The 72,089-nt window shown below is 38.5% G+C and overlaps 1 protein-coding gene across 4 annotated transcripts; it reads right to left on the bottom strand.

The window, feature by feature from the left end:
* Positions 1–33,697: 33,697 nt before the first annotated feature.
* On the bottom strand, positions 33,698–70,795 carry CPT1A (carnitine palmitoyltransferase 1A). Of its 4 annotated transcripts, none has more exons than XM_071558687.1 (21): positions 70,692–70,795; positions 66,744–66,877; positions 58,102–58,180; positions 57,801–57,955; positions 56,572–56,711; positions 56,009–56,180; positions 52,736–52,837; positions 51,869–52,006; positions 50,938–51,015; positions 50,240–50,347; positions 49,108–49,195; positions 48,332–48,527; positions 47,152–47,340; positions 46,017–46,122; positions 44,207–44,323; positions 43,298–43,462; positions 42,461–42,595; positions 41,671–41,823; positions 40,008–40,112; positions 38,145–38,237; positions 33,698–36,756 (listed from the first exon to the last, which is right to left on the bottom strand). In XM_071558687.1, the coding sequence occupies exons 4-21, from the start codon at positions 57,939–57,941 to the stop codon at positions 36,670–36,672; spliced, it is 2,313 nt and encodes a 770-aa protein (XP_071414788.1). In that variant the 5' UTR covers positions 57,942–57,955; positions 58,102–58,180; positions 66,744–66,877; positions 70,692–70,795; the 3' UTR covers positions 33,698–36,669. The 4 variants fall into 4 exon arrangements, with proteins under 4 accessions (XP_071414788.1, XP_071414789.1, XP_071414791.1 ...); XM_071558688.1 differs by lacking the exon at positions 70,692–70,795 and adding an exon at positions 70,365–70,445; XM_071558690.1 differs by lacking the exon at positions 66,744–66,877.
* Positions 70,796–72,089: the final 1,294 nt, after the last annotated feature.

Genomic DNA, 72,089 nt, shown 5'->3' with positions numbered 1-72,089 from the left:
GTAACAATGCAGTAACCTTTAAGGACAAGAACAGGGAGAAACTAGGTTGCCTGTGGGGGGTCCAACACTTGAATTCGAACTCCACAACTGAGTGCCTTCTAGTCCTCACCAGAGCCAGCTGCAGCAAGAATCAATAGCTAGGTAGGCCAAGGCAGAGTCAGACATTAGGATTGGGCAATGAGCATGCAGAATTGTGCAGCACAGATTTACTCTCAGGGGTCATAGAAAACACCCAAGTTCAGCCCTTTGCTATTATTGACAACCGGTTTATATAATCCCTTTGTTAATGAGATTTTCTTTTTCCTAGCATATGGAGTCACTCTCAAGGTAGGTAAAATCTTCAGTCTTGTCATGTTGCAACAGCACTTTCCAACAGCTGTGTGACAGGGAGAAGCAAGCACATGCTAAGCCCCAGGAGAAACCACTTGGAAACTGAGGATGACAAGACAGACTGAGGGAGTGTCCACACTGGAAAGGGCACAGTCCCACAGTGAGCAAGGAGGCCAGAGCAGGTTCAGTGATGGTGACCAGGTTCAGCTAACAGTCCCCATTTCCAGACAGTGCAATTCAATGAAGCAGATCTGAGATCAATATGGGAAGTTCAAGGTCCTGTGTCAAAGCAGGGCCTGTATCAAGCAGGCCCAGAAACAGCTTAAATGCAGACAGGCAAGGACCTGTCTGAGAACCTTAGCTGAAAAGCTACTCCAGAGCAAAAGAGTACCTGTACCATATTTTGGTTGCCTTCAGCTCAAACAGCCAAATCCACTGGAGGGGAGGGAGGGTGTACTCTGAGCCCTAACTCTGAAAGGGTCCTGACTTTCTGTGTTACTACAGGTATGTCAACACTATGCACTGAAGTTCTGTACAGAGGTATCTGTTGCTTGCAGATGAATCGGTCCTGTTTCTCAGCCAAGGATTTCAACATGCTAGGGAGCAACAACTAAAATTATCTATGTCCCAGGGCATCAGTGCTGTACACAGCTGAATGTGGAACCTAAATCGACAGAGCCACCCACATGTTGAGAGATAAATATTTAGCATAAATAAGTTTTAAGTAGAATGAGTTACATAGATTTGTATGTTGTTTGCTTAACTTTATTTTGTCAGCATGAGTAGCTGAATTTGGTCAAACTTTAGGCTATAAGCTCTGAACTCACAGCTATATATTTTTTCAGGTGGAATAGTGTTAATATTCTTAGTAATTTTCCCACTTGCTTGTACAGTGCTGTGTTTTGTCTTTAGTATGAGAAGGATATTGACAACATACTTAAGTTTTAGTTGTTGTTAAGTAATGTTTATCTTGAGTCTAAGGCCCTTTTAGTTTCTCATGCTCTTCCAGCAAGTAGGTGCACCAGAAGCACAAACAAGAAGATAAGGAGGCTATGACCATGATCAGAAGCTGCAACTTGAAAAGATAAGAACAGGGAATGACCTGCCTGCATGAACACAGAGAAAAAAATGCCATAAGGTTTTAGAAGACTATCGGAGTCCCCTTATCCCAAGCAGCGTGGGGCAGCGTGAATGATGGTCAGAAGAGCTCAGGCACAGCAGGCATCAGAAGGCTTGATCAGAAGACTTACAAGAGTTTATTCAAGACAGTTTCCTCATTGCTCATAGATCTAGTAGTTCATAGTAGTACCATTCTCAGTAACATCCACACCTTTTATATCCTCTCACAGCCAACATGTCATGACATTATTGGCTATCCCATTCACCTCACAGACACCAAAGCATCTCATTGGTCACAGGACCCCACACACACTCCAGGTAACTCTCTTCTCTTTAAGGAAGAACTCTTAATGGCTTTCCTTAAGGGATGCACTTACAGTCACCCCTACAATTCCCCCTCTCTGTAACTGTATCACAAAAGAGGCTGCAGTAATCTTCTACAGGGCCATTATAGAAGACTACCCACATCTGATATTAATCTCAGTGCAATTTTCAGGATCACAAAATCTATTCTTCCCATAAAGACTTCTTCAGTTTTAACCCATCTACAGTTCATCCTTAAAGCCAGTTGTTTACCTTCCTTCATTCATCATTCATTCATCACTCACTCTTTCACTTTTTTCCGCTTTTTCTCTTTTTTCTTTTTCCCTTTTTTAACACTTTTCCTCTTTTTTCCCTTTTTTTTTTAGCTAGACCACATGCTTTCAAAATCTTTACCTTCATTACTTTGAACCAATCACAAAAACCTTAATTACTGCTCCATATTACACTTATAGCAACTCAACTCCATCTATCAGCAGTACCAATTACCCCAAGCTATAGATGTTGTATTGCTCTATCACCAGTTAACATCATCCTGCTTACTTAAACACCTTAATTTTCTGCATTCTTAATTCTCTTAGCACACCAAACCATAGTATTAACAGATGCTCACCTGCAAGAACGAAATCAAACCCTATAACCTGAACTATTGTTTGTCTTCATCTGCTTTAGCACTCCCAACACCTCAAAAGCTCTTGGGCATTGTTGACTTCAATCTATGGAGACAAAAACCCAGAAACCTTTTTCAAGTTACTAACTGTAAACACATTATTAACTGCCTACATTACTTTTCATCTTTTTAGCAAAAGTCCAGTTCACCACTCCAGATTTCTTTACTGCTCTCCTCTTCTTCTCCATTGTTTTTTCTTTCCTCTCTGATAGTTACTGCTGTTTGTTTCTTCACGACTGACTCCAGGGCTTCTGTCTTAAAGCTCAAAGAGGTGTCTGCCCTTTAGCTGTGCTGCAGACAAGATACAGCTGTTGTGCATTACAGCCAACCCATGTCAGCTCCTTGCTTTTGTTGCTTTGATGACCTTGGAGCCACCTGATGCTGTTTTGACTACAACACCCAGCAGTCCTTGTGCAAACTGACAGACTTCAATACCCAGCAGTCTTTTCAAGAACCGACGTGTATGACATGGAAAGATCTTCCTTGAGGGTGCTGCCCCCTGAGGGTGTTGCCCTTTCCCCTCTCTCTGGGGAAGTCAGCGCCATCTTGAAATATGCAGTAAAAATTCCACATCTCTCTAAAGTTCCCAACACGCCGCAGACAAGTATTATAGTCTCTCAGAGCAAAAGTTGACTCAAACACACTTAAAGCAGCATCTTCCAGTGACAAAGAGCATCCTACAGGCTTAGCAGGCAACACACTTTTATGGTGGTAATAAATCTGCCTTCTCTTCTCTTACCCTTGTTTTTCTCAGCTAGATGGTTACTTTCTTATCAGTTCAGCTGTCAGTCTCCATGTTAATTAGTTCTAGTCCCATTGCCAGCATCTTGATTTATTATGCAGAACAGAAAACCTTTTCCCAGTTAACTACTTCTTACAGCGTGAGATTTCTTTTTAGCCTAACAGTTTCTTAGCTTGTCTACCCTTAAAGCATGCATCAACAGAAGACTCCAGGCCAAAAATTACCATTCGACCAAGAAGGGTGTGCAAGTGCTGGAAGGGTGCAGGACTGGCGGATGCAGACATTGTACAGCTGTAATTGCCCAGGGTTTTCTTTGTTCTGGGTCCCTCTACAGAGGCACCCAACTCAAGCTGACCTGCTGTTGTACCACCCTATTAAATGACTTGTTATTATAAATCCAGTACTTGAGATTCTGCTACTGGGAACCTAGGGTCGAATCTGTAGAAGGAGGAAGTGACCAGAAAGTGGATGCGTGAGCAAGGACTCAAAAGAGGCATCCATCAGCTCACTGGAGCTGTTCAATGCACAGGGACTCTGATCCCAGATATTAAAGTCTATGGTTGTGTCTGTGCAACTCTTTGAATGGTGGGAGAGTGCTCAGCCAGTGGCTTCTTCTTTAACATAAATGGTATTCCTCACTATGTCTACATATGAACTCAAGTTAGACTACCTGGAAAAGGTTAAATCAAACAACAGTTCTGCAGAATTCATTCAGGATATGAGACTTCTGAGAGATTAAAGGACATGTGGGTGCCCTTGGCTCTTTATAAAATCATATTCTGCATAGGTAAATGCCACATCTTTCTTCTGTGAAGTGAATACATCGGGTATTGTGTTACATTATGCTCTTAGAGGTCTTATTGTCCTGAAATGGTCATCCCAATAGAGATGCTCTGAAATAGCTAGTTCACAGAAATCAATTAAAAAAGTTGTCTTCCTTTGGCACAACTCTTCAGATGTTCCTTTTGTATTTGTCAGAGTAACATAATCAGAAACCTTTCAATCCAGCATTAAGAGTATGAAAAGAAAACTAACCTAAACAAGGCAGAAAAGAATTTATGAGCAGGCATTGAGGAAAATCCTGCCAATTTCCTTTAGTAATTGTGTTATCATTAGTGTGTGGGATGGATGTAAATGATACTAAATTTTTAATCAATTATGAAAGCTGTGACTGAAATGACATTATGGAAGCTTGCTTGGATAAGTTGTTACAGATCACTATAGTTTACTTAAGAAAAGATAGAAAAGAAAAAAAAGGAGGTTTTGGACCGTTTGTAACAACAGGGTATTTATTCTGTCCCAAAACTTAGGAGAAGATCAGTGGAAAACTTGTTTAACTCATGCACAGAAAGATAAAACAAGCAGTGATATACTATGCAAAAACTTGCTCTGTGAGAGGGGGCTTTTTGCAGTACCACAGTGTGGTGGGTGGTCCTTGGTTGGCTGTCAGGTGCCCATCAAGCTGTTCTATCCTTTCCCTTCTCATAGGACAGAGAGAAAAAAATAGGATGAATGTCGTCAATCATTGTGGCGAACAAAGGAGCACAGGGTCACAAGAGTCACACACAAAACTAATTTTGTTAAACTACATGTAATACACTCAGAAATAATGGAGGAGAGTAAGGAGAAGGAATCCTTCATTTCACAAGTCACTTTATATATTTTAAATCCCTCCCATGGTCACCTTCCCATAGGTCCATGATAGTGTCCATAAACTTTGCTACAACTTCTAATTGCATATTACACACTCTCCAGATGTAATTTTATTTTCCTGAGAAATTATCAACACACATTCCATTCCCACAGTTTGTCTTTCTCAGCTTCCTTCTTATCTTATGCTATTTTAGTTATTCTGCTAGTTTTCTCGCAGTCTTAATTATCAAAGTCCAGAAATAAAAATATATTAAAAAAAAAGTGAAGTAAGAATGTATTTTAATATAACAACCCAGGGGACAATACAAACCTAAATTCTGGCTGCAATGAATACATTGAAAAATACTTAAAAGTAAAATAAAATCTTGACAGAAACAATTTTACTTATGAAAGCTGAAAATAATAATGTGACAGAAAATTGCACAGATTATAAATGGAGTCACCTAAGCAAGGACACCTCTTTTTAAAAAACATTCTTACAGCCGATTCTTTACTGTAGGAGAAGAGAGGACCAAAGATGAAGATTACATGTTTGCACCACCTTCTTAGAATGCTTGACAGTCAGTCAACTTCCGTGTTGTGCTTTTTTTATTCTTTCAGGTAGAGATTGTTTACAGATCTTCTGGGGGCAACTATTATTAATTACCCTGATTTAATAGAGCCTGGCACATAATTTTCTAGTTTTAATCACAAACGTAGGTAAGTATTTTACATCTAATTCTCACAAACAAATCTACGTACAAGCAATGTGAGACAAAAGACTGGAAAGGATCATGACTAAATGAACTGAGATTTGTATATTTTATGATCTTCAACTACTACTTTAACCCTTGACAGGTTAAATATTTGGACAGTATTTGAACGACAGAAGGGAGTGACAGCAGATGTGATAGAATGGTAAGATTACAAGTGAGCATACAGCTAGTTATCATAGTCACTGCTCCTTTTTGCTGACTGCATCAGGAAAAAGAAAAAGAATACTTGTTATTTTCTTCAGAAAAGTAAATCTGCTGGGCTTTGTGCTTGTGAAATCTTATTGATTTTTCTTAGGGTTGAAACTAGGTGTGCTCCAAAGGTATTGTGCTGAAAATGTCTTTATCATGTGGAATGGTTAATTTCTGGTGAAATAATACCTGCTTTCCTCTGTAACTTGCAAGAGTAAAGCTGTGATGAGAAGCTGGGACCCACAACCAGTGCTATGCCTCAAAGGACACTGTAAGTTATAATCAAAAGCTTGTCCTGTGAACAATAAAAATATATGCTTATTTAGACTACAACATTAAAAACATTGATATATATTTAAACTATCATAGAAAACCAAAGCAATGTTAATAAAATTGTTTCTGATATGACAAATGTGTTAAATGATATTATTCAAATCAGTATATTCTATTAGGAAATGGTCATAAGAAAGTTCTTGTAAGCATATTTGTATTATGTATAAATTGTTTCTAGCAGAATTTTGTTTATAGTTATGCCATAATACTTTATTCAGATACATTCTTATTTCACATGCACCTCTCATGGAGATACTGTCCAGTAGTATTTGCAGAATGAAGAGACTCTTAATTCATGTGGTAATTTAATGGCACACACCTAAACCATACCTTTTATCTTGTATTTCTGCTTGTAGTTAAGCTTTCAAAAATAAACAAACATAATCCCCTGTTCTACCTGCAGACTATACTATGCACTTTATTGCAGGGTTTAAACACCACTTCTGATGACTTTTAAGTAAATAAGTAGTTTATTCTTTATTACCAATACTTGGAGAAATCTGCATGGTATGAGATCTCCTCCTTATATTAAACAATTGCAAAAAGACAAGTGCTTGTGAGTAATGTTTGAGTGGAATGTGAAGTTTGCTCCCCCTTGACAACAGAATGTCACTGAGTAGGCAGCTCCTCTACAAATATCTGTGAGAGTAAGACACTTGAATTAATAATTTACTTAAAGAACAGAGAAAAGTACACCTACTCAATAACTTCTGATATTATCCAGATGGCATTTTCTCCAGAGACTGTGGATTATATCTGACTTACTGCTGACTTCTAAGATTTATGTACCATATCTCAGGAACAATTTAAAAGAGGGAGTGATGATCCAGAAGTCAGTGCTATAATACTGTATAGCATCTGGTGTTTAATTTCTGAAGTCAGTCTTGCCTAAGAAGTTTTATTCTAGGTTGAGACATTACTACAATGATCTAGGAGGAGTTCAACTTGAAATCAAAATATTTTAAAGATGCTTATATTATAGTCCTGAGGTGAATTTAACCAGCCATGGTATTATTCTTCAAAATACAATAATCCAGTTGCTTCATTCTCATTAGAACAGTGAATGTCAAGATGAGTAGCAAATGACTCTTCCACAGTTTTTCCAGATGTCAGAATAGCTTTACAGACTAGCAGAAAGTTGTATCTTCTCCATACTTTTGAATCTGTGCTGGCAGAAAACTAGTGCAGATCAACAGCAGATAGTTCATAATCAAAAGAATAAGAAGATGGATTAAAATAGAATTTAGTTTTCCTAGTTAGCCTAATATGAACTAGATTTGCAACTGAACTACAACATTGAGCCCATTGAAACAAAACAGTGAAGGCCCTAATGTAAAACCTTCTCTGACTGACATCTTGGAGGGAAAGCATGATGCTTGAAGAAGTGCAATAGCCTCCAGGTTAGCTGAGCCAGAGTCTTGCTTTTTAAAGTCAGTATTGATATTCTGTGGCAAGCAGGTGCACTATTATTCCTCTGCCCAGACTCAGTGTCTCTCTTATACATACACTAGACTAATACCTGTTGCCTTGAACTGATGGAATGGTTTTCCTGAATTGTTTGTTTCTTGCTCTCATTTTTACTAGATGGCAGAAGATACGCTTCTGAAAATTATGGACAGTGTAACAAGATTAATCTAGAGGATATCAGTGTGTTTTTCAAAAGCAATTTTTAAAGAAAAAATATACATAATTTACCAGTATACTAACTACAGATCCATTGGTATTTGTGTTATTAAGAGTAAAATACTTTTCCACTGGTGTAAGTAGTTCTAACTACATGGGACTGTTTACACTAAAGAGGGCTCATACCTTGGTTTGGTACACTGACTGTAATCTGAGGAAAAACAGAGACAGGCCAGGATTTTTTAAAGTGGTCAAAATTACTTTGTATCTGCTGCCAGTGGCAATTTGACTTTTGTAAGAGCATAATTCATGATGCATACAGCACTACTCTCCCTCCAAAACCAGTGTCATTCCAAGAATTCAATACTGGGAAAAAAAAAAAACAACCAGAAGTTTAGTGATTTTTATGTGTACCTGGAGTACAGAAAAGGCCAACAGCAGTGTAGTGCATTTCCCACATCCAAAAGAACTGCAACTGCAACAGGATGACAGCAGGGAACAGAAGCAGCCCTGACAAGAGAAGGATGCAATGAAGTAGAGGAAATATCATAGAATCACAGAATGTTTTGGGTTGGAAGGGACTTCAAAAATCAGGTAGTTCCAACCCCCCCTGACATGGGCAGGGACATTTTCAGCTAGACCAGGTTGCTCAGGGTCCCATCCCATCTGGTCTTAAACCCTTCCATGGAAGGGACATCCACACCTTCTCTGGATAACCTGTTCCAGTGCCTCACCACCTTCACAGTGCACCAGAGAGTGAAGGTGTGTGTGAGCGAGGAGTCCAAAGGGTCACCCAGCGGCTCACTGGAGCTGGTACTGCACAGGGACCCTGGTCCCAGCAGGTGAAGTCTGCGGTGGTGTGTGTGCTGCTCCTTGAATGGTGGGACAATGCTCAGGGAGTGGCTTCTCCTTCAACACCTGTTCTATCTTCTGTGCTTTAGCAAAGTGAGAAAAACTACTGGATAATTTTTTCACTGTTTCTTTAAACTCTGCTAAAAATGACACTGCAGAAGTTCAAGATTTTAGCACCAAAAGACACAGAACTACGAGTGTGAGAAATGTAAAGTCACAAAGCAGGGCACAGGCAAGTCCATGTATAAGATCACTGCCTTTCCTAACTGACTGAAGGCGAGGAAAAGACTTCTATTGATTTCATCCACTGGTCAATTCTGCCCCTGAATCAGAAAGGAAAATCTTCCCTTGTTGGTGTCCCACTACTACAATGCAGGAAATAACAAATTCAAGATGGCCCATTTGGCAGCTCCAATTGCAAGTACAGCTCCTGAGAAAGAAATTTGTTCAACACTGCAAGACAAATTCTCAGTTAAAAACTATGAAGCTGCAAATAAATCCTTTCTTAACTGAAGCAATAAAACACGTGACCAAAAAAAATCTACTCATTCCTACTGAAGAAAAAAGAAATGATGTGTGTATACTAACACATTCATTTCCAGTGAAGAAGGCTATTATGTATTTATCTCCCAAACTGGAATTTTCTCACGACTTAGTAAGTGCATAATCAGAAAACTGCAAAAATGGATTTCTCAGGATCACTCTGTGAAGCAGCAGACAATTTGATACTTGAGGCTCTAAACTGAAACTTTAAAACATCCCAGTCTGAAAAAATAGATCTCACAAAAGTTGTTTGTCATAATCTGTGTTGATGATGATGATGATTATTGTTGTTGTTATTATACTCACTGCACTCTCTTGAGGACTGCCTATTACTGCTTCTGACAGCATCGACATCTTAGTAGGCCTCTTAACAAGACACAAGAGAGAAGATATGCAATCAGATGAGGCTGGATTAATTATATGAATATGTGAAAAAATGCAAATTTGGATAGCTTGCTACTGAAGCTGATGTCCATGGTCCCCAGTCCTTTTGGAATATAACAGAAAAATACAATATTGTATTCTGTAATTTCTCTTCTTGCAAAAAATAGGTTTTCAAAGTTGTTACTCTGATCCCATGAAATTTCTCATTTTTATACACTTTAAGAGCCACTTCATTCACTGTAAATATTGCTAAAAGATGGCTCCTATTTATGATAGTTGTTAAGATACTTGTATAAAAGGAACTTAGCTTCACCTGACACTTTCTCATATTCCTCTATGTCAATTGAACAATCCATATTTACTTGCCAGGATTTATCTTTGTAATAAAACAATATCAAGCACCATATTAATCTTATCAGGTTTGTATATCATATATTGCAAGATATATTCTGCAACTGAACATTTCTTCTATGCTCCAGAGCCATCACCTCACATTCAGTACTTCAAATACGGCACATTAATGCAACAGAGAGCAAAATTTGCAAGTGCTTATATCATGCAACAGCCTCTCATCAGCCCACACACAAACTGCCACTCTCAAATAACCTAGTGGTACCCTCTGTCTATGAATCTGACACTGTATAATATCGGTGAAGGGATTAGCTTTTCAGTATCCTTTCTAGAATATTTAGGTTTGAATTATTCAGCTACATTTACAGGGAATGGCCTGTCTGTTCTTCCTCAGCTGTTACATTAAACTTCTAATACTGTATTGATGCTTCAGAGGCTTTTTGATTTTTTTCTGATTTTCTAATTTTTACAGATTTTACATGTAATTGCAATTATAGTGAAAATGCATATGTATTCCTGGACGAGCCTGGATGCTCATTAAAGCCACTGCTCCCTTATCTCTCACTAGAACTGGCTTGGAGCCTTTTTTCTCCACAGACTTTTCAGGCAACAGTATTAAAGAAAACATGAAATGTCGTTTCTCTCAAAGGCAAAAACAAAGATGAAAATTAAAATATAAATTCAATCCTATGGCATACTGACTAATTAGAATCTGACCCTAGTATTCAGTATGTATGTCATTAAATGAACAAATTAATACCTCACATCTATACTTCATATAAAAATATATCCATATCAGTTTCTCTGGACAACCCAGTTCAGAGAAAAATGCGCTTTTGCATAATAAAATCTACTTCAAAGACGGACATTTAATACTTTCAAAGTACAGAACACAAATTCATTCATGTATTTCAAATACATTTCCTCCATACTTGTTAAGGAACCTAAATGCAAAAGATGTTTTTTTTCCCCTTTATAGACTAGGATTTTACAGCTTCAAACTATGATTTTGTTTCCATGCTTCTTTCAGATACGAAAACTTTTATGCCACATCAATAATGTAATTATACCTTAATGTTTCTCTTGTTACAAAGAATTGAAGCATTACATTGCCTTTTACCAGCTTCCTTGCTAGGACAGAATACAGAGGGATGTGTTTTTAGCTACAGTAATTACCTTAATTTTGTAGGAACATAAGATTGCTGTGTAATCGGCTATTACTAATGCAATTACTCTGAAGAAATGGCTCACAAAGAGATGTGTCAGGGGTGCTTCTACATCAGCACAGATTGAAGTAATTTAATAATGAGTCACATTTGGTCTCTGAAGTGGGTAATACTGAATGGCAAATATCCACTCTGTAATGAAGATTTAGGAAAGCATTATTTTGGCATATAGTTACAGGATAGCTACTGGGTTTTGCAAATTAACTATACACCTCTTCTTTCATACATATAATTTATGTTATAGTTGAGGCCTCAGCTAGGCCCAGAGTGGCATTCTGTGAGATACCAGCTCAGGGTCTGGTATTCCTTATTGTTTCTAAAAGCCTGACTCAGAGCTTGCTGAAGCAAATGGAGGGGCTTGGGGTGAGTTACGGACTCATAACTGACAGACTGCAGGAAAACAAGGTGGAGGTAGGAGTGTGTCAGCCCATTTCCAAGAGTCCTAATTCAAGAAGGTCCTTGACAATGTGATTGACTTTATTATTCAGTATTCACTCAAATTTGCCTGAATCAAAGCCATGGAAATTCAGTGAACATCTCAAGACCAGGCTGGAAGCATGTGGCACAGCACAGAAGTGAACTTGGATCTCCGAAGTCCCTCTCCAGCTCCTTAGCCACAAACCACATAATTTCTGTCTGTAGTGTGCAAATAATTAGTAAATTTTTTAACTATTAGCACCTCTCAAAAGCCCTGTCTGACATAGCTTAACTAGTCATAGATATGATTTTAAAAAAGCACTATAGTGAATAAGCAACATAGAACATGCCACAGCAGGTTGCCACACTGCAACAGTTGGAATGAAGACCCTACGTGCCAAGATGCCCATGAGCTTTATCAATTGATCACAAGTAGCTTAACAGAATGACATACATTGAACTGTCACTAAACAGGTATGGCAATTCTTTTTTTTCTTCCTTTTTTCTCCCCCCTGCTCTTTCTTTTTTTTTTAGATTATTCCTGCAACTGGAAAACTTAAACCAACATCACCTAAACACAGGGATGAAATGATGACAGTAGAGTTTTGTCATCCTATAAGAAATGACTGCTACCATGATCAATGCAGTATAATAGAATGCAGCAAATATAATAATTTTGTATCAGTACAAAGTTCATCTTCTCCGGGGACACTTGCATGCCCTCATGAGGTTGAGAGCTATGCTGGAGGTGGTTTGTGCCGCCGGTAGGGTCTCCCATGCCAGACAGGTCTCAACTGAAGGGTCAGACAAAGTGTGTCCACGGGCAGGATGGGCTCGCCAGCTGTCTGGCAACCATCCTAGGAGAAGGACAACTCCAACCCCAAACCCGGGCAGATGGAGCTCGTTTATCCCTGTAAGGCCATCCATCTAAGAGAAGGCTACTCTAACCAAACCTACATCCTGAGGTATTCGCTGTCACCGTCCAAGCTCGCTAGGCCGTGGCAGATGAACCTTAGAAGTAAAGGGTGGGGCCAGTTCTGCGCACGCTGTGCCTCACCTAAAAAATACATTGCGCAGGCTTGAAGGGTTCACCCACATTGCAAAGCCCTGTAGCGACAGGTGTGGGTCGAAAACGGCAGGTGATAGGAAGCAGCTGGAAGCCGCAGACCCAACCCTGCATGCAGGCGGTTCAGGATATAGGTTATTAGAGACTTGACCCCGGAGATGACAGTCTCTTGCGGCAGCATCCTGAATGACCAAGCAGCCTTTTCTAGAGACAGCACTGCTTGCTCCACGAGAGGGGCCTAGCAAAAGTAGCCTAAACAAAGCTCATCTCCACACCCGGTTGGATAACCGCGGCCAACTGGCATCTTCCATGCGGTCAAACAAAAACAAAGAGATTTCAAAGGCATACACCTGCCTGCAAAGGTGTGCTCAAACTAACACTCGCATATTGGAACATCAGAACCATGCTTGATACTGGGGATAGTGGATGTCCTGAGTGTCGTTCTGCTCTAATTGCCCACGAACTGTCACGGCTCAACATTGACATTGCTGCTCTCAGTGAAGTTCGTCTTCATGAGGAAGGCAGCCTTAAAGAACATGGTGCTGGCTACACACTCTACTGGTCAGGCAAACCCCAAACCGAAAGACACCTTTCAGGAGTTGGCTTCATTATTAAAAACTCCATTGCCTCCAAACTTGAAAATCTGCCCACAGGTCATTCCGATCGCATTATGTCCTTACGCCTCCCTCTACACAACAAGCAACATGTTGTTCTTTTTAGCGTATATGCCCCAACTCTCCAAGCTGACCCAGCGGAAAAAGACAAATTCTACACAGACCTGCGCCGCCTCACCCAAAATGTTCCTGCAGATGATAAGATCATAATCCTTGGTGACTTCAACGCCAGAGTAGGTAAGAATTCTGAAGCCTGGAAAGGAGTCCTGGGCAAGCATGGCGTTGGAAACTGCAACGACAATGGATGCCTCCTGCTAGAGTTTTGCGCAGAACGGCAGCTCACCGTCACCAACACTGTCTTTCAACAGAAGGACAGCCTGAAGACAACCTGGATGCATCCTCGATCCAAGCACTGGCCCTCATTGACTGTATCTTAGTACAACAGAGAAATGTCAGTGATGTCCGTGATGCCGAGTGCAGAATGTCAAACAGACCACCGCCTTGTGCGCTGCAAACTTAACCTCCGCTTCAAGCCCAAACCTAAGAGAGGCGGCATTCCAAGGAGGAGGCTCCAAGTCGGCAATCTTCAAACAGCCACAGTGAGAAACAGCTTCCAGGGCAACCTTCAAACTAGACTTAAAGATAATCCCATAGATCTCTCTCCTGAAGCGCTTTGGCAACATATTAAAAGTTGCATCCTGCAGTCCTCTGAAGAGTCCCTAGAGTTCTCCTCCAAGAAAAACAAAGACTGGTTTGATGAGAACAATCAAGAGATCCAGGAATTGCTGAAGAAGAAGAGAACTGCTCACCAAGCACACCTTGCTCAGCCGTCTTGCCACATAAAAAAGCCGCCTTTCGTCTTGCATGCAGTAAGCTCCAACAGAAACTTTGAGACATCCAGAACAAATGGTGGCTCGACCTAACAGAAAAGACACAACTATGCACAGATTTGGGTGACCAAAGAGGATTCTGTGAGGCCCTGAAAGCAGTGTACGGACCCACACACCAGGTTCAAAGCCCCCTACTCAGTGCAGATGGTCAACTGCTTCTAACAGATAAAACCTCCATCCTGAACCGATGGTCTGAGCACTTTCAGACTCTCTTCAGTGCCAACCATGTAGTTCAAGGCTCAGCAATTCAGCACATTACACAACAACCAGTGAAACATGAATTGGATGCAGCCCCTACTATGGGAGAGATACTCAAGGCCATACAACAGGTGAAAACTGGCAAGGCAGCTGGGGTTGATGGAATTCCACCTGAAATCTGGAAGCATGGAGGTCAGGCACTCCATGCCAAATTCCACAAGCTTGTTGTGCATTGCTGGGAACAAGGGGAACTACCACCAGTTCTCCATGATGCTGTCATCATCACACTGTACAAGAAGAAAGGAGAAAAATCAGACTGCTCAAATTACCGAGGTATTACTTTGCTCTCCATTGCTGGTAAAATCCTTGCAAGAATACTTCTGGACAGATTAGTACCCACTATTGCAGAAGATCTTCTACCTGAAAGCCAGTGTGGTTTCAGAGCCAATAGGAGCACCACAGACATGATGATTGTTCTCAGACAACTGCAAGAGAAGTGTAGGGAACAGAACAAAGGTCTCTATGTAACCTTCGTTGACCTCACCAAAGCTTTTGACACTGTGAGCAGAAAGGGCCTGGGGCAGATCTTGGAACGTTTAGGATGTCCCCCCAAGTTCCTCAAAATGATCATCCTGCTACATGAGGATCAGCGTGGACAAGTCAGATATGGCGATGCACTCTCTGAGCCCTTTCCAATAACCAATGGTGTGAAACAAGGTTGTGTTCTTGCACCAACTCTATTCACAATCTTCTTCAGCATGATGCTCCAAAGAGCCACAGCAGACCTCAATGAAGAAAACGGCATCTACATCTGATATCATACTGATGGAAGCCTCTTCAACCTAAGGCAACTGAAGGCCCACACCAAGACCCTGAATCACCTTGTCCGTGAGATACTTTTTGCTGATGATGCTGCCCTCATTGCTCACACAGAAGCAGCTCTGCAGCCCTTAACATCCTGCTTTGCAGAGGCTGCTGAGCTTTTTGGGCTGGAAGTCAGCCTGAAGAAGACGGAAGTTCTCTACCAACCTGCACCTCAAGAAGTCTTCCATCATCCTCACATCACCATAGGCAATTCAGAGCTTAAGTCAGTCCAGCAGTTCACCTATCTGGGAAGTATCATTTCCTCAGATGGTAAGATTGACAGAGATAGACAACAGGCTAGCAAAGGCATACAAAGCCTTTGGAAAACTCCACAAAAGAGTCTGGTCCAATAAACACCTGAAGAAAAGTACAAAGATTAGTGTCTACACAGCCATTGTACTGTCTACGCTTTTATATGGGTCTGAATCCTGGGTCATCTACTGCCACCACCTGTGGCTTCTCGAACGCTTCCATCAGGGCTGCCTCCGTTCAATCCTAAACATCCACTGGTCTGATTATGTGACCAATGTGTCTGTTCTTGAACAGGCAGGGGTCAGCAGTATTGAGGCCATGCTGATGGGAACGCAGCTGCGCTGGGCAGGGCACGTCTCCAGGATGGAGGATCACCGCCTCCCGAAGATTGTGCTCTATGGTGAACTCGCCACTGGCTGCCACAAGAGAGGAGCCCCGAAGAAGAGATACAAGGACTCCCTGAAACAACACCTCAGCCTTGGCCATATTGACTGCCACCAATGGTCCACTCTGGCCTCCAATCGGGATTCATGGAGACACACCATTCACGACGCTGCTGCTTCCTTTGAGAATGCACAGAGAGTCAGTCTTGAGGAGAAAAGACAACACAGAATGAACCGTTCCTTGCCAATGTCACTTAGGGAGACGTTTCGCTGTGCCTTTTGTGACCGGACCTGCCTATCCCGTATCGGCCTTTTTAGCCACCAGCACGCTTGCAGCAAGCGTGGGTAGTGCCCTTCTCAAATCTTCGTTCGCAAAGCCTAGCCATGGTGATGATGATGACAAAGTTCATGCCTTTCAGCAATACTGATTGTTAAGGGATGCATTCAGAAGGCCAGACCTGGCCAGCATTAGTGAAACAGCGTGTGAGAAAGAATCAGACACTGCGGACAATGGAATGTCCAAACTTACTGTGGGGCATTATTAATAGGACAGTAAAAGGAGAAATTCCTAGATTAAAAATACTGAAAAGGAAAAGGGAGTATCTCTAACTCTCTTTGGGTGAAGACTGAAAAGATAGTGAAAAGGCAGGTGTTGACTTACTGGGCTCACTGACAAAGGTAAAACTCCCAAGCAAGGATGCAATCTCTCCCCTCACCACCCCACCACTTGTTGGTGGCCTCCTCCCTTCACTCAAGAGCTGCATTTGAGCTCAGGCTTTGCTTCTTCCTGAGCTACTTCATAGATATGTTTGTGTCTGATCCTTGCTTAATGATTTGAATTCCTAGTTTGACATCATATTTACCTCACCAGTATGGACTTGTCTGGCAACAAGCAGACTGTAGGCTGATCTTGCAATAACCAGAGCTCTTCTGCTCTACTTGCTCAGGCCTCGTGCAGCTCATTGGTGTGGAATTTAGGCACACAGCGTTGGATCTTCAAACCCAGTTCCTTATTGAAAATAAGCAATGTCTGTGTCCAGTGTGAAACAAACCACAGAACATTTACTGTATGTTCTCCAAACAATTTCCAGCACTTTCTTGCCTATTTCATGCATGATTCTAGAGATTAAAACCAGTATCATGCTACAGAAAGAATCTGATACTGAGAGCAGCAAGTAAATTTTTAAACTGACAGAACATTAAAAAAAGATGATCCTCATAGAAAAGCATCTAAAAAAATATCTCTGTCTCATGTAGTTGAAAATTTTTTCATGATCTGAAAGACTGTTCGACCAATTAAAACTTAAGCTTTTAAGCAGAACTATTTAGTATCTCTAGGAAGGAGAACACACACGGCCTGCATTTTGCCTCACACCTGTTGGTGTTCAGTACTTAAGTGTCCTAAGAATGACATATCAAGGAGAAGAAATATTTTTCTGAGTGCCATAGGTGACTACTAAAAGCCATGAAGTATGAGATTCATGTGAGGACAAATGGCATAACCTACTGTCTTTCCTTCAGAATCCCCTGAATATGCCAATATATATAGATACCCAAAACCTTGTACCACAGGTAAACAGGCAATATATTTAAACTACATGATTTTTGAATTTCCATTTTAAAATAGTTTAAGTTCCTGGCTCACACTGTCAGATCTGGAAGAACGTCTCAGAACCTCACTCTTTGAATGGTTAGGAAAACTTATTTTCCATTCCAAATTTAAGTGGTATGTATCCTTTATCAGCTTCTATCCCTCTTCAATATTTATCCTCTGAATTTAGTTTTAAAGAGGAATCATATATCCTCTTAGACTTAATTTGCTTAGACTAAATCAAACTCCTTTGTTCTCTCCACCTAAAGACAGATACTCCATTCTCTCATTCATCCCAGGAGACTTTGAGGACTGCATCTGTTCCAAATTAAGTTTCTTTCTCGTGAGCACAGATGACTGAAACTGTACACAGTATTCCAAATGGAGATTTATCAGCATTTTATAAAATAATACGAACATCCTCCTCTCTACTACAAATATACTTTCTAATATTCCCTAGAACAGTACAGAGATTTTTCAGAGCTGTAAAATATGAACCAATACTGGTAACTGAGGATGACCTTTTGATTCACCATATAATTCACATGTTTCTTCTTGCCATGCCTTGCCTCAAACCAATGCAAAAATTAACATAGAATTAGAAGCCATTTCTTACCCCTTGTTACTTTACTCCAACTCTTCCTGAGGTGTGTCTCTCCTATCTCCCTTTGCTTTTATGTTCCTCCGATTGCTGCTTTTTATTAAAATTTGTGGGTTTTTTGATATTTACCCTTTTCTTCTTCTGTCCATATATGTCAGCTTCTCAAACAGACCAAGAAGTGTAAAAAAGAGAAGGGGGTCTCCTGTCACATTGTGTCAGATTTTTTTTAATCTGCACATTGAAAGAAAAACAATCCCTAAGAACCCTATGAATAGTTGACTAAGTTTGACAGCACCTTGTCTAATCAAACAGGGACAAACTTCAAACCTAAGTAATAGAGAAGGCATCAAATAGCAGCTTTCAATTTTTATGTAAATATGTCATGGAGTACCAATCCATACCCTTCAACAAGTTCTCACATACCACATTACAATATCCCTCAGCTGAACTCTGTGATTATGAGCCAACAGAGACCTCTCAGAAGTGTCTGAACTTGTGAATTTCAGAGACCTCCCTGAAATAATCTTAATATGCTGACCCCTGGTTTTTGTACTGAAGATCCTGACTACAATTTTGCCAAACCTGAAATAGAAAAATTTTCATTGGATGAGAGTATTTGCTTTAAACAAATTTGCAGCTGTACCCACCAAAATAATCACTATCCTTACCTGTTATTAAAAGATAAATCTTACTTTTTATTTTCAGATGAGACTGACACATTGCCATTTCCAAAACGATCTTTGCAATTTGTCTGTAAGCTTAAAATGGAAGCAGTTCCTGGTGTCATGAATGCCTGGCAATGCCCATTTTAAGCTCCTCACAGTTTCCTCAGAAACATGAATATCATATGTTTCTGATACACATATTTGGAAGCCGAACAAGTTATAAAATATTCCTAAAAGAAGAACCAAGAACAGCACAGTAGCTGCTATAGAGAGCTATCCATGCTTCATCTCTTACTGATCCTTCTCCTTTTTATATTTATTTGCTGGGTCCATGGTTTCTTTTGCTAGATGAAGCAGCAGTGACTGAAGGCAATTTTGCTTAGTTCTTCTTGTTGACATGAAGTCATTTGAAGAAGTTCCATTCATTAGTATCTCATTTCAAAAATCCTTGTATGAAACAGAAAGGGAAATTATCAATTTATTTGAAAGGCTATTTCTCCCTTTATATAGTACCTACAGGTTCTGATTCTGTTCAGTCAAAGTTTTCCTTCTCCATCTTCTTTGTAGAGCTGTCAACCTCTTCACATCGTCAAGCCTGGATTTCTGGTGCCTTTTCCCCCACAACAATTTGCACTTTTGTTAGAAAACCAACTTTTCTTTAGCACGAAAGTGCTACACTTAGTTACAAAAACAGATACATATTTCCTACCTCTCTGTTTCAGGAAGAAATACATGACTGTGTAAGTGCTGTTCTCAAATAATTTCATCACTGACTGTAAAAAACATTATTTGTAAGAGCTAATTTTAGCTTCTTTTATTGAATATATAACCCTCTTTTTTCAGCTTATTAACAATTATAGACTTTGCTTCTGCCAGGCTTGTCTATGACATTACATATTACTAAATACTGGTTTGTCTTTATTTTTTTGTTTTCAGAATATAATTACAGTCCTAGTCTCCACAGAGGCTGGGAGTGTTTTTACGTCTGGGAATGTTTTCACAGACTGAATTTATACCATGTGAAACATAAAAAATGTTAATTCACACCAGTTCTAGCTTTCTATAATGAAAAAGATCATTAATTTCAGATTTTTACATCCAGCAGTTGGGTTTTTCTTGCTTCAGTGTAAACTCTTACACATTCTAGTGCCTTGCATTTTTTATCAAATAGATATTAATTTTATTTACGCCCATCTCAGTTATACAGTGACTTCAAAATTTACATGGGAAAAGTAGAAACCTACCCTTCAAGGTGTCTTAACTGGCACCCTGGGGGAAAGTCTCAGCATTATTTATAGTGTTTTTGCCAGAGATGAGGGCCTAGGGATGTTGCTCAAAGCTGTAGCTTGTATCTTCATTCATTTCCCTTACTGTGCTATTTGTATCTCTCCTGTGTACTTCCACTCTTTACTTTTGGCAATAGAAATCTCTTACCATTGCCACTCTGATTAAATTTTAATACTTTATATTATTTCTTTTAATTTTTCCTCATGATTCTTTTTCCTCCTTCTTTATTATTTTCCCACCACCACTAGTCAAATTTTATGGTTTTTCTTCTTAATTTTTTCCGCTCCTCATTTAAGCTCATCTCTCTTTTGGGCTTAGTAATGTGACATTTTATATTCTGGCATGGTCTCCTGCTGTGTGTATTCAAATTAAGGTGCATCTGAAGATGATATCGTATTACATGAAATTCAGTTTTTCAAGAATTCTAACAGTTCCTCTTACAACGTATTTATCTTTTTCTACTCCTACAATAATTTTAAATTTTATTTTTAATTTCTATTCCTAATTTCTACTTTTAGTCCATGTCTGTCACTAGTCCCAACCCCAGCACCTTATTTACTAGTGTTGATCTTACTGAAACTCAACCCTACCGTGAATTCCAGTGAGCGGATTTCTAAGATTTGAGTTCACAGCATGATTTAGCAATACAGGCTTTTCTTCAGGCTGTGTTACCTTGGGGAGTGTCTACCAACCCTACAGCCTCTGTGGGCTCTTCTGATTTATAAGCTTATAGTAACCCCATCTGGGGACAAATGCTTTTAAAGATGATGCTTTTATGTGGGTATTAATTCCAAAACCAAAAGAAATCATCTTAGGAATTGAAGGGCTCAGGAAGGGCTGTGATGTACAGATGGTACCATATGACTTACAGAGCACTTTGAGAATCCATTTTCCCCTGTGGCCTTCAGGAAACCTCAGCAGCAGTTGTTGAAAACAAAGATATAAAATGCAGTCCATTTACATATCAACTACCAGTAATAAAAACCTCTCCCTTATATTAAATGAAAATTTAAAATAGCATGCAATCTCATCTGCCATACTGACAAGAATTTTTCATGTGTCAATACGATACAGAGAATAATTTCATTATTTTAAGCATAAATGCACAATTTATGCTTAACTTAGCATAATTTCTAAACCCAAAAAGCATTAATTTTTATATTATCTGTCAATTTGTTTAGATGAAAATTACTTTTTTTTTCCTTTTCCAGAAACATGTCAGGAAATAGTTTACTCTGTTTGATAGTTTACTATCCTAACGGTGAGAAGAGGAAGAAATGTCACAGAGAAAATGTCCACATAAGAAAAATGAATAATTAAACAAAAGCTATTCCAGCCACTAAGGGAAACTGGATTGCAAATGTAGGATTCAGGAAATTTCAATCCTAAACACTATGTACATAAAATATTTCCCAAACTCAAACTCTTGTACTTTACGATAGGATTAAAAAGAGGGTCATCATCTTCCTATTCTTTAAGAGGCCCATATGTCTAACAAATATAACGTTGAACAAAGCCTTCTATGGTTTTTTTTTCCAACACAAAATACCAAGCATACTGACAATATTGCTCTGTTTTCAAAAAAATACTACATTTGCAGACAACATAAATGTTTTTGTCAAAACAGAGAAGACCCAAAGCTAAACTTAGTATATTAGTCTATTACTTAGTAGATTTCTCTACAATGGAATTGTATTACAATTCATAAAACCCCCAAATTAAGATAGCGAATCCTGACTCAGTTTTTACTAAATCTTTCCCCACAAACATTCAATAAAATAATTTCAAACTAAACTTGCTTTAAAGTCCAAGTAAAGACTGAAGAATCAGCCCAGAAAGTCCTAATTACAATCTGTTTTAGTAAAAAATATACTAAACTTTCTGCAGTATTAAGTAATTTATTATTATTATTAAGTTATTGGGAAAATGCAGGGTGTGGTGCTGGTTTTACTTATACTAGCACCATTCAGAAAGAATTCAGCTGAAGTCAATGAAATTATTCCTCCGAAAGATCAAAGTAAGATCATTTAATAGCAAAATTGTGGAGACCATGGCAACATATCAATATGTTATTGGCTTTATAATACATTAAACATTATCCAACTTTCAGTTCTTTAGATTTAATTATGTACAGAGGATCTGGGATAAACATCTCCCAAATTCCTCCATGATCATCTGCTCAACAGACAGTTGGAACAACCTGTTCTCTCTGCCTCTCCAGCTTGCAGCACGAGACAAGCATATGTATTGCTTTCACTTCTTCCCAAGACATGCACACAGCTGGTTGCCTGACAGAGAAAAAGAAACCACTATGAAATATCTCCATTTTAAATTTAGAAAATAATCTGAAAGACAAACTGCTAACTGAGTTAAGAGCTGGAACACACAGAGCTGAATCAGAGTAGCTGCACTGTTACGGTAAGATACATCCTTGTAGGAATTTCACTGTTCTACACTGAATAGCTTCTGCTTCTAATAGATTGCTTCTGAGCTTTTTCTCATTTATCTCATGAAAGACTGTGTTCTCATCACATCATTAAACTATGCCAATTCTGTTCAACACGTGCAGACAGAGAAAGGTTAAACAACAAGCCTCTTACTCCATCTGCACACAAGAGTCAGATCCTGCTTCACATCCAAGCAAAGGTGCTCAAAGGGTTAAGTCAGGCTCTAGGAGGTACTAAATGTAAATTCAGTTGCAGGAAACAGCATCATGTGCCTCAAGGATTCCCTGGGTGGCACCTTCGCAGCTTTGCTTTGAATAAACTCTTGAAATCACCAGTTGTTAACACTGTAACTCATTCTGTGACATTAATACCATTACAGGATTGTGTGATTCAAGCAGAGGTATAACTTGGCACCATCTAACCCATCAATACACTACCAACAGCAGAAATTATTAAAGTATATTAAAAATAATCACCAGAAAGTATTTTAAAAATTGAAATTAAGTTAAGAATTTCAAGGTAATAGTTCATGCAGAGAAGCAAAGAAAATCCTGTATGGAAACTGAAAATTTTAAAGCCAGGAGCAAAGCTCCCTAAAATCAACTTAAAAGTGGTTTGACCAATTTTAATTGCTTATTAACAGGTGCTTCTGTTTATTAGGTAAATGACTATAAACCAACCTAAAACAGAGATCAGGCTGCAACTATGTTAGAAATCATATCAACATCAAGATAATTGGTCTTCCTAGAGTATTTTACAATCCAAATTGTCAAGACAAATAAAATTGACAGGAGCTGGACCAAAGGAAGAAGAGATGGGAAAGAAGCACTGATATAAACATGTTTATTAATTGAACATCACAAAAACTAATCACATGCTGTTCTTAATATTTTTTTGGTCAAGGTTTTGTCAGAAATGAATGCCTGCACATGGAAAAATTCAAGAACAGAAAAACTGAAGGAAAAATACAAAATAGCTAAGAAGGAAAAAAGATTGAATATGTGATCAATACATAAGTAACTGTTGTTTCCTAAGCAGAACTAATACATATATCCCTGAACTCTGCATATTATATTCTTAAGGGATAATTACAGCCTCAGCTTTAGGTATTTTTTAATTTATAGAAACCATATGGCAAATGCTATGTGAAGTGATTCCTTGTATATAAGTCATCTGTCCTTTTAGTCCCTATTTATTAGATACTTAGGATAATGGTTATACAAACATTTAATGAAGTCAGCCCAATGAATTATGTGTGTTATTTTCAAATAGTCACCCACCTTTCTTCAATTTTGGTAACACTTTGAATGTTGATGTCAATACTGGGCTGTTTCCTTCATTAATTTCATGGTTCATGTAGTTTGCTCAAGATTTTTGTAACCAGTGCATTTGCAAATAAAAAACCACATAATTTTATCCTAGTAAATGTATAATACTTACAATAAAAATTATATAAATTTTAAATTAAACATACATTTGAAAAGCCATTTGATCCATACCACCAGGGATTTATTCCAGATGTGCTTGTCTTGGACACTCAGAGTAAGACCATCCGTATCAATAAACCAAGAAATCAGGACAGGTTTTGCTTCCATGGAATCTCTGTGCAGGTTGATGTTCTGCACAGGCACAAATCATTTTAGCTGACCCACTTCAGCCAGATTCAGTTCTTTAAAGAAATGACAAGAACAAGACTTTGCCTCCTATGTTGAAAAAGTTTTTTAATGAGAAATGTAAAGAAAGAAGGCAAGTGCTTATTTTTAGCTCTTGCTAGTTCCAGAATAAAGTCAATGTTAAGGTAGTAACTGACAAGAGGAAAGTTCATCTGACTCACTCACAGTAAATCTTGAGGCATTCTGAGCACTTGCAATTACATTCTTTGTTATGGTGACATTTAATTTCTCCTGGTTTCCTTTACCCAGTCTTTGGTTAGAAAGCTTCTGGGTTTCTATCAAGACAGGCCTTAAACAAAAATGGCTAGATTGTGAGAAGTCCAAAGAAACGTTTTTAAACACCTGAATGACTGTGATTTAATGTTTAACAAAGAAGTTCTGACTTTCCACTCTCACTATTGGTGGCATGAAACCCATGGATAAAGGAGAATTACATTGCATATGAGAGGAGGAATGAAAAGATTCCAGAACACTAAGGTTTGGCTGTACTGCAGAAAGCAACACAAGTTTAAGGAATAACCTAAAGGGCCCATCTACTGTTCTCTTGACACTCATTTTCTTTCACTGCTGATTTTGCTTTCACTAGAAATAAAAAGTATTCAGTGAAGAAAGAACTCTTGCCTCCGTGGTTAGAATACATCTCAGAAGTTTTCAATGTATCTTGTTTTATTAATGTCCCAGTACAAAGCTCACTCACTGAAATCAGCACCGGATTGCAACAGCAGGTTTAACCTGGTCCCAAGTGCTTGCACTGCCACAGACTACTAAAGGGCAGGCTAAAGAGGTTATAGATCCTTTATGTGCAGTATTTATTCAGGGCACAGTTTTTAATCAGTGAAAACCAAGACCTATTATGTTCCACAAGATGTCAACTACAGCAGTGAAAGGGGTGTTTAGACAGCAACAACCCCACCAGCTGAACTGCAGATGAGCATCTGATTTGGGAACTAGTTGTTGCATACTGAGCAAAAACTGCTGTAGCTTTGACTTGTTGGATGTGGCAAAGCTCCAACTCTAATTAGATCATCATCTTGTACAACCTTGAAATGATACAAAGAGTCCTGGAGAGTTGCAGAAAAGAACTACAAAGCCATTAACATATCCTTAAAGCATGAGTAGGAAGATAAGACTTCTCACTATCACTTTAAAACTTACAAAACATGACATGTGTATTAGATTAAGTTATTGCCCAGGTTGTGCAGTTTGATATACACAGAAAAATTAGACCACATGTTATTCTTCATTCCAGTAATAAAGTCAGTCTTGAACTGTAAAAGCAACCTCCTTCTCACTCATGCAGGGTTCAGTGTCACTGCCAGAAGAGCAAACTTTGCATTTGCTACATGGGTCAGCCAGAAAGATTTGACCCTCCCCCCCCCCCCCTTTATTGTTTGACTTTGTGTTACAATAACTTGTCATGCAAGTAAAAAAACTTTCTGAAATTAAATTTAGAGTTCAGTACTACCTTCCAAGAATAAAAATTCTTATTCAATTAACACATCTCTAGTTTTAATCCAAAGTTCTATAAAATAAAGACATTCCTGAATTTCTTTATGTAAGAATAATACAGAGGTAATCCTTAGATTCATTTGAGTAAAAAATAACATATTTCAAATACTGGAACTAATGGAAAAAACAATACTGTGTTTTTTGTACGTGAAGCTCATACCAATGTATCAGCTGATAAGCTACCACTTACAATTTAAGACACTAAGATTTTGTGCAGTTACGTGATTTCTTAGACTTTGAAGCTCCTAAAATGAAAGGCAAGCTACACAGCTTGTAAAAGAAAAATTAGGAAAAAATACAAAAATACAACAAAATTATTCTATAGTTTTGAAACAATACTGTTTCTATTTTTTTACACCAATATTGGTGCTGCGTAAAAAGTGTGGCCTCAGAGACCCACCAGAAAAAGAATATGCAACATACAAATTCCCTCTATCCACCAGCTGCTGCTGCTGCTCTTAGTCATCCAACTTAGAAATTGTGTAGCTGCAAAGCTCTCTCACCTTTTACACTGGGGTTGTGTCTGCTTCTTATTTAAAAATTATCTGCAATTAAATACTAGTAAGGAAATTCCATTAGCGTCAAAAAATACAGGCTAAACACATGCTAATTAGATTATAAACATGTCAATTAATTTAGACAATTAAATGTTTTTGAGGCAAATCAACAGCACAATTGAACTGATACTAAGAAACCTGAATTACAAGAAAAATGTGTAAAAAATCCTAATAAAAAATCCCCTTTCTTTTGGTAGAAATCAATATGCTTTCCTCTACCCCAAAAGAATCTTAAAATGGTTCTCAGAAATAACATTATCTACATAACACCAAATACAAAGGGTCACAAGTGGAACAGACAAAACCTACCCCAATACAGGTATTACGAGGCTCCACATCTGGGAAGAAGGTATTCACCCAAAGAGAGCAGATCAGCACACAGTGTATAAAGCTTCATTTGTGCATAAATGTCTCTTGAATTAAGCATGCAGGCAAACTGGTATTTTCAACTTCTTTTGTTCTTTAAAAAAATAGTCAAAAACCCTGAGGCTGTCTGTCCTCTGGTAGCAGTTTTTCCTACAATTTAGATTTGAATCTATACCTGCTCTAGAATAAATAGTGTCAATGAAGGACTTAGAATCTATCTATCAATGTCTTTCTCATTGCAAAAAAAGACAAGAATAAAAATCTAACCACATGAAAATACTCCTAACAGAGGAATCCACCATCATTTTGTCAGCTGGGAATTTGAGCAGAGGATGCATTTACCCTATGACATTTAGTACATGTAGATTCAAATGCCATAGACTTAATAGATTTTGATAAGAAAGATAACAGGAACAAACAAATGTATTTATCCTGAGTTTTTATTTCACAAATTTCCACAGTTCTGTGAGAGAAACTTGAACAGAGGTCTAGTGCTTATGCAAAAAAAATTACTAAAACCCCATGGTGAAAGCCGTAGCTGTCAGAGTAAGTCCTTGTGTAATTCCTGGTGAGGAGCTGCAGAAAATACATGAGCACCCAAGCTTATGCAGAAACAAGCAAACACTGGTCATTGTAAGATTACAAGATGAATCTTAAACTTGTATTTCATTCCTTTACATCCAAGGAAAGAAAAAAATAAAATAAAAAAGGAAACCAAAGGACAACTTAACTCTAAAGCCGAATAGTCCCTAGAAACTTTTAATTTCTTATCCTAATTCTTTTACTTGCTGTGAAGAGAAAAAAAGAAGAAAGCTTGAGCAAATAAAAACTAAAAAAGATACGCCAGCACATTCCTTGCCAGCCTTATCTTCCCTAGCATTGCAGCAAATGAATGACAGTTTGAATTTTATGAAGGAACATAACCTTTAACTCAGATATGCCTAGTTTATTCTTCTGATGGCTTCTGCCAAATATAAGCCAACAGGGTCCACACCTGCAGCATTTGCTGAGTCACAGTCAGCACCTGTTGCTATTGAGAGCAATATCTCTGCTTGTATGGGGCTTAATGTTAAATGGCTTTGGTGTCGCACTGCCATCTAAATAAAAGACCATATAAAATTAAAATAATAAATAGTGTAATAAAGCAGGTAAACAATATTTTTGAGGAAGCTATATTTAAGTAAAGAAACATTTATGTGAATTAAAACAAAACTACACTCAAATTTTTTTTTGATTGTTAAAAGAAAATGTGTAACTCCACCTAAATAGCATTAACTTTAGGACCTCAGAAACCACTTTCTTTTAACAACCAATGGCACTTCAAGTTCACATTAATTATCTAAATGTTATTGAGACATTCTGAATCCCAAGTCCAAAGCATACCCATAGCACGCAATGCTGCTCTTCATTTATAGAGAAACAGTGTCACTTGGTGGCAAACAAGGGTAAATGCAAATGTATGCAGGGGCTTGTGCTAAATGTGTTTTATATGGAAAGTAATCTCTATATTAAAAGCTTTCAATAACTTCAACATATCCATTACATCATTCTTATTGCACTGGAGGGCCTAGTAATTCTGCAGTTATAAAATGAAGTAAAATATTAAGTGGTGGTATCTACATTACCTTTGGCTCATCTCCCCCTGTTGCTGCCTAAGAGCATAAACACATGAAATTGCACATTAAGAATCTATGATATACTATGACAGACTAGAGATAAGTTACATTTTTACTGTACCAAACTGAAGCTAATTGTTTTGGTCATGATACTCAGGAATTAGACAAACTAGTTTTAGGTTTTGTGTGCCACCAGTGTTCATACACAGTATTTGAGTACCTACTTCCAACTAGCAGATAACCTGAAATAAGTAATGATTAGTTTAATCTAAGACACTGTAATTCTAAGCATATAAAGGCTTTCACAAGAATACCACCTGTCCTATAAAGCTTCCTAATCACAGACTGGAATCTCTCAAAGAAATGGATCATCAAGCATTAAAATGTTTTCTTTCTGACCCTCAATTTTAATCTTTTTGGAAGCATCTATTGCGATCTAACATTGTAGGTCCCCAACATGCCATTGTAAGTGTTCATGTTTCATTTGATTTAGTTATGCTTTTGAATTGAGACTTTCACTTTGGATGAAGTAATCTTCATATAGGTTGTTTTTCATTTCCAGAGGTTGAATAGAAAGTAACATGTAATATATTGAAATATATATACATGTATAATATATATAAAAGTTAGCACTATAGCTAGATAAAATTTATAATGTGAGTTCAAGGAAAAGACTGCCTTGTTATTCTTGATATGGCATTTCTAAGTGGGACTTTCCATGACAGCATGGTACAAATTACTTCATTTTCTCTAACGCACAATTTTGCTATCAATTACTGCATATAATTACCGCAGGGCTGGAATAATTTCTGTATGAACATCTGGATTCCTGTGCTACACTGTGCAATGCAACCAGAGTCATCAACATTTGAACTCTGAAAAATTGCTGTCTTGGTTATTCTTAATAATGTTACTGTCTCTTACCTCAGCCTGAAATACAAAGTTTTAAATCTTAACAGACATGCTTAAAAACCTTTATTACCTAGAGGTTTCCACCAGTCTTTTACATCTTATTAACCGTTCAAAAGATTGAAGGTCTCAATTATTAAAGAACTACTGACAACATTGAGCATGTGTGTAAACAACCTTCCAAGCCAGACACACTTTAAAACTGTAACCATAACCTGAAATCTGGAAGAAAACCAAAATATAAGGTAACTGTCAACAACACACTTCCAGCACCTCAGGATGAAATGCCACTGGGAAACAAGCTGGGCTGGGTAGAGCAGCAGTGGTTGCTGAGATAGGAGGTTTCCTGCACAGGCAACCCTGCAGCTTACACCTGGCTTCAGCCTGGCACCTCTCGGGGACACTGCACAGGAAAATCAACTAAGGGATTTTTGTGAGTTTTGGGCTTTTTTTAAATGACCTTGATTTTCAAAACTCGGACCAGCATTGTTTGTCAAAACATTTACATTCCTTCTCAAAGGAAACCTCAGTGCCCCTGCGCTAACTTAAAATTTGGAGATTTCTTCTGATTATATTCTACAGACATAAAGAAAGATGCAAGGACACTCAGGTATTCCACATATGGATGGCCTGCATTAAGCAAGTGGGTTTGGTCCTGTGAGCCCCACAAGAAGTTTTATGCTGTGGACTTTTCAAGATAGTAATTGATCCAGCTTAGAAAACATAACGTCAAACTGTGTAGAAAAACTGTCAGATGTGGCAAGCAATGGGAAGCTTCTTTGACAAAAATACTTTCCCCATGGAGATTTAGCAATAGAAGTTAGAGTTTACTGTTGCAAATAAATAACTTTTTTACTCATTTGGACCATAACTTTTAAGATGAAAAATGTATCAGCTGTGGAACTAAAGAACAGAAGTTAATATCCTATTTTCACATTGTACAATCATCTATTAGTTGACAGTAATATGTAAAACTAAAGTGGGTGTTTAACAAGGCTTTTAATGAGCAAAATAACTACCCAGCCATTTTAAAATACAGCTCATAACAAGTACAAAACCTCCAGCAGTTGGAATCTTATGTCCACAGTGCATGTGATTTCTAACAATATAAACAAGAAATTTATTTCTATATTCACTAGCATTTGTTTTAGAATAAATATTATGACATGACTTTAAACATTATGTGGACCCCATATACAAATTCTAATGTGGAAATTTCCTGCATTTAAGTCACAAATAACATGAATATATGCAATTCCTATTTCACTTAATATTGCTGGCATAATTTCAACATTTTCATTGACTGTTCCTTGTGGAGAGAAAATGTTTGAAATTGGAAAACTGAAATTTTTATGAAGCTTTGCTATGGAAGAAAGTGGACACACATTGAAGCCAGACAAGGCTGAATCTATGTGTTCAACTTCTTCTGAAAGATTTAATTCCTTGCACTTTTCAAGATGTTCTTCATCACACAGCTGTTGTTTCCATGTGGATGTACTTCAACTTTTGCCACTGTAACTTGATTTTCAATGCTAAGTAGATACTTAACACCATCTAACAAAGTCTTTCCTACATTTACAGTGCATAAATTATTGTCTTGACTAGATCCCACTCATTCTTCAATGCAATTATTAATTGCTGCAATTTCCAGATTAAATTTTTCAGAACAGCACAATTTTGAATAAATATTTCAGTTACAAGACCACAGTTTCTTACTGATCTTAGTGATTTTCCAAAGTCATTGGCACACTATCTAGTGGCTCATATTTGTCCTTTTCACTGAAGACAATCTCCTATTTCAGTATTTTTAATAGCTTTTCTATCTAAAAGTGAATGAAATATTCTTAACTAAATGACACATATATATAATACTGAAGAATAACCCAATTAACGTGTAACTGAGAAACTGTAAAACAGAATGCTGGGAGAATTTTTTTTGGGTCTGAATCTAGCTTTCAGAAATTACAGGCCACCATGCCAAGAAAAACTATTTTGACCACACGAATGCATTCTTTGTAACTTTTAAACACATTAACAGCATTTACACTTACATCAGAATTTTGCTACTTGACTTTAGTAGTGAAAAAAACCCCAATCAAATCTGATGTAGTACACTTAGCTATAATTATACTGCTTTAAATTTGTGCCAGTATCATAAGATACCATGAGCTGTAAGGGATCCACAGGGATCTTTGAGTCCAATTCCCAGCCCTACACAGGACATGAATCACACCATGTGCCTGAGAGTGTTGTCCAAGCTTCTTGAACTCTGTCAGGCTTGGTGCTGTGACCCTGGGGCTGTCGTGCATTAAGATCAAACCTTATCTGTACTCTCTGTGTCGCTGTTGCCAGCTGCCAACAATGCAAGCCAAAGCACCTCTGCCCAGAGTAACACAGGGTCACCATTAAACAGACAGGCCAATATCCACCTGCACTGTCATCATTACTATTTCTGGATTTAGGCTAAGGCAACATGGGGGGAGGGTCAAGGTCCCCATGGGCCCTGAACCAGACCAGGATATGATGGCTCTCTGCAGATTCAGGTCTCTCTGACCCATATGCATCAACCACTACTGGCTCTGGGCCTGTGCAGGGCAGGATGGGAAGGGTTTGGATGGCCTCCTGCTTCCCACTCTGATGTTGAGGGCAGAAGAGAAGGGGACAAGTCCCACCTGGGGTTGGTGCCAACTGCTCAGCAGAGGGCACACACCTGGTTCTACCCCAGACAATTCACCTTCCTCTAGGTGGACAGTGAGAGCCGTGCACCAGAGCAGTAAGGGAGTGGGGTCCCTGTTGGAATGCCATGTCCAGGCAGGCACAGTGGCGGAGTACAGGTACAGTCTGAGAACCAGGGTGTGTTTGGGGGGAACTTTTGTATTTATTTAAATTCCCTTGGAAATTATCTCACATTGCAAGAAGTCAAAGATTAACCAGGACCCTGGTACCAAGTTAGGGGTTAACTGCTCTAATCCATGCAGAAGAGCTACACACCACTGGTGAGGCCACACTTGGAAGGTTGTGTTCAGCTCTCTGCTGCTCAAAATGAGAGGCATGGACAGGCTGCCAAGGGCTCAACACAGCACCATGAGAATGAAGACAGAACTGGACCATTTCTCCTACATGGAGAGGGTGAAAGGACAAAAGACAATTGGTACACATTGAAACACAGTTTCCCTCTGAATCTCAGGCAACACTCTCACTGAGAGTGAATGAACACTGGCTTCACTGGCAGGTAGAGTCTTCATCCTTGGAGTTACTCAAGAAGTCATCTGAATGTGGCTCTGGGCAACCAGCTAGTTGGATCAGATAACCTCCAGAGGTGCCTTCCAACCTCAACCATTCTGGGAAAAAGCTTTCAGTTGCTGCCCTTAGAGTCTTTTCTACAACTCACTGTGTAAATCTTGGAATTGTCTCCCTGATGCCATGAAGATTTCAGAGAACTTACCAGGCCACTACCTATAGCCAGTTAAGAGATGCTTTTCTTGAAAGCAGAAATTGACCCTGGAGTTTACATTGTATAAATTAATGTTTTCATTTTTAGGACATATCGAGCATTAAAAAATCCAACACAGCAGCTAGAGACACCCAAACAATTTCAAGCTACCTCTCATTCATAAAGTGCTGCACAATTAACTCAAGAAGAAACCAGAATACATATTTTTGGTTACAATCTTCAAGTCCATAGGTGCTGGGTCTGCAGCCAATGAATTCAGAGAGAAACCAAACAAAAAAAAAAACCACTAGTCTTCCTTCTTCCAACTCAAAGGCTTCATCTAACAGTTAAGGGGGTTTTTATTGTAATACTTGTCATTCTAAAAAACAAAAGGCAAAGGGAAGAAAGGGGGGGAGGAAATATCTGTGTTTTCTGTGCCTAGAAAGTTTCCATAGTGTTTCTGTTCAGATTGAACATACCTATTTACAACTTCAGTATCCAGTCTTGGTGAGAAATGCTTCAAACGCAAACAGAAATTAAAAGTATCTAAGAGATGGAAGTGTGAAATCGAAATCACTGTGTTCTTTCATGTAGCAAAGAATGAAAAGTCCAGCAAAGCAGCAAGCTAAATGGCTGTGAAAATGGGTTATCACACAAAACAATTTGGTGGGGTCTCTGTGTGTGTGTGTGTGTGTGCGTGTAGGTTGTTTATAGATTGTTTCATTAAAGAGCACTTCAAAAACCAACACATGAAGCTTTAAAGGGTAAAAAAAGAAAATATCTTCATCAACTGTTTCAAAGTAGTATCATTATAATGAAATTCAAAGGGAGTTTTCAGTTACTGGGAATCTTCAGATTAGACAAATAGCATTTTAACAATGATAAGATTCTGTGCCTGAACTAGCTGTCCACTGCCTTGCCATTCTTGTTCTATGGATTATTCACTGTAAAAATCAAACTGGTGCTATCCACTGGCTTGTAGACAGACTTAAACAGAAACATTCTAGTAGTTATTTAAACCTGATGAAAAAAAACTCATCCGAAGAAAGACCTATGCTTTTTCTTCTTTCTACTGAACCTGAAAGGGAGACTTGTCCATTAACACATTCCCTATTAACTAGCAAGACATGTTTAAATAAATGCTAAAATAAACTGAAAGTCTGCTACTACTGTTGCCAACTGGATTTAACAGCGATGACTTCACAAGTCCAAAAACTGCAGCAATGGAGCTGGGTAGAATATATGAAGACATTAAACATTGTACAAAGTAGTGGTAATTGTGAAATTTTATTTCATTTTTTGAAGTCACAGAAGAAGTAGAAAATAGAGACAGTGCTGGATGTAAATAACCAACAATAGATGTAGAGTAACTAAACAAGATAAAAAAAACCCCTCTAGCTTAAATTAATATATTTTACATAAGAACACAAGTGGTACAAAGGCTGAATTAGAACCATGATTTTCAAGGTCAAGCACACACTTCTCTAGTCCCTCAAAAGAATATTCAGCTGGGAATGGTATTAATCCTGAAGAATGGTACCCTCTAAATGAACTTAATGCTTTCCTAATTTCTGCCATGAAAAATATGTATTTGAGGTATTTCACCAATTTCTAATGCTATTTAATAAACAGATAAATTTATTATAATCCAACATGACTTTTACCAATTACTCAACCCCAACTTTGAGCTCTTAAATCATTAATTGAGAATTAATGATTCAAGGTCTTAGTAACAAATTAGTAGTTGTACTGGAATATGGATATTTTACTTTACAATAAGTACACTGTACTAGAAGATTCATTCAAATCTAAGCAATTTCAGTTACATTCCTATGGCTTTGAGCAAAAAAACTCCAAGCAGTTTTACTGTATGTACACAATATTGAACATCGAGATTTAAATTATTTATTAATAACCTACATTCACTGTGGATTTCTAAGATTTACATCCAAAAAGCATATTTTATTTACATGCTGCTGACATTTCAAAGAAATAAAATATTATCTGTTTAGGAATTAAGATCTATTCCAAAATTTAAAGAGACATTTAACAACACAAAACATTTTAAACATTTACAGTAAAAACCAGCTTTCTGTGCCAATTACACTTACTCTCCAAGAATGTAAAATTGCATTGATAACTGCACTAACTACAATTAGACTAGAAACACTTAAAACCTGAGAGTGAAATCTAAACCTTTTTAGAAGAAAATCTCACAAGCTAATATGCCCTAATGTTAATTTAAGCACAGATTGGTCAGTGGTCAATTAAAAAAAACAACAAAAAAAAAACCCAACCAAAAAAACCTCCAACCTAACACAAATCCCCCAAAACCTCAGTGCATTCTTTCTGCAGCTCCAAAACCAGATCACTATAAAATTGTTGCAGTAGTTTGATAAATGCCATCCACAGTAAGGCTTTTTTCAGTGTCCTTCCCCACACACTGTATCCTCATCTAGTAATGAGTGTCTTTGACCAACTCCTGTGCAGATTCCTACATTTTTGTAAGCATGCAGTTGCTTAAGTATGCACCTTAGATTTTGAAGGTTCCCACCTCAAACATACATATACAGGTGTTTTAATAGTTAGATCAGAGTGAAAACAAACATGAGGAGGCAGAGAAAGTTAGAAATACTGGCCAGAAAACATTTGAAGACTAATGAGAAGTTTTATATCCACCCCAAGGGCCCTTTAAACTCGGCATAGCTATGGAGCAGCATGCCCTGTATTACTAACCACCATGTACCTTACATAAAACAGTATAAATAAAAAAATTGTTAACAAGTACACTTTACTACACTGCAGGATGTAAAAAGTTACCACACCTATAAAGCCTGGGGAAGAGAAGCATCATGCACAAAGTTACTCCATTTGGTAGTAGCTGTTTTATTTCTGCACTTGGAAACATCATGCTCCTTTTTGAGCGAAATAGCTTTCCCCTTCCCTCCTCCTGTATCCTTTAGAAACCACCTGATCAAGGGTGTCTCCCAGGAAGGGTTTAAGAATACCATGATTCTCCCATTCTGGAGTATTTTCCATGACTTGAATAGTTTGCCTGTCTCATGCAGAGGGTTTGCAAAGTAGTAGTGGTCCTTCCAGGCTGAAAGCAGGCAAGTTGCAATGGCCTATACAGACAGCCTTGCTTTGTAGACTATCCAACACATTGCATTTAACTAAACTGACATTTCCTGGGACACAGAAACTCTTATCTCAAGTGATCACCAACAGCATTCACCAATACAAACATGTGAATATTTGTAAATCTGAAACAAAGTTAGTCTTGCACCTCATAGGGACTGATCTTTGCTAATTAAGATGGGAGCACTTTGTTAGAGCTTTAAATCTAACTGCACCATATGGCAACATATTCAAGTCTACTTAATGCCACATCATTCTAACTGGTCATTTGAAAACTAGATCTGCATTACTATGACTTCACTTCCTTCACCACTAAAACAATGTAAAATCATCTCCCAGCATATGCTTTTTCCTAGGTTAAGGATCTTAGTTTTTCTAAGGCACTTGCATGAACAAGCACACAGGTCCATTTATTAATACAGAAATATGATCAATGTCACAAAGATGCCTGTAAGCAATAAGAAAAATGTGATACCTGCTAATGAGGTGACACATTTTACTACCCAGTGGTTGGGTTGCTTTTTTCCCCCCCCAAACCCATAAAATTTCTACAACTTAGTATGTTAAGGTGGGTTGCAGCAGGGATTTTTTTGGTACGTTTTCCAGAATTTACCTGTAAAAAAACCAAACAAGGCAAACGGCCACAAGTTTTGTCACTCATTTACATAAAGCAGCAGATACACTGAAGAACATTCTGCTATTAATACATTGCAAATCTAACTTTTTCTAGTATTTAAGTCAGTGAGTTTCATCCCTTTGATTCTGGAAACAAGTAAACTAATTTAAGTTAAAAAAAAAGAGCAAGTGTATACAAATTAAGAGAAAACCGTAGAAGTTAGAATATACATGACTTCATGCAGTGATACTATGCTTCATCCCTACAAACATACAAGATTTCAAAAATCATCCTCTGTGGAAATAAACTCCTTCAAACTACTGTAAAAAAAAACATTTAATACACTGCTACAGCCTTAATAGGCGATCAAGAAGGTGTTGACTCAGTTTCTTCATCAGCTACTGTTTGACAAACCTTGCTCTTGTTCAGTGTGCAGAAGAGTTCTCATCTCAACAAGAGGAGATTGCTTGGCACGAAGAAAGCCTTTCACTTTGTGCAGTTTTTACCAGGGTTAAATAAACCCATGATGTCAACCATTGCTTTTTGGATGTTTTCTCCAAATCGATGAGAATCCTTTAGAAACAAACAAAAACAAATCCAAATGCTTCTATTGTCAATTAGCGGTTATTTTTCAGGTGCAAGAAGAAACCTCTTAACATTTTGTAATTTTGGAGCTTAGGGAATCTGGGCATGTATTTTACCTTACGATACTATACAAATTAATCCAGGTTTATGCTATTAATAAGTTCTTAGTTATACATTTCCTTCTGTACAGACAGAACTGAGATGCACGTGTTGGTTTCTGTTACTTTATCATTGGGTTTTGATACTGCTTTTTATACAAGATTTTGCAAAAGCTCATTTTCAGAAAACAAAGGAATGTTCAGGAAGTGTGTAACTAATGACCTTGAATCATTTGCCACAGAAAAATTACATAAAGCACTGAAAAAAACCCCAACAATTTTCTATGTGTAAACAAACTAGGAACTTGTTCCATTTATTCTAAGTGCTAAATGAATGGTACAAGAAGGAAATTAAGATTACAAATATAAACTCTCAGCAACATTACAGAACCTGCTACAAAGACCTTACTAATATCAAGGCATACACATGAAATGGTTCTTTTTCTGTATGGACCCTTGACTTGACTAATAAGTAAAGAGAACAGAGAGAAATTTAAATACAAGCTAACAGGGATCTGAAGAACAATTTCAACTAGGAAAAAAACAAAGCTGTATTTGCTAATCTTTAATAATTACCCAGAGGCACCATGATCTCTTGGACAAGTTAAGGTCAAAGGAGGAAAACTAGTACAACAACGTAACCCTGAACAAACTCAACGTGTTTATTAAAAATCTAAAGGGGAAGGATGAATTGAAATTCACGCAGGGCAGGCCTCCACAGCAGCAGGATACTGAATAGATGACATCTACCATATTCTAATAATGGGTGTCATTCTAACAAATTTTTGATTAATTATGTTTCCTCAAGCACACATGGCAATTTGTGGGCCAGCTTCTTTCACTATTATTTAAACCAAGAAGACTTAAATAGGGAGTGTACATTTTACTTGGTCTTTACAACAGCAGCCAGAGACAAATCAAAGAACAACTGCAGTAACAAAAACCAAGACATGCCCATCTTACTGTTTATGGGACACATAAGTCATTTTACAGGAGTTCCAGGGAAGCACATGTGTAAAGATAACCCTGGGCCACATGTTTTCTTTATGCTTGAAAGTGTAAGTGAAATAGAATATGGTATCCTTCATTCAAGAAACTATTGAATTTATAGAAGTGGAAATAAAAAAATCCAGAACAACAGCGTATGTTGAGAAAGAGAAAACACATCATGAAGTATGTTGCATGTTCTACGACAATTTTTTACACAATGAATAGAAAAGATTTATGAGCAAACATTAGAATAGATTTATTAAGTCACAAGGAAGGACTGACTCTTACCGTCTCAGAACAAGAGACTTTGCTGGAGACATGGAAATGGATGGAATTTTCATCCAAGATAATATAAGAAACACCATAACCATCATCAGCCACCTATGGGAAGAAAGAAAAACAGGTTCTACACTTCTTCTTTTTCCTTCCTTTCCCATGTCAACTTACACATGATTACAGAGTTCCAACTGTACAGTTTCTAAAATCAGTTACAATTTCTCCTCAAGCAAAACTCAAGAGTTCACATTTAATGGATAATTTTTGAAGATTGATTCCACTTGAGGAATAATTCTAGTCTCATCTGAAGTGCAAGGAATTAATATTTTCTGAATATTTGTCTGTAATATTTCCCAGATTTAGTATTTTCAAATAAAATACTTGTTCAAAGAGCTTCTCTTATCAAGGTCTGGTCCTAAGCAACCCTACAGATTCAGTGCTTAAGCAGAAAGAAATAACACAGTTCAGTTGTACACCTACATCCTGTTTCATGAAATCATTCTGTAGATGTAAATAAATATAATAAATAAATAGGTGAGTATAAAAGTCTAAGCAGCCTCATCATCTCACCATTAGTGCTACAGGGATCAATTCTAAAGAATGCTTAAAAAAACCCTTAAAAACCAACAAGTTGATGTACTGAATCTCTGGGCTACTTCAGCAAACCAAAGCATAGTTCTTGAAAGAAAACAAGTAGCGTTGAAGAGAAATGTAAGCAGGGTTATCTGGAAAAGTAGAAAACTGAGGGAAGGAAATTAAAAGAATGAAGAAATAGTAAGAAGGGATCAGTTAATGTAGCATTAGCAAAAACTAAAGGAAAAAAGTGTTAGAAATTCCTGCAGTGAAAACTTTATTCTATTGCTAGACCACATTTCGGGATTCTGAATACTGACTTTATAATCTGCTGGAATAAGCCAGTTTCTCAAGACTGAGCAGTACTGCAATAGGTAGGCTTCCTTGATACTGCAATTTAAACTCGTTCTAACTTCATAAACTACTGAAAGCTGTATAAGAAACATGAATAAATAAATAATAATTTTAAAAGGCCCCACATCTTCCAGCTTGACAAAATCAGTCAAAATATACTCTGCCTGTCACCCAAATTTCTGTGGGGCAAAGAGCAGTCTTGTGATCCCTCTCATTGTTCTTTCAATAGAAATGCTTTTTGAAAACAGATTAATCTGGTCTTAAAGCCCCTCAAGGCTACTTAAAAGATCTTGTTAACACCAACATTAACATCAATGGACAAGTTCAAATCCCAGTGAAATATTACAAGCAAGTAAACAGCTGGTAATATCTCCAACAACAAACTAGTGTCTTGAAAGTCTACAGAAGCTGAAGAACATGGTTGTGTTCTTGATTTCTCTACTGTTCACACTTAGGAAGGAAAGCCGAACAATGAGAGCAGCTTAATCTGGAGGAAAGCATGAACACGTTTATTAATCCATCAGGAAATGTAAGGAACAAATCAAGAATAAGTGGTTTTACCAATCCCAAACTTAAAATCCAGTTTAAGTAATAAGGCATTTGTCACTGTAATGTACACACAGTCATGTGCACAGCCTGATGTACAGAAGCTCTGGCACAGGTAAAAGCTCTATTTTTATCAGACCTCTCTGACGTGGAGCCCTGTACCACATTTAGTTACTATGTTTTCCTTAAGAATAATCCCTTCTAGTAGTGTAATGTCAGAAAAAGGAGACACAGATTTTTCTGAACTCATCTACATCATGGGAGAGCATTACACACATGCACTTGAAAGCATGAGTTGCACCTTTGATGTGCAACATTAAGGTATTACAGAACTGAAATATTTGGACTGGCATTTTGAAAATAAAACTCTTTTTAATGGGTACTTGTATTTAGCAAACATACCGGTCCAAACCCTCCACCAGAGGATAACATCTCAGGATTCTTCTTTAGATTAATGTGTTGCTGTGGTGTCTGACTTGTTGACAGTCTCCAAGGCTCTGATAAAACCTTTAATAACATATGAAAGAGATGCAAACAAGTATAACATACTGTTTAAGAATGTGCAGCTTTCTCAAAAACTATTCAAGGTAAGTTATAAAGCACTCAAAAAAGTAGTATTAGGGACAACTCCAGGTCCCATTTCAATGGAATGACTAATTATGAAGGTTAAAAGAAACAGCTAACTTGTCCTGACACACAAACTATTAATATATGAGGTAGTGATGTCAATTCCTCAAAGAGAATAAAATTTCAACAGAAATGCTACTTCAAAGAAGTTTATCTGGTCAATAATGCAGGTCTTGTTTAAATGAGATCATTACTAGCCATATTCAAATTCCAGAAAGATACTACATGAAGTCAGAAGCTTGTAAAATCTCTAACAATACATATATATCTTGAAAGTCTCTGGAAGATGTAGGAAGTTGTTTTATTCTTGACTTAGTCTGTAGTCACATTTAGGAGAGTAAACAGACAAATGTGAGTAGCTTAATTATGAGGCAAGCTGGAACACATTTTGTATTAATAAAAAAAAAAGTGAATGAGTGCAATGTAATTATTTTTATAAGACCCAACCTTAAAATCTAGTTAAAGTAATAAAGAATTTGTCATGGTAATAAACTGTGACATTAATGCGATATACAGCTCCTTTAGCTTTAACTTAAAAAAGTGAATTTGTCACAGTTACAAAAGAACATTCTTGAGAGAAAACACAAAGTCTCTGTTGAGTTGCCTTGAAAATATGTAAAAACCACAAGCAAACAATATTTATTTTACTACTGACTATATCTGTCTTGCAATTCTTAATAAACATGTATTATCACAGAATCACAGGATATGCTAAGTTGGAAGAGACCCACAAGAATCACCGAGTCCAACCCTCAGCTCTGCACACAGCCCCCAAGAGTCCCACCATGTACCTGAGAGTATCACCCAAACACTTGTTGAACTCTGTCAGACTTGGTGCTGTGACCACTACCCTGGGGAGCCTGTTCCAGTGCCCAACCACCCTGGGTGAAGAACCTTTTCCTAATATCCAACCTAAACCTCCGCTGACACAATTTCAGACCATTCCCTTGGGTCCTGTCACTGGTCATCACAGAGGAGAGATCAGTGCCTGCCCCTCCTCTTCCTCTCACGAGGAAGTTGTAACTGCAATGAGGTCTCCCCTCAGTCTCCTCTTCTACAGGCTGAACACACCAAGCCAGTCCTCAAGGCTCTTCACCATCTCTGTTGCCCTCTTTTGGATGCTCTCTTAATGTCTTTTTTATATTGTGGTGACCAAAACTGCACACAATATTCAAAGTGATTATACTACAATGCTCACTGAAAGCATTATTATAGGTCTAATAATAAAAGTATAAAACAAAATGAAACTAATTTACAATCTCTCAGCAGATGTGAAAAAGTGCTAGCTACAGTTTTACCTTTTTTCTTAGGAAAACCAGAGTTCTGCAAGTATGTAAAGCACCAGAGTTCTGTAAGTATGTAATGCAGATACAACAAAACACTAATTAAACAAAGGATTTTTTACTGTAATGAATAGTTATCAATAAAAGTCACTTACTTCCTTAAGGAAAGGAGAATCTACAGCAAGGTACTTCGACACAACATAAAGGCAGAACAGATGGCGGTCAATGCCAGAACCAGTCATGGCAAGGCGATATAAGAGCTGATGTTTGGCAGCAGCACTCCGAAAGAATTTCAGCCTATTTTCATTCTAACCATGAGAAAAATGGTAAGAAAAATCAGTTAAGTGAATTGGGTTGATCAGCTCCTTACTTTCTGTGAATGATTCTTGGTTCCCTCTCAGAAAGGAAAGCCTAACAGGTATGACATTACCTCTTGTTCTACAAATCTATCTTTGAGTTTTACAACTCACAAAAATTTCAGTTTCCTCGAGTTCAGGAACTGTAAATAATGGTTAAGTTCTGCCATTCTCTTTTGGTATGGCCTAGAATTTCTGCTGTATTGACAGAATATGTGGACAATTACCTTAAGCTGCACTTCTTCCTAAAAAAACCAAAAGCATCGCTACAAGTGTATAAAAACTATTTGAGGACTTATACTCATGTGCTTATGAATTATCATAGAATCATGGAATGTTTGGGATAGAAGGGACCTTAAACACCATCTAGTTCCAACCCTGCTGCCGTGGGCAGGGACACCTTCCACTAGACCAGGCTGCGCAGAGCCCGATTCAATCTGGGCTTGAACACTTAAGGGATGGGACATCCACAACTTCCCTGGGCAAGCTGTTCCTGTGTCTCACCATCCTCACTGTAAATAATTTCTTCCTAATATCCAATCTAAACCTATTCTCCCAATTCTGTAAGGCAAGAACACCATGAACTTACACTTTCAGTTGGGTCTTCCATGGCTTGAACAAATTTACATGATTCAACAGTGCACGAACGAACAGTTTCAGTCCTGCCTTCTCTGAATAAGCGTGTCATAGAGGCTTCGTATGTTAAAGAAAATTTTCCCATGTCCTTGAAAAAGGGAAAAATAAGAACTTAAAGGTTTAACCGGATTTAGCTCCTCTTTCTTAATCAGTAATCCAAACTAACTACACATTCCACAAATTAAATACAAGATTAAGTTTTTACTAGTCCACCATTAGCCCTTTTACCTGAAGATAATAAAGGCAAAAATAAGATTAGCAGCACAATCTGATAAAGACTAATGGAAAAATCAAACTAGCAAGGACTACTCTCTGTATTTTATATTCAATATTATTCAGTTTATAACAGAAGCTGAATGTTGCTACACTGGGCCTTTCTGTGATGTTACAGAAAAGGTGAACTAGCAGAAGAAGACAAAGGCATTTTTGTTAATCCTGTTAGGAATTGTCTGTGACTATTGAATTCTGTGTGACTCTAATCTAAAAGAAACAATAACATTGTGTATATTATAAACACAGCTACTAGAAGTTTTGTATCTTCAAGTCCAAAATGCCTAAAGACAGATCACCTTAAAAGAAGAGAAAAATCTCCATGTGTCAATATGCCAACCCTTGGAAAATTAATTTCCAGCTAGTAATCTGTTTAGAGTTTTTACTAATTTTCATTGAATGTGTTTAATAACCTTGTACAAGCAGTGTGAGATTACTCTATACAGTCCCCTGTTTTAATCACAAACATGTTATACCCAATTTAATGAGTCTCTGTAAGGCAGAAGCAGCCTGTTCTTACCCGATAGTGAGCAAGCTGCAGGGCAAGTTGCACAAAGGCATCAGGGCTGGTTTTTGCTTTCTTTATTAGTCCTTTCCCAAAAGTATCGAAATAAAATGAACAGAAGTCCACATCATCTGCCAGAGCTACGGCTGTGCTCAGAGACCTCTCAATCACTTCTTGACACTTAAATAAATAAACAAACAAACAAATAAATACACTTGTATGCATACACACATGCATTCAATAGGAAGTGCTTTTAATTTATAGAAAAGAAATGCTGCTTTTATGCATGCCAGGAGCGTAATTACCTAAATAATTTCCCTTTAATGAAAAGGGATAAACTATCTTTGCCAAAATACAAAAAAGCTAATAAAAATGTTTTAATCCAAAAATAACACTAAAAATCACCAGTATTAAAACTGTTCAGATCACCAGAACACAAAAGATACAGAGTGGCTATAGTTGTGTGGCTTCCAATCTGCCATACATGCTTAATTAAATACACCATCAAGTATTATTTTTTTTATTCAAAACTAAAATCAAACCTTATTAGATAGGTATACAGAATTTTGAACACAAAAATGATAGGTTGCTTCAGGGAACAATTAGACAAGCATTTGATATGACAACAGTAATGATACCTCAGCAACCTGCACTTAATTTTAATACAGTCATTATTTAAAATTCTTTTGACATATTGCCAACCAAGAAAGCTTCTAGTATAATGTTGGCATTTCCCATATGAAATTTTTAAAAGATTGATGTTAAAAAAACCCTGACTTTATAAAGTAAGCTGAGTAATGCCTACACATTCTACAGGTCTCATAAGGAATTTAAATCTGATTTATAGGATTACCAGCAATTATGTAAATTATTTGACTGCTCAGGAAAAGAGAAGCTTCTTCCTCAAATCACTTCTGTACTTACTTCTTCTGGAATTTCCCACTGTAGTTTGGTGGGAATAGGAATATTTGGATTGGTATCTCCTTTGCAATGCCCATCTTCTGAATAGCCCAGTTCAAGATACTCTGTTGCCATCACATTCTGCAAAGAATGACACGTCTTCAGAATTGAAACACAACACCTACGGCTGTGGAATCAGGATTTCACTGTGAGATCAATATAATCTATTTTCAGTACACAGTGAAATACAATACACAAGCCATTTCCAAATACAGAAAACAACTGCAAATGAAATCCTCGATTATACCTCTTATTTTAAGGCATTTTTACTTGTGTTCTGAGAGGGAAGAATACCAGATATGGAACAAACACTGATTCAATTACACTGTTGCACTTTGATTAATGCTACTGAGTTAATCAAAATGTTTCAATTAAAAAGCAACTAGAAGTAAAAAAAGTAACACTCAGATTTCACAACCTTTGTTCAATTTAGACTAGAGAATTTCTGCAACTTTCTTACCTGTCAAAACACACAGTTTATTTCAGAGTAGAGTGCAAACTCCTACAAGAATTCAGTAATTTTTAAGATTTGAATTTCCTTCAAAACTGCAGTTTATTTTATACATGCACTGCAGTTCTTGGGCAGGAAAAAACAATGTTTTCAAGATGAACAATACAACTTGAACAACTGATAGAAAAGGCTCTGTCTTACAAGATATTAAGCAACATCCTTAATGTAAAACAACAACAACAAACCCACAAACAAAAACAATTACCAACAGATTTGAATCTGCTCAATATGGAAAGAAAAAGCTTGACCATTTATTTTTAATCTCTTAGTTTTCTCACTTAGTGGTCAGAACGTGACAACTATGAAATAAAGCTCAGTCCATTCTATTCTAAAAATAGACAATCTATAAAAAGCTAACAGATAACTTCCTAAAAAATTAAATCCTATTCTGTTTCAGTCACCTTAATTCTTAACAGAAAATGAGCCAAATAATATTAAGTGCAGAGATACAAACTACAGCATTATTTACAAAATCATTCATTAAAAGAAAACAAAGTAATTCTCTTTCACTGAAATAGTTTAAACTGCATTGTCAAGTCACCCCCAAATCAATGTGGCCTTTTTCTCCTGGTTAGAGAATGCAAGGAGAATTTTTTTGCAGGACCAGTTAGACCTGAGACCCATTTGCACAAATACACATGAAACCGGAATGAGCTAATACTTATGAAATAGTTTTGACTGAGTCGTGCAACTGCTTATGAGTTTAAGCTTCAAAAATAAAAAGAAAAAATCAAATAGGATTTCAAGCAATAAACTAAGCACATGATGAACAGACCTGACAAAGTGCAGTTATTCCATTAAGTGCAAATAAATACAAGGGAGAGTGTAAATAGGACATCAATCTGCAGCTCGTCAAACAACGGGTTAAACTCTGTACAATTTCTTTAAATTTTGAAAGTACGCATGAGATTTTTACAGCACAAGAAAGCTTAAGTGCTTTAGCATGCATATACTCCAAATACAAGGCCATATCAGAGAGATAACAATCTACGGATTTAAAATATTATCAACAAGTTAAGATTGAGAGCTGTATCACTTTACTATGAAGTCACCTATGCTTACTAAAATGCCTTCCTTCAAAGGACAGCAGCCTTTTAATCAAGTGTTCGAGATATTTTCTAAATTCTACAGTCACTACATAGGTCCCTGATCGCTCAGCAGCAACATGAATGCAAGGGATTGAACATAACTGCTGACCTCTGCACTGCTGCACAGACCATATCACATTATCTTCTGCATAAGCTTTTTGTATTAAACACCTACCTCCCACAGGTGTCCAACAATAGGAGCATCTGCCCAAGAGTGCTCTGCATTCAGACCCATTTTGCCATTTTTGAATATTATGAGAGTGAATGATTTGTCAAACCACCTACAAAATAAATGAATATTTCCTTATAGTTTTGTACATTTCAAAAGCATTTTTATATTTTAACTTTCTCTCTCTCTCCAGAATTCACATTCAAATGCATTAGTTCTCATCTCTTTTTTTTTAATGCTTTATTTAAAGAAATAGACCTAAATTTGAAACTCATGCAGTTCAACAAGGCCAAATACGAGGCACTGCACCTGTGTCAGTATCAACAGACTGAGAGATGAATGGATTGAGCAGCCCTGCATAGAAGGTCTTGGGGATACCAGCAGAAGAAAAATTCTACATGAGCTGGCAATGTGCACTTGCAGCCCAGAGAGTCAATCGTGTCCTGGTCTGCTTAAGCAGCAGTGTGACCCAGCAGGTCAAGGGAGGTGATTCTGCCCTCCTATGCCACTCTGGTGAGACCTCAGCTGGAGTACTGTCTCCAGCTCTGGGGACCCCAGCAAAGTCAGACACTGATCTATTACGCTGGCTCAGAGGAGAGCCATGAAAATGGTAAGAACACTGGAATATTTTCCCCATGAAAAAAAGCTGAACTTTGGAGTTGTTCATTCTGGAGGAGAGAAGGCTCTGGGAACATCTTCTTGCAGCCTTTCAATATATTTTATTTAGGGATTATAAGAAAAGCTAAGAAAGACTTTCTACCATGGCTGATAGTGACAGGACACATGTGAACAGATAAAAACTGAATGAGGGTATAAACTGAATGATGCTTCACAACAGACAAGTATTTTTTACAATGGGGTGGTGACACACTGGAAGGGGCTGTCCAGAGAAGTTGTGGATGCCTCGTCATTGAAAGTGTTCAGCATCAGGCTGGGCTGGGCTTTGACCAATCTGATATAGTGAAAGATGTCCCTTCCAATTCCAGGAGAGTGGAACTAGATGAACTTTGGAAGAAGTTCATTCCAACCCAAACCACTCCATGAACTCTTATGAAAAGTATCAGCTTCTAAGTCACTGATTCACATGTATTATCAAAATTCTGAAAAAGAGTAGGCATTTTCCCCAGAGTCAATACTGCACCTGTCGTAGCATCTGCCATGTATTAATGATTTTGCATATGCATCCAGTGACCTCACTGGATCTTCCTTCTTGTACCCATGCTCGAGGTCATCCAATGTCACAAAAAATGCTGCTTTCTCAACAGCATCTAAGGACTGTTTGTTCTTTCCACGGCTAAAATAAGCTTGACGAGCTTTAGCCCATGGTACTCTGTTAAAAGAAACCAAATTGGTTTGTAGACAGATTACCTAAATCTGTGTATGTTTTATCAACCTTAGGATCACTATGAGACATTCCTCCTACTTCCATGGAATTTGACATAACTACTTTCAATGCATTTAAACTACACGAGAAGTGAAAAGTTCTGAAAATACTCACACATACAGTGTAATCCTAAGAACCAATTCAATGTATCATCACACATGTGCAAAGCTTAAGCCTCAGAAATTCAACATTTCTGCACATAATAGAACAATTAACAGACATTAGCACCATTGTTCCAACACCTAAATCTAAGAGTCTGGACTGCCATAAAAGTTAATAAGTAAGTTCCATGGCAAATGCCTGAAAACAATCTGAAGCAAAAGAAGTCCTGAACAATATAATTTCTCTATGGTTGCACCATGCTTATTTATAAATTTATGTGATTTTTCAAATTAAAAAAAAATCAGTTCGTTTTAAAGCAGAAAGTGAACAAAAGGAAGTACTCCTAGTAAACAGGTATATTAAAATCCACAGCTCTTTCTCTCTCTTGTCCAGAAACAACTCGACAGATTAAATTAAGTTTGCCACAATTTAATTGCATTCAGTGATCATGCACCTAGAAGCAACTGAGTACATATTGCTTTATTGCGTAGGTGGAAATCATGAACATGGAGTAACAGTTATGCTCATTCTCAACCAAAATTTTTAAGATATTCTTTAAAATGTCAATGAATCTCAGAGTAGATATAAAGCTCAAGTAGCTCAGTAAGTGTAGCACAGTAAAGCTGCCAATTACCACTCTTTTGACTACCACAATTAAACGAAAATTCTCCACCTAAGCATAGGTAATCCATATATAATGTTACCACTGCAAAACTCTAACTCCAAACAGTTACAAATGACTGAAGCTTTAAAATTCCAAAGCCAGTATTCAATTAGTATGTTACACAACTATTTCTAAATACTAAATTTATTTTAAAAATAATAACCACCATACCTATCTCCTGCAGTAAGGGCCGCAAGTTGCTCTTCACCAGCCTGAGGCACTGAATCATCATCAAGAATTCTCTGCATCTGCTGTTCAATTTCTCGGGGCTTCAAGAGTCTGCCATCATGGTACAGGCACACTTTGAAGTAACGGCCCTTATGATACACAACAATGTGTTTGCTGTCTTTCACGTGCTGGAGAGTATCTAGAATTGCAATCACTTATGTGAAAACAAAGCTGAAGTCTCAAAACACCAATGCATTAATGTCAAATGCCTACTGCATGCACTACTAGTTATTTCACCATCCCATGTTAATTTATGACAAAGATTCCTGAATGAAACAGTCAAATACCCAGATGTGACAATCATTTGCACATATAGCACCACCAGTTTCCACACTGGAGGCCAGTATTAAGCAACGAAGTCTGTATTTATCTATCTGAAAATGAAGCACTAGTAGTGTCATCTGATTAAGCAGTCAGCAAAATAACATGCTAGATGAGTCTAAGGAAAAGTACTTTTAAATTATCCGCATTCAACTGCTACACATGGTACAATCTGTGGACAGTCTTAAGAGATCCAAAATTTAGCACCATAAGATTTTTTTCACATTTATCCTGGTAGATGCAGAGTGAACACTCCATACATGGTCAAAGTGAGTAATGTTATGAATCTCAGCGAAGCAGAAAACTCGGCCACAGTTTTTTCCTCATTTTATTATTTATATGGCTTAATTGCAATAAGCCGGAATTTAGTCATGAAAGTATTGGCTGGCCTTGCTTACCCGATTCTTCTCCTGGGATACGAGAAGTATTAAACATCCTTTCCCACTGAGCTGAGCAAAGTGGAACAGTAGATCCCATCAGAAGAATCTATGACACAAAGGTACATTAAAATGCAATTTCGCATATACAATTAGAAAAGTTAAAAAGTAAACAAAATAACCAGGATCTGGTTAAAGACAGGCTGCAGAATAATAAGATTTATAATATGTCCACTCAGTGTTGGTTTTTATCCTTCCTGTTCATCGTCTTTCCTTGAACTACACATGGAAGATTCCACGGACATTCCAGTAACATTGTTATTTTCCCTCCTACCTAATGCTCACCCTTCAAGAGGGATGACTGAAGCTAGCTAGCCTCTGAAATCCAAAAAGCTCTCAGTGGCCGATCTGGATGCAAAACATACACATCCAGCATGCATTACCCCTTAATTTCTTATTTTAAAGCCATTTATGGCTGTGTAGGAACAGAAGTTTATGTTTCTCAGATTTGTTGTCACACACAACTAATCACACCCTTGCCATAAGCTTGAACAAAACTACTTAATTGCTTCCACAATATTTGTTTGCTAAAATACACAGCCACAGGACACAACAGCAACTCAGATTGAGATTTACCTTGCCTAGAAATTGCTACCTAGAAATTAGTGCAATACAGGGTTTTATGATCATCTATGTTTAAGTTACCACTGGCCCACTCTTAGCATAAAGAGGCCTCCAGTCCTTTGTCCCAATCACCTCATGTGCTCACACCACATGATACCACAGACTTTTCATCCTTCACTTGCTCAAAAGTACCATTACAGGCTCAGCACATACCAAAAACACCAGTTATACATAATACTTAACACATGCAGATAAAAGTCTCTCTTTGTCATTTGTGTAATGCCAACACTAACTTCAAATACTGCCATTAGCTGGTGTGACAGAATCCTGTATTTTTGGTAGTTGATAGTTTCTGCCTGTGTGCAATTCAAGATTTAACCAACATGACTTGGGACTACAAAAATTAGTTACATCTTACATACAGTTCTACCAATAAGACACTCTTCTCCTCTCCAATTCTCAACACTGATCAACTTCTCATAGACTGTGCTGGAGAAAGATCAAAAGCCATTTAAACTGATATACATACTGGCTTGATTTCTTGTCTGTCCAGTTTTTTCCGATAGAGCAGGATGGCATGGATAACATTACCAGCTCTAGCTGCCTGCAGAGTTGTGGGATATAAAGAAAGGAAGTCCTGTGAAGCAAATAAGAATCATAAGTTAATGATTACCAGACTACATTTGAAAAAATCCACTGATAGTACGTCTCATTCACATTCTTAATAGTTTATTCTGAACAATAAAGAAATGGCTTTGAAATGTATGAAGTCCACTAGTGGAGTGAGTTGATGACTTGAAACTTAAATTTGTTCAGCAGTCACGATCTCTTTAAACAGCATCGGTATTAAAACATACATCATAGCTGTTAATCATTCTAGCAGATAAGACAATGCTACATAAAACTTAGTCCAAGACCAGTCTTTTACACCTGCAAGTATGAGCACACACCTCCTTGAACTGTGTTACCCACGAAGCTTCATGTGGAACTTTAGAAAGGCTGCTTGTTGCAATAAGCACAAATCCCTGTAATAGATGTACTTGAAGTACATCAAGTACTTGACATACGTGAAGGTATCTGAAGGTGTTGGCTGCAGGTACACTAGACGAAAAATGGTTACATACTAAGTGGCAATGGATTTGTAAGCAGAAAGATATCACAAAGCAAGACACTTGACAGAAATGTTACAGTGCTGGACACATAGGGTGTTTGTAAGTATTTACCTACCATTGCAAAATAGTTACTATTGACCATAATTGGTCCACGTCCTCTAAGGTAGATATACTCTTCCCACCAATCACTAACCTGAAGGAGAAAGGAAAACAAAAGCAGTAAAATCTCATCATTTCCACAGTTTATGTCATTATGTTAATGGCTACACAAGACAACATTCTAAGCAGAAGTCAGAAGGAAAGTGCTAATTTGCCTCTCTACTCAAAAAAGGACAACTCTGCCCTCAATTTCTTTCATACTTCAGGGAAAACAGCAAAAAAATGGGTGAGAGAATTAAATTCAGCTATAGCTCTTTGATAAGGTTCCAAAGAAGTCATGGTCTCAAGATAATATTTAAAATGTATCAGATCTGCTGAATGCTTTGCAGCCTTTGCCAGAAAAGTACAGGCTGCTGGGTACAGATATGCTCAATAATGTATCAGGAAAGAATTATGTTACAGTTCTCACTAGGATGCTGGGGTTTGGGTCTTCTTCTTGGTAAGAAAAAAAGAAAAAATTAAAAACAGACCAACAACAATACTGGTACAATTCTTTATTCTTCTGTATGTCTTCGCTGCTCTATACTACAAAATTTTCTAAATTACTCTTCTAAACTTCTTAGGTAGCCAGGCCCATTGTTGACTTATCAAGTTCAACAAGCAAATAAACAGACCCCAAAAGGAATCGTAGCAGCAAAAACTAAATTACCTGCTCCAGAATAACAAACACAAAATAAGGATTCATTTTTAAAGTTCCATTCACCACACTGTTTACCAAATTACACAAATTATTTTATGTGCAAAATCAGGTGATCGTACACAGACTTCACAAAAAGAGTAGGCAGTTTCAATTTCCTTCTTTTACATTTAAGAAATAATGAAATTTCAGCCGAAAAAGGACAACAGGAAACAAATTGGACAACTGAGACTTTTATTTATATACTCACATAATTGGTGGCCCACCAGGATTTTAGCTTCAAATACCACTGAAGTCTTGGTCCCAAATTAAATGCAAAATCTTTGGCAAGACCCTCCATTCTTCTGAACTTTTCATCATCCATAAGCGGCCGAACTGATTCCAGATACTAGAATACAGGAACAGAATCAGCATTGGTATAGTAACAAATATACAGCTTTTCACCATTCCTATATAAAACATTTTAACAGCAATCAGATATTATCCAGTCTCAATCCATAAGGTTGCAAATACTATGTTTTTAAAATGAGAGTATATGCTCTTCTAAAAAATGAGAGTATATGCTCTTCTAAACATCTGCTGCAGACTTCAGAAAACAAGATACTTTCCCAGACATCTGTCAGAAAACCACGAGTGGAAGAGGTTACTTTTCTAAAGATATGTTTTCCACTCAAGACGGGAAGACATACTGCTTCTTTGGCAGCAGATAGAGATTTTTTTCATCTCTAAAAATCAAACCTTCCATTTTCATGACATACTGTCATACTTACACACTTTTCTATAAGGCTGTGTGTCACCACACACACATTTACCTGTTCACCCTGTGGAAGATAATAAAAGCAGTACTCTTCAAAAACCCTGGAAATCCCACTTTGTGGCACAGTCTTACAACAATGGACTTCATGCCTCCAATATGAATTACACAAGCTTCAAACTGTCACCAGTTTCAGTAGTTTGTCATAGCCTTTATTTTAATTTCTATGGAGAAGTTTGAATCCATTATACCATATTAATACCACCATGCAATACTTTTATGAGACATGGCAAAACCCCCAAAAAAGGCATCTAAATATGGATTCAGCATTACTGAATAAAGTAAATCAGTGAATGTACACACCCTGCTGACTGTGTCTTTAACAGCTGGAACTGGCAATCGTGGTAAAGATGTCTGGAAACTGTATAACATGGGTTTACGTCCTGAGAACAGTTTTACAAGGGCCTGAAGAAAAGCAAGAACAAAACACACACCTTAAATTATTACATTTAACACAAGAAAAATAACAAAAGTGTAATGTAACTCAAGGTTCTTTTCACTGGTAAATTATATTGCACTACATTTAGGAAACTACCATATTTATCTGTCTCAAAAATACAAAAGGCATTGCCAGAAACTAACTTCCTAAAGGTTAAACAGCATGTCAGTAGAAGACAAAGATGGTCATAGTCATTCCTCACTTCCCAGTCAACCTTCTTGTCACTAGACAAGACTGCTGTTTCTGTATGGCACATGTTTATCTCAACAAAAAATAAAGACAGTTACTTAGCACTTCTTTTCTTCATATGTTTCCCTCTGTAAAGATTAAAAATGAAGTCTACCAATTGATCTTTTACCAAACTACAACACAGTAGATACTACAAAAGTACCTGTATTGCACTTCCAAAGAGGAATCATGGTCAAGACTGTCACTCAGCCAATGTTTTTAGATAACTATAGCCACCTTCAAAAATACTAATTATGCTTTGGTGTCATAGTTTAATGTTTTTTCAAAGTTATAGCTCAACGTCAATAACAGGATTGATGTTAAAGGGAGTTATTTCAAGCATGAAGGGATCTCAACTAGTCTAGTACATGATTTGAACACATGAAATTGTGCAAGCATATCAGTGTTAAACTCAGTGCTTGTGTTACAAAAAAAACCCAAACAAAACAGCAATAAACAGAAAAAGCCAGCAATGACTTAGCTTCAGATATTACAGCATCTCCTGTGTTCCACAGGAGACTGAAAACAGAAGAAGCATTTTTGCCTACAACTACCTTTCAGCTGCAGCACACAGGAGGCAGAAAGTCTAAACCATGCAAATTCTAGGTTACACATGAAAGGATTTTGACATTGTCATTTTAATTCAGCATGAAAGTAAGGTTAAGTGTTATACCAACAATCCAGTGGAACATGTATTGTCAAAGTATAATCTCAGTCCAATATAGCATATATTGTATATAAGCCAACAGACTAATGATAGAAGAAAACAGAGGATGTAATTTCACTACTCAATTCCAAAAATTTCTCCCTTCTGTCTCCTATTCAACTTACAAAACTATTGGTTAAAATGTAGAGTGTTTTATCCCTCTCAATTTCCTTGGTCAGCACAGATACAGGAGGTTATTTTAGGTTATTTTAGGCAGCACAAAACTCTTACAACTTGCAGAGTATTACCAGCAAGAAAGACCTCCCTGAAAACGGATCTGTATCAGAGCCATCAGATGTACATGGGTGTATCACCGTGATCTGCCCAATGAAACCTATTTGTGCTTCATGACAAGATAAATTTGAAACCAGCTGGGAAAGAAAAAGCTCAGCTTTCCATACAAAAATTTAATCCATACTTGGAGACAATTTTATTTCGTAACTCTTATGCCAGAAAAGGCGAAAATTATCTTCAGAAAGAGAGAGTACTCACTCAACTGACAAAAATTAGCAAACACATTTCACAGTATTTCTCTCTTAAGCAAACTTGTAGGAGTGAATTTGTAAGTTTGAGACCATTAAAGTGATCTGACAGACATAAACACTTCATTACATCTCTGACTTCATACACAAACACAACAAATAATGTCATTCTAGCATATGTTGCAACTGCTCACAGATTATTACTATTTTTACTCATTAATCAAAATAATTTAATTAGTTTTTTTAAAAAATGGAAGTTTGGATTTTCCCCTCAACACTGGTATGGGAAATTTGACTTTAGAAGGTGAAACGTTCATTAAAAGTGCCACCACTCTTCCAACCAGCCTGAAAAATCACATTGTACTGCCACTGAAATCAGAGCTCAGGTTTTTGTTCTGCATGACTATTTGAACAGAAAGCAATATTATAAAAATTATTATAAAAATCTGGAAAGCTAAGGTAGTTGGAGCTATTTCACCAGTGAGATCAGTATTCTCTTTTGTTGGGTCTAGTTAAAAAAAAGAATAAGGTTTTAAAACAGAGCTTCATAGTAAGTATAGATGAGACTGCTGGGCATACACCTTTAGCATTCTCTATTCTTAAAACATATATGATTCACAACAAAATGCATATGCAACATTATGATAGATGAAAATTCATAGAAACAATTATGCAACAAAGCACAGTAAGCACAGTTCATACTGTTTTAAGGTGTATAAGGCAATATTAAGAGCTTTAAGTATTTATCTGGTAGGACATGCTGAAAACTAAGGCAGCTACAGCTTTAAGCAACTGACAGAAAACCTTACCATTCAGAGCCTCTGGACTGTACAAATTCGAGTCATGAGGCTGATATCGCTTCCAGGAGAAACCATCAATTAGAAATTTCATTTGTAACAGACAAACATTAAATTCTATTTTATTGTACCATTCTGGGTACCTGTCCTTGAACAAATTTCATAGTAAATTGTGACATGTGCTTAGTTTAACACTTATCAGTTAATTTTTGAGGCTGCAGAAACTGATTTTATCATAGTATGGTACTTAAGTTATTTCTACAACGATACTGGCACAAGTGAGTTGAAACAACTTAGTCCAAATAGCAAAACTTCACTTCATCTCTTGCAGCACCATGTCTACATTTCCTCTTTATACCAATCACATCCTTTAAGAATCCTTTTCCAAAACACCCCAATAATCCACAGGAGACATACGCCTTTCATCTTGCCCTTATATGAAAACAGCATTACAAGCTACCTACACCTTATGCTTCTTCTTGTATTTTAGAGGCACACCAGTTCAAAGGACACTCAGTATTACTTTCTTCAAGCATAAGAATAATTTTATCATGGATGACCAGAAATCCTAACATTTCAACAAAGAATTAGGGTAGAACTTTCTGTGAAGAGAAGATTCTTTGGTGCTGCAGCCCAAGTTTTTGTACATAGTGAAAAAGCAGGTATTGGAGTCACAGTCCCAAGGCGTTGGCAAATTAGAAGTTTCTCTTGAGGTGTTTACTCTTCCTTCTATAAGGCCATGGTAAATAATTTAATTTCAGCTCTAGAAGGGTGACAGTAATTACTAGAAATAGCTACCTAATAGCCTCCTGTCTCATGACACAAAAAACACAAATAAGTTAAAAAATACAAGATTTTCTTTTAGGGCTTTGAATACCAAGCAGACAGAAATTGAGACGAAACAGGGAGACAACATATCCTTACCATCCAAAACTTGGTGCCTGCAGTAAGCTTGCCATGTTCAGAGAATATCCAACCATGATAGGAAAGCAGCATCTTCAGAGAGTAGCGCATTGTGACAATAAGGGCGACCCAAAGCCCTGTGCCAAAAAGCACTCCACTCACGATGTTCTGTGTTTGGTTTGACATGTAGCCACTATTCAAAATAAAAGCCAGCATATGCCAGTTAATGTCTGTTTAAGTTCCAAAGAGAAGCTCATATTGCAAACATAAGTCTAATGGTACTATGAGCAGCCATTGCACAACTTTATCCCTGCTCATCCCTTTTTCATAAACTCCTTTCCAAACGCCTTGTCACGCAACAAGATCAAAGGCCACAGAAGTTGCCAAATGTACTTCCCAAATACTCAGAAAACAATGCAGTAATACTGGTATAACAATTTATTTCGTACCCTCATACATCTGTATTATTTGGCTTACTCTGACACAGTCCCAAAACTGATACATTTTAACAGGAGTACCTTCAACAGCAGCTGCAAATAAACTGATTTCCCTTTAGAGGAACAGTAACTTTTCAGTCTACTTACGTAGTATCAAGTGTCCTGTTGATTTTAGCTATTATTCCTAAGGAAGGATCAATTTTGGCATACATTGTTGACATCACACCCACAACTACAATAAGCCAGCTAGATGGGCTAGCAGGATAAACGCCGGTGATAATTCCATTCTGGAAAGAAAAGCTTCACATAATTTTTTCATACCAAAGTGGTTGACTTTATAGTACCATGGAAAGTCATTTAGTTTTAAACAAGTAATTAAGATTAGTCAGTGTTTCCTTACATATGCTTATCGTAGGAGGAGGGAATGGATATAGTTAAGCTTGACTACTACAGAAAATTGCCACAACCATATCAAGAATTAAAGGAACTTTTAAGTTCTCTTAGAGACATCACTGATCCTGCTGCAAGTCTTACTAAAAATAATGCAATTAACAAACAGCTTTAGAAGAAAAAACACTTCAATGATTCCAACATACACTGAGCTACACCTCTCTAAATGAATAGAAGACAAAAATGTTCTACTGAACAAGACAATAAGAATCAGAATCAAATTTTTTAATATAATTTAAAAGGTCCCTCTTACAGCTTTATAAGACAATTTTAGTAAGACTGTTGTTAATACGTGTATGTTTTTGAAAGATGTTGAAGATAGCCTGTGGCTTATGTAGTTCACTATTAACAAAACAGATGCTTACCATTTAAAATCCCATGAACAAAACAGTAAATTCACAAGGATCTGTATCATATACCTCATCAGAAACAATACTACACAGCCTCACTCGTACAAGACAGATGCTCAGGTAACTTTCTGAAAACTCCTTAATTTGCAAATTTAATTTTATATATTCTTGGCCAAAATAAAGAGTGTAGTCTTGTACCTCTAAGAGATATGGCATAAAAAAATCACAACTAGTTGTATTTTTGTCTTATGCTAAAAGACTATACAATTACATGATACATTATGAAGAGAATGAAGTCAATTAAAGCTATTATTAATATTAATTTCTACAAGTTTCATCTTGCTTCCACAGAATACATAAAAGATACGTACTCTTTCAGTCTTTACAGTATCACTCAGTGCTACTTTCCTCACTATTCTTTTGTATTAAGTAAAACCCATGCAAGTCTTTCACAATGAGGAACTTTATTTGCCATAAAGGAAAAAAAAAACCATGTTGCCTAAAAAACCCCCTTTAATAAAGCTATAAAGCACTAAATAATCCTCAGTTTTGGTGAACTTCACTAATTTAGCATACCTTGAATCTGATGAACTTTTTCTTCCATGAATAGACACCAGATAGATAAATTTGTTTGAGCGCCTCATGGCTCATTCGCAGGTCAATCCCATCGGGAGTTACTGTAAATTGGAAAGCAACTGCCTGGTGAGCTTCCGCCATTTTCAGAGCAAGTTCTGTCAAAAAACAAAGTTAAAATATAAGTATTGCCTTCTTGTTCTACAGAACTAGGAGCCAGTCTACTTCTAGAAAGATATATTCTACACTGCAATTTTGGGAGGGAAAGATTTCCAAGTAGGAAAAATTTCCATACAGTACTTGCCTCTTCCTTACAGACTACACTTGCACTTCAGTCTGACCGTCCAGTGCGTGAATTAAGGCACCTCTTCTGTGCACCAGAGCTGAAAATGGAAGCAAAACACTCAGGTCATTTAAGCATTGTGGCAATACTGAAGCAAGCTGAATATCATGCATACGTGTAACATAAAAAAAATCAGAGCAGAGCAGAAAATGAAAATGGTAATTAGAAAAAGTGTATCATGGGTACACAGAAACTGACTCTTAATGATAAAGGATACTCAGAAAGTGCTTTTTTTCATCATTTAGAAAAGAAAGGTACCTAAAGTTTTCACCTCAGCCAGCAAAACAAAGTTACTTCTGGCCCTATCTTCCACAGAATTTTTTTTTCTTATCTTAATTTCAAGCTCATTAGTCAGAGCAATAAGACACTATATAGTCCCTGTGGCTCCAAGTTCTGACTGGCATATAACTGCAAAATTAAGTAAAGTCAAGGAAACCAAATCACAACTGTCAGAAAAATGATCTTCACCAGAAATCTGAAATTACAATGAAATTTAATTGAACTGTACTCAGTTTAACTACTCAAATAAATACCAACAACCATGCCAATATAGACAGAAGACCATCCTATCCCAAAGGCATAACCAACTCAAATGAAAAACACTAAGTTAAACCACAAATGTAACTGTGATTCTGTTTACATATTCATGTAGAACCTTTACCTAATTTCTAACTTAAACCTCCCCTGACACAGCTGCATGCTGTTCCCTTGGGTCCTGTCACTGGTCACCACAGAGAAGAGATCAGTGCCAGCCCCTTCTCTTTCTCTCACAATGAAGTTGTAACTGCAATGAGGTCTCCATTCGGTCTCCTCTTCTCCAGGTTGAACAGACCGAGTGACCTCAGCCACTCCTCATGCAGCTTCCCCTCAAGGCCCTTCACCATCTTCACTGCCCTCCTTTGGACACTCTCTAAGAGCTTCATATCTTTCTTACATTGTGGCACCCAAAATTGTGCACAATATTCAAGGTGCGGCCACCCCAGTGCAGAGCAGAGTGGGACAATCCCCTCCCTCGACCGGCTGGCAATGCTGTGCCTGATGCCCTGCCATGACACAGTTGGCCCTCCTGGCTGCCAGGACACTGCTGACTCATATTTCACTTGCCATCGACCAGGACCCCCCATGTCCCTTTCTGCTGTGTTGCTCTCCACCATTTTGTTCCCCAGTCTGTCCATACATTCATTCAGGGTTGTCCCAGATGAAGAACCTGGCACTTGCCCTTGTTAAACTTTATACAGTTGGTAACTTCATAGTTTTTTTGTAACCAGTATTAGTACATAAATATATTGGAAGTGACTTCTACTCATCATTAATTCAGACTAATGTTGTTTGAGCACTTGTAATTACGTCAGAGATTTTTGCAGGCACACTTTATGTCTAAATGGTCCAAACTATGTATTCCTGAGGAGACCATCACGATTCCAAAGTCTCTTGTCTATTTTCATTTATTAGCTCATGAAAACTTTTGCACATAATCCTAAAAACAATATCCTCTTATATGAAAAAAGGCAGTGGAATTCATTATCCCATGTGTAGGTCAGGATTCAAGGGCAAGTTTTAATCTGAGATTTTTACTGATACAAAATACAATGCTATCAATACCAAGTGTTTTAAGGTCGCCCTGGCATTTCTATTTAAGCACAATCAAAAGGAAGTGCAACTACTTCACCCTTTTTGAAGCCAATGTAGTTTAACTGGGTACTTCAAAAGAAGTTAACTAAGACTGCAGTTCTGTTTCTCTAGTCTGTAAATTTTCTACTATGCCAAAGTCATCTGAAACACAAAGAACAGGTGCAAAGGTGTATGAGTAGACAACCAGGGAACAAAAGCACTAGGAATGCAGCAGAAACAGTAGACTTAGGAAATGCATTATATAGAAAGAGGAGCACTAGGCAGAGATGAACATGGTAAGCGTTGCTGGACATCATCTAGTAAGGTTGCTGACCAACAGGCAAGGACTCAGCAATATTTAAAGAGCCTATCGTTAGACCAGCCTGCATCGATCCACCTCTGCAATACAACTACTGCTACAGTGCCTGATGGCAATTCACAAATCCCTCAAATTCATCAGTCACCGCTCAAGTTTTAGAAGCTGTGTTCTGGGTGAATTAGGCTTCTGTGTTTCCAGAGGGGTAGCTAAAGCTCACAGTATCCTACAGATAGCATGCAATTTGATCTACGTTTGTACAGCATCTGATTAAGACAACAAAGAACCCAAGTCAGCTTTGAACACCAGTTTTAAAAGCTTTAAAACACACCCTGTATGCCCTAGTAACATCTGCAATTTGTAGTACTTAATGACTCAGTCACTAACAACTACTTATACAGGCCCTGCTGTAGGCAAGTATGAGGAAGTCAAAGCCAGCTGTCCATTCATTCATTTAAATTGTTCATCACCAGCTGACGCTGAGACCAAAACTGCAACAGAGCAATAAAACAGAGACAGGCAGCAGTAAAACAAGGCATAACCTGGCCTCAACAGGGTTTGCAAAAGGGAAAGGCATTCAAAGTTAAGAATTTATCATGTGTTTAGTGGTACTATTAGGACTGTAATGAAAAAAAACCCAATAAACACATTAAAAAGCTAACCATATCTGGATACAGAGAATCAGGCATCTGGATTTGTCTCAAGAAGGGCCAACAGATTCTGCAGTTCACTCATGGAATTTTGTTTTCTGGAATGCCAGCATCTAAAGTACCAGATATACTGGTTTCTGTTACCCTTCATCTCCTCTGTGACTTCTCAGCCTGGATCTTTGTAATTAACCTCCTTTCTGCTTCTGAAAGAATTTCAGGAACCTTTTCATTTTTAGACACACGTTTTTTCACTGTCCAAGACACAAAGATATTATAAATAGCATTAACAGTGAACAGTCAACCTGGCATTTTAATGAATTAAAATTTAGCACGTTCATTAAATTAACTCATAAGATTCCTCATTACCAAATGAAAAAATATTAATCCAGCAAGCATTAATCCTGAATCCAGTGAACAAATACAGTCTAGTTCTAGGACTGTACTGCTTGACCCTAGGATGTGAAACAATAAAACGCCTTATTTATTTTTATATTTTTTTTCTGAAGAACACCGTAAGCCTTTAAGACTGCCCTGAATTATGATGGCTGAATGGCAAAGGCTTCCTGGAGTGTCTTTCCGTGAGCCCTTGTTTTCCTCCTTGAAGGCCAATTTAATCATAAGCCGCGGTGCACTTCCCCTGCGCTGCATTCCTGCGCTGCCACGTGCTCGCAAGCAAAGTAGGTAAAAGGGCACAGGCCGGAGGCGCATGCCTTGGACTTTTAAACTTGACTTGCCACTGTTCCTAAGGCAGCACCCACATCAATCAGCTAACACACACTGAAACAATAGCTCCTTCTAACTTCAGGCATTTTGGTCTGCAACATATTTCTGTACAGCATATACTAATTAACCCCGTTCCCAACAGAGAGCCATAAAAAACAGCTTTTGACTTGTTTAACAGATTGGCCAAGTCTTACTCAAAAGGAAAAACAGCACAATAATTTCTAAAAGTAATCTGAAATTACTATTTTCATTCCTTTCTGTGTCGTCTTGTAATATTAATGTATCTTCAAAAACCACATACATTCCCCTTAAAATTTGTTTTATTAATAGTTTGGGGGTTTTTCCCAGTTTAAAGAAGAAAGCTGCCTTTTCCTTGCTCTTATCTGGTTTTACTTCAATTCAAACACGTCATAACAGCTGCAGATGTTTCTTCTCTTCCTTTTCCATACCTCTGCCTGAGCCAAACAAAACTTAGTACAATTTTTTTTCCGTTGTTGTAAGCAAGTACTGCTATGTTGGATGTCACTTTTAAGTAAAAAAAAAAACACGGCACGCCAGAAAGCCTAAGTCCTGATGGTCTGACAAACTATGCTGCTACACTTACCATGCATAAAGCATCTTCAGACTGCTATTTTTGCAGTTTCAGCACATTTATACTACAAAGACTGAGGTTTAACTCACAGACCTTATGACTTCACGTTGCAGACACTGAACAGTCTGTGTTAGGGCTTACATGTTCCTACAGTCACAGAAGGAGATAAGCCTCAGCTCTGGAAAATCTGAAGCTAAGAGAGCCCTCATGTGCAGGATGCTTCCATTTAAGTTAGGCATACCAGAAGTTACTACTGGCTGGCCATGTCTCTGAAGCACATAATACAGGACACAATGTCTGAAAGACAGTGAAAAAATTACCACGTGCATTTTAAAACACATCAATCCAAGATACAGAAGTTAAATGTGTTACAGTACACTGCACAAACCAAGATGTTAATTCTTGAAGCAGTTACTTTTGGCAATGCAGCAGTACAGGTATGATGGCAGTTCTGAATTTAGAAGTACTTGTATGATGCTAGTTCTGAATTCAGAATTACCTGGAAGCCCTCATACCTTTATGCAGATAAAAGGTACCAGGAAAAAAGCATGAGAAGCACCTTATAACACAGACTCTGTTTTCCGACTCCTGCCAAGTTCTTACTAGGCAAGCTCAAAAGTAAACTAAAAAGCCAACAAACCACAATAGAAGCCTGCCCTTGAACAACTGTTCCTTCATTCCTAAAAATAAACTTACAACTTCAAATTTTAGCTTAACACTCAGGTTTCAAAACGAAATAGAGACTGTTGAGGAGAAAAGTGAGCGTAAACCATTTAAAATTAAATTGCTTAAGGGAGCTTTCAAAATGGGAAGTGGAGTGAAATATCAGATAAAAGTACACTAAACCCAATTTTAATTGGCAAACATATTTTAAAACTGTATTAAAATTGCCAGTTCAAGCTAGACATGTTGAACTAAGAATGCACTGGAAAACCAAGCAAGTACCCCAAAGTCTTGGTCTGACCCCAAAGCAGTTTATTTCAAAGAAAAGCAGGGAGTGGGGAGGGAATCTATTTCTATTGACATGCAAAGCAGTAAGAGTTACTGTTTGAATGTTAAAAGCAGCCACAGAGAACTGGAAAATAATTCTGGAGTTCTCACAACTTCTCATAAAAGTCTTGAACTCTGAAAAAACTTGTTTAAATAATGAAAACCTTGAAGAAGTTTTATCCAGTATTTTACTGTCCACACGTAAGATCTCTCTTCAGGAGGTGAGATTGCTACAGCTTTTGGAAGGAAACAAATACTCAAAAGGTCTATTTTGTATGTTTATTTGATAGAATAATTTGACACTTTATTGTAGATCACCGAATTCCAAGAGACTGAGGACAGATGTAATGAAATCAGAGTCAGTATCAAAACACTAGAACATCTGTGCTGTGTTTGTGCTGAGACAGTGACCAAATATTTTCTCTCAGCTGTGTAAGCTATCACTATGGAAAGTTGCATTTTCTACTCTCCTAAAACTCCCCAAAATATGAATGCATTTTGTTTTATACAAATCAGTAAATAACTCCTTGCACTCAAATCTGTTGACTTCATACCAGATACTAAATCAAAAGAAAGAGAATTCCAAACATTAAGATGTCTATCCAATCTCCTCATGCACTACTGTGAATTTCTCTTCAGATTTTAATTACTGATGGTCTTGTCAGTTCAAGCTTTTGGTACCACCAGTACAAAATAATTCAGACTACCCTATGGTAGCTGACTTTGCCTATGTAATGTGTCTACAATGAAATTATATGTAGTGAATCACAACAAAGCCAGTGCCAACATCCTCAAGTAACTTGATAGCGTGCTAGTTTACTTCCAAACTTTGTCACCAGCTACAGTTTAATAGCAACACTGACCTACACAGCCACCCCAGAAGTGCATGCAAACCTATGGATAATCAAAACACTCATGCAAACAATGCTCTCCAAACCAAAAAGTGTATCAAATACTTACATCAAGCAGCAGGGTCTCTTATTGCACAAATATAAAGGGTTAGAGTATTTCAAAATATTTTATAAAGGTAGTTTGTCTTCACTTGTCTGAATTCTGCAGAGGTTCTAAAGTCTATCAATGTGACACCCTTCCAGATGTTTGATGCAAAAGTAGTAGCTGTCAAACCTATCTAAAAGCTTGAAGATGGGGAAAAAAAAAAAAAGAACCAAACCAAAAAAACCCTGCAGATGAATTTCCAAGTATAGGGACTGAAACTGGCAGCAGTGGCTGATAAACTAAAGGTTTTCACTGCCACCCAGATGGACCTTGGCAGGCTGGAGAAACACGCATGCTGAAACCTTGTTAAGTTCAACAAGGAGAAGTGCAAAGTCCTGCACCTGGGGAGGAGTAACCCCACATGCTGGTACACATTGGAGGCTGACTGGCTGGAAAGGAAAGCTGCAGCAAGCTGCAGATGAGCCAGAAGGGTGCCCTTGAAGCAAAGGCAGGTAACAGAATCCTGGGTGGCATTAGGAGGACTGTTGCCACCAGATTGAGGGAAGTGACTCTTCCATTCTACTCAGTGCTGGTGAGACTCCATCTTGAAAACTGTGTCAAGGTCTGGGCTCCCCAGTGAGAGAAATGATACTGGAGAGAATCCAGTGAAGAGCCACTAAGAGGATTAAGGGTTTGAACCATCAATCCTGTTTTTATACAGTTCTATCCTAGCAGAGACGCTTTATGAAATTTAGTGTAGGAGTTCTCATAAGAGATCTGCTTTAGAAAGTAAATTTACAGAGCACTAAGACCCAAACAAGAAATCCTGTGCTTCAATTGCTTTAAATGAACAGCATACCTTGAAATTCAAATTGGTAGTAGCAGTCAAATATTCAAAAAGAGCAAGTTTTCTCCAACTGTCAAACATCTACTATTAATTTGGAGGATAAAAGAAGCATGAACTTTTCAGAAAATTATTCATCTCAGTCTTTAAACATTATTCCGAAAACTTTTCCTTCGCTAAAAAGCACCAGTGCATGATTATACATGATTTTTAAATGCATGTTGGTATTTCAAACACCACTACACTGTCCAATGAAAGTCTGCTAGTCTGAAAGTGGCAGGTAGATTTCTGGAGCTGATCTTAAGTGGCACCTACATTGTAGTGATATGGTAGGAAACCATAGAAACTGCTAATAAAAAATAAGGTTGAAATGTAGTGTTACATGTATATCCCTATCTAGACAAAACACTGACTGTTCCTATCAAACTAAAAATACCTGTATTATCAATAATAAAACTGACATGACTTCAGTAAAATGTTTTCATGGAGTTTGCTATAAATGCAATAGTTTCAGGCACTAAAGAATGTGCTGTACAGAAGCATCCAGCACTGACTCAGTAACTCAAGGAGCCATACACTCACATGCCAGATAGTGGAGGGGAGGCAGAAACTCAAATGCCAAAATTCTGCCTTCATGCTAGAGGCTTGATTAAGTAAGGCAGCAAACCAGAGAATGTCAAAAGGATGCCAAAAATGCTTTTACTCGTGTGCATCTGGTGCTCCTTTGATGCACAGTTGAACAAAATTAAAACTAAAGATAGAGAAAAAACATTCCGTTTAACAGAAATCTAAACAAACATAAAATGTGTCTGGATTTTTTTGCCTTTCAAAGGAAATTCAGGTTTGGACCTATAAAAACTTCAACAGTATAAAACATGCATCTCAAGTATTTAACGTACGATCAAAAAGACTGGTCTCTTATATCTGTTTCTTGGATATTCTGTTAGCTAATGCCACCTTCACATATACTGCACATCTGCAAAAAGGTATCGAGATGTCAAAGCCTCAGAAAAAGCAGAGAGTTTATTAATAGCTCATGTGACATTCCACAAGGTGTGGACTTCTGAACTTACTATAAAGATTAACTAGACACAATTATTCACTTTAGAATTTCTATTTCTAATAGCTTCCTTGCCTACTAACCTTCAATAATATATAAACATGCTTCAGCATGATACAGTACTTGCTGTTCTCAGTTCTGACCAATAACTCAGCTATTTTATGATGACTACTCATATTTTTCAGACAGAAAATCATTATGAGAAGTCTGAGAGGAGTGAAGCCAAATCATTTCCATGCAAAAATTAGTCATGTGGATGAAATGCTCTCAACAGAGCTTCTCAGGTGAACCTAGTGACTATGGCATAGAAAGAAGAGAGAAACGAAAGAATCACTCTCCTCTTGAAGTTGAATTAACATAACACTCAATCAATTATCACTTGATCTGATGAAAACAAAGTTAAACTGACAGGTGTTCTCACAGGTGTTCCCACACCACTTTAGTTGAGACAAGTTCTCATATTTGGTTATTGCTGATCATTGGCTCCAATCCTTCCCACTCTCACCTACACCTTGCAGTTGTGGTCTCTGGGATTAACTAATGTACCTAAGGATATCCCATTTCTAAAAGATGAACGAAAGCTGTGGCTCAAGCCAAGGTGAAGAACTGATTACATATATTTTTCCCACGCACAGCAACACTAGGATTCACAGTAAACCTTACCACAGCAGACAGTTTGAAATCAGAACAGCTAAGAAGTCTGCAACAACTTGCTGTCCCACTGCCAGCGTGTGTCCTGACCTCTGCAGGTATGTCCTTTGGAATCCTGGGCCAATTTCTATATCCCCAAGTGGTAAACTGGTGGTAAACTGGTGCAAGTGGTAAACTGGTGCAACAGGTGCATGGAGGGAGGTATAAACCAGAATGAAACATAAACATACCTGAACAGATCTCTTCCTTAAAAGCTGGCTTGAGATCTACTTGTCACATACAAATCTTCTGTTCCAGAAGCTCACTGCAGCTGGGATCTTAAGTAAGTTAGGGCTCACTGAGAGGCAGAGTCATTCCAATGCTCCTAGCAGACAGTACACAGCAATGTCAAACAGTCAGCTGTAGCTCTCAGGTAGAAACAAGAAAAGCAGTCTGAGCTTTGATTCACACACAGCTTTCAGCTGCTCAAGGGACTAGATCAAATTGGAATCATTTCAGAAAAAAATCGATGCCAATAGAGAAAATAGTCACAGACAGTAATTCTCAAACACTATTTTCCATTACACCTTATGAAACTGTTTACACTGAACATGTCTGAGATGGTGAACAACTGTGTAGTGAGAGAAAGTTCACCTGCTACCCACTCAAGTCATTTGTGAGGCCTCAAGCAGTGAGCACTGGCTACTGTGACAAGCAAGCTGAACTCAGGGGCCAGTCTCCAATGTCAGTTTTAGCTTTCCGTTTAAGACATCCAACCAAGTGTTTGCCTGCAGGCTTTAAACTCTCATTAGACTCAACACAGATGCCATCAAGGTTTCTTGGAGAAACGTTCACAGAACAAACTAATTTCACTGGCACTTCCAATAGAAAAGCCACAGTTAGTAAGTAAGTTGTCCTCTCGCCTGATTAAGCTGCAGACAGGCAAAGTAGAGGAGATTTGCTATAGCAAACAATGTGTTAATTACTAGGTTAACCCTAAGGAATATTAATCGCTACAGTTTTTGGATCATGTGACTTCTCTTGTCAATAGCATGCTCCTGTAAAAGATGGTTCCAAAATGTACACTTCAACAAATAAACAAACAACTCCCCCCAAAAGCCCCAAGAAACACAAAACACATATTCTTTACATCAAAACAGAGACTTTTACAACTGTTGTATTATTTCTAGGGATTTTTCCCCTATACAAGGTAGGACATACCATACTGTTCCTAGGCCTCTTAGATCATTCTATCTACTGCAATGCATTTCATATTGTACACATTCCAGCAAGCTACATCCTCTGACCTTCTAGAACTCCAGAATAATCTTAACGAGTAAGAGAGAAGCATACTCTGCCTAAACACTGCACAGTTATCATACCACGTAGAAACCTTCCCCATCCCAAAAAACTAGGCTCTAGATCTGGGTATTTCTCTTTAACTGTCATAAAAGACATACCTAGGCATTTAGATTATACAAGTTCTATCCCTTCTCTCTCCCTTTGAACTTAATAAGCTTCTATGTAGTAAACAAGAATTATTATCTTCTCTATGGCACCAAATATTTCTGGAATGGCTGGACTTTTATGAGACGTACAAGATGGTACATTTTAGGGCTTAGGAGATCCTGGAAGATGGACAATCATGTGTGGTGGCCCAGAGCAAACTGAAGTAATTGCTCTCACAGTAGTTCAATGACCATTTACCACACAAGCCTGAAAGACCTGAATAAGGTCTTTCATCCTGTATAAGGCTGAAAGACTGAAGAACTGGTTCCAAGTCTTTCACAAAAATATTTAAACTAGCTATTTATATTAAAGTTAGCCTAGACTTGAAAGAACAGCAGTCCTTCTCAGCCATTTGAATCTTTTTTTTTCCAAACACGTGGAGTTTGGGACTATGACACAATATGTTGCAGGGCAAAGACAATGGGCTCGGAATACTGAAAAAAGACACTGTTTTGGAGTTTTGTTGTTTGGTTCGGGGGGCTGTGAATTTTTTTTTTGGGGGGGGGCGAGGGCGGCGGAGAGCTGTTTGATTGTTTATCTAATACAAGCATTTACCCAAATCTCCTTTTACGCAAGATTTTCAGCAGGAATCTCAGTACTCAACATGCTGCCAATCGCAGAGAACATCCTCCCTGTCAAAGGCACACGGAGCCGCCGAAGGCTCCAGAGCCGGGATGTGGATGCCGGAGCTGCGGAGCGGGTGCTGCTCCGCCTCCAGCCGCGCGGATTCCCAGCGCAGAGCGGGGCTGGTCCGCAGGGCGGCAGGGCGCGCTCCCGCCGCCGGCGCGCCCCCGCCCCGCCCCGGGCGCGCTCACGTGACCACTCCCCAGAAGTGGGTGAAAGGTCGCGCCGCCGCAGCCCCGCCCCGCGCGCCCCCGGCAGCTCCAGGCCTTTCCACGCGCGCCGCGAAGGCGCTGCCAGCGCCGAACAAAAAAAGTTCCCAGAGAAAAGGACCGCAAGCAATGAAAGAAGCGAAGCACATCCCGGTGCTAGGAGGGGGAGAAAAAAGGGCGTACTCAGCTTGTGCAACTGAACAGTTTCTGTTCTGGTTCTCAGCGCTAAAAAGCCTCAGTTGTTCCATGTTATAGTTGTCTTTAACCAGGAATAATGATTTCCTCCTGGAAGAAGCTCTTCAATCAGGACGGTGACACCTCAAAATTTAAAAAGTCCTCGCATCAACTTCTTTCAAGCTAAGTCACAGCTGTGACAGAGCCCCATACCTGTGTAATCCTGTAAATACATTTCCCAGACTAACGGAGAGCCACACAATACTTGCCTACAATACTTCCTGTGCTATTGCAACATGGCAATTATTGGTTTATATCGATATGATTACAACAGAAAAAGAACCTGCTAGTTATGACTGAAGCCCACAAGAGTTGTTTTATGTAACATCCGTTCAAAACGGTGAGAAAACACATAAAGGAGCTTGCAGATCTGCAAATTAAACACGTGAGACACTCAGGAAAACATAATGAAAGAAAGAAGAACGAAGGCATCAGATCTCCATTTTCACTGCTACGCTCCTACACACGTGCAAAGGAAATGAGTAGTCTCCTGCACTGTAATATCCTCTGGACTGCAGACTGCCCTAAAGTGCTGACAGTCTGCCAGATTAGAGGAAGAATGAGATGTTTGTCTTGATCCTACTTTGCACTTTTCTCTTGCCAAAAAAGGTGCTTCCTGTTACACTTTTGTTTAACACTAGTACAGATCTTTTCTAACTAGATTATAGCTGAAGTAACATTTTAGGTTGAGTTTTCCAGTTTAAACCAGAGAACATAGCGCAAAGGACCAAAGTTGTGCAAAGATGAAGCAAGAAAAGGGAATTCCGAAATGCTGCAAAAATCTTGATGCAGCTTTTACAGGAAGTCTAATTAGCATACTCATACAGTAAACCAGTCATGCCTTGAATAAAACATTACATTTTCAGTGTGCACCTCAAAAGCAGTTTGCAGTGACCGCGGCTTTCATAGGTTTCAGTCTAGAATCACATGGGCGTATGGACTGGTCTCTCTCACACACACACGCAATTATTTCGTTTCCGCACACTTGAGAACCCACCACTGATGCTGCGCCCCGTGCACCCTTCTAGAGACGTGAAACTTCTCCCGGCGATGGGCCACAACGGCAGAGCTGTGGGTTACAGTGTCACCTTTGTTTACGCGGCGGCGCAGAGGTAGCGCCTGTCCCCGCGCACCTGTGTCACCGCTCCCCTGCGCCCTTCCTTCCCTTATGTACAGCACTGACACTCGCCCTCGAACCATGGGCAAATCGCGAGCAGGATGCCAAGGGCACTGCGCCTTCCCACGGCTCTACAGCGCCCGCCGGCACCGCGCCCACCACCCTCCCTGCGTTCCCACCTTTTTCCCGGCAAGAACAAGCCTCGCTTAACAGCGGCACCCGGCGCACTCGCGCATGCACCACACAACTTCGTGCTCGACCTAATAGAAACAATAATTAGGCTGAAACCGGACCAAGCGAGCCCGAGCGCCTGCGCCCGATGTGGCCCTTCCTCAGTCCCAAGCAGGGCGGGCGCGCTGCAGGGGGAGGGGAGCGGGAGCCCGCGGTGAATCAGCCGGACACGGGCGGCGCGGCGCGCCGCCCGCCGAGCCCCCTCCCCGCTCCCTGACACCGCCGCAGCGCGATGCCGGCGGCCCCGGGGCGGCGGCCGGGCCCGTCCCGCTCACCTGCAGAGCCCGGCGGCGGGGCGGCGGGCGGGAGCGGCGCGGGGCTCGGGCCGGGAGCGGCCGCTCGGCAGGCAGCTGGGGGACGGCGGCCGCTCCCCTGACGCCTGGCGGAGGAGGAGCGGAGGCGGGCGGGGAGGCGCCGCGGGAGGGCAGCGCTGGGCTGGGCTGCGCTGGGCTGGGCTGGGCTGGGCGGTCGGCGGGAAATCGGGGGCAGGGGAACAGGTAGTTCCCCAAGATCTGGGGGAAAGTTCGGACAGAGGGGGCGGTCCTGGGGTTACAGGAGCGACCGGGGACCGCCCGCGGGGAGGAGGCTTCAGGGGTTGCGAGAGGAGGGTCCGGGGATGCAAACGGGGTGTAAACGCGCACCTTGGGGTAGGATTACTCGTGGCGGACCTGTTTGGTGATGAATGGACTGCCAAAGAAAAATGAGATTTGGAACCCCCAAGCCCCTCCTGTGAGCCCGAGGCAATGGCTCTCCTGTAGGTTCCTGGGCTCTGGCGAGTCTGAGGGGTTAGGTCTTATGGCAAGTGCAGGTGCGGATGTTAGCAAGTTTCCAAGGGAAGGTGTGGGACACAATAGTTCTCTCTCCTGGGTTCCTTGTGCTTGGGAGCCCTACCTGAAGATTGTCCCTTTTGAGCTAAGGCTCAGATTAGGATAGGGGAACAGGTGAGATAGAAGAGTAGTTGCAAAATGCCAGGATTTGCAGTGCTGTTAAGGGACTGCCAGGAGAATTGTGAGTTACAAACAACTTTAGCTCTGATTCCTCTGTGGGAAACATCACTTGAGGTTTTCTCCTTTGGCCCATGGCTATGCCTTGAATTCGGCAGTAAAATCCTTAGGAGGCCACACAAGAACAGAGGGCCAGTGTGGGTGGGATTGTGAATGGGAAAATGAAGGTGAGGGTCACCAAGAGCTCATCCTCCTGGGCCCTGTGTGGGAGCGCTCACTGGGAAGAACCATCCAGCCTACTCCATGCTAGCAAATTCTGGAATTTTAAGGAAATAAGTACAGTCAATAGAGCTCAGCAGAAATAACTACATTAATTAAGAAACGCAAAATCATGAGAGCAATTCAAAGAAAAGCAAAGGTGTCAATCTCAGGGCAGAATGACACTCAATTTGAAAGTGATTCCTTTTTGAATTTGTTATGGACTATTAGTCCCCTTCAAGAGCTCAGAGCAGGAATATCTGATGTTTGCTTTCAGCATCATATCAGCTGGTAGACTGCTATGTCCCAAGAGAAGGTCATGGCCTGTCAGACTGTAGTGGTGTCAGCATGAAGTCTCTTCTTCAAAGTTGTAAGAGCTAGGATTCCTACATTTTTCACTTGTATACAAACCCACTCAGCCATGGACTGCTGCCTGCTGCAATTTCCAGGATGTGGCTGAAAGTGTCTAAA

This window comes from Pithys albifrons, chromosome 6, assembly GCF_047495875.1.
Source record: "Pithys albifrons albifrons isolate INPA30051 chromosome 6, PitAlb_v1, whole genome shotgun sequence".
In the NCBI taxonomy this organism is placed as follows: domain Eukaryota; kingdom Metazoa; phylum Chordata; class Aves; order Passeriformes; family Thamnophilidae; genus Pithys; species Pithys albifrons.
This window is presented reverse-complemented; position numbering and strand designations above follow the sequence as displayed.

Excerpts from the sequence above, each read along its gene's own strand:
- CPT1A (XM_071558687.1), bottom strand. The coding sequence starts at position 57,941 with ATGGCGGAAGCTCACCAGGCAGTTGCTTTCCAATTTACAGTAACTCCC. Across the intron at positions 42,596-43,297 it reads TGCAGCTTGCTCACTATCGG|GACATGGGAAAATTTTCTTT; the intron begins GTAAGAACAGGC and ends CCCTTTTTCAAG. Across the intron at positions 36,757-38,144 it reads AAGTCTCTTGTTCTGAGACG|GATTCTCATCGATTTGGAGA; the intron begins GTAAGAGTCAGT and ends TTGTTTCTAAAG.